Genomic DNA, 72,089 nt, shown 5'->3' with positions numbered 1-72,089 from the left:
CGGGTTGAGAGAGGTTGTAAAGCCGAGACTTTGGCAACTTAGCCCCCGGAATGAGATTAACTGGACAATTATAGTCTCGATGAGGGGGCAATTCCTGAGCCCCACCCTCCGAAAAGACATTCGCAAAATCCGTGAGATACTGAGGTAAAGCCGTAATGGACACACCAGAGATAGATGTGCCAAGACAATTATCCGAACAAAACTCACTCCAACCAATGATTTGTCTCGCTTGCCAGTCTATAATTGGGTTATGTCTAGTCAACCAAGGCAACACCAAAACTATAGGAGCTGGCAAATCCTTCATGACAAAACAAGAAATAATTTCAACATGTGAATCACCCACCCTTAAGTGAATACCATGAACAATGTGAGTAAGGCTCCTTTGAGAAAGAGGGGAAGAATCAATTGCAAAAACACGAATCTCGTTCTCTAAAGTGCAAGTACTTAGTCCTAGGTTTTGAAGGAAAAGAAAGTCAATTAGGTTTACCCCAGCACCACAATCAAGGAATGCATCAACAAAAACATTTTTTGACTCTAGCGCCACCATAGCTGGAAGGAGAAAACGGGAACTGCAGGGAGCTTGCATACCTGCCTGCTCCACCACACCATTCGTACTACCAAGTGTTCTTTTTTCTTTTTCTCTTCCACCTGTGGTTTAACATAAGGACAAGTAAAAATAAAATGACCCCTCTTTCCACAATAGTAACATAGTTTGTGCACTTTCCTAAAGTCTCTACTTATCAGAATGGCAAGAAACCTGACCCAACTGCATGGGTTCCTCCGCTACCCCAGAGTTACCTGTAACATCACCCGGGGAGGCAGTAGAGACGAAACCACTCACAGAAGGGGTACCTTGCGCGGAGGGAGCCCTATACCTCTCTCTGATACGTCTATCTAGCCGTACTGCTAAAGACATGGCGTTCTCCAAAGTGTCTGGGTATTCATGAAAAGCAAGGGCATCCTTCCATCTTTCAGATAACCCGTGACAAAACTGACTACGTAACGCGGGATCATTCCACTCTGATTCAGTAGCCCACCTCCTAAACTCAACACAGTAAGCCTCTGCAGTAAGTTCCCCCTGAAACAAATTACGTAATCTCGACTCGAGACCCGATCTGGTTCATCGTAGATTAATCCCAGAGCCTTAAAAAATTCCTCCACCGACCGCAGGGCCCGAGAACCATGTGGCAGAAAAAGGCCCAGGATTGCGCGTCCCCTTTAAGCAGAGAAATAACTATACCTATCCTCTGACTCTCATCACCTGACGATGATGGACGCAGCCGAAAGTGCAATTTGCAGGATTCTCTAAAACGGATAAAGTCATCCGTACCTCCTGAAAATCGACCAGGAAGAGCCACTTTAGGCTCCACACAAATTTGACCTGCACCAGCTGCCAGAGCATTCTGACACCGTGTGACCGAACCCCGTAGCTCCACAACCTCTAGGGATAGCCCCTGCAAGCGGTCAACCAGTGCTTCAATTGACGCCATCAAAAAAACGCTGAGTAATGGCAGTCACAGTATGGCGGATTATAATGTCACGGCGGGTGTGCACTCAGACTCACAGATAACCCACCAACCAGGCTCTGGGCGAAAGACAGGGGAAGGGTCACCTCCTAGCTAATCCCTGACCTCTTTCCCTGCACTGCTCAGCCCACATGCAGACCTTTATGGTAGGTATGATGTGTCCCCGTGCCTGGGCTGAAACACCCTAAATTCCCTAAGATGGTGAAGAGGGGAAATAGGAGCAGCCTGCTCGCACAGAACCTGGATGGGAGAGATGACACAAAACAACCAAACTAGAAATCACACTTATCTTTCTGAGCTGGAACAGACAACCTTTCTTCCTAGCTTCCAAGACCACAATGATTCCTATAATCCGCTCAGAGCACTGGGATGGTGTGCTATTTAAACTAATGACCCCACCCAGTGCACCTGATGAGAGGCAGATCCAGCACGGCTCCAAAACAAACACTAAACTCGTGCTGCTATCCTGGCCGACCTCTGCACATCGTCAGAGCAGGGCATGACAGCTACACAGCCAATAAACATGCAGGGAGGTACTGGCACATACTGCAATGCTGCAGCCATGTTGGCTACTGGCATTACAGTGATTGGCTGGCCTAAACGTGTCATCGGGTGCTATAAAGCACCCGATGACACGTGTTTGGCTCAGTCTTAGTCAGGGAGAGCTGAGCATAGGAAGGGAAAGACAGTGTAGGGAGTGTTATTGGAAGATTTTTATTAGAAAAACTTTTCAGAGACCCAAAAGTCCTTTAAAGGACTATTGTGTGTGACAGCAGCAATATATATTTTTAGCGCATCCTGCGCTAAATAGCGTCTAATAGGCCACTGCGGACAGTTAAATTATCTGTGCTACATCTCCTGTGTAAAGTGTGCATCCCTAAAATATCAGTGACATCCAATGTACTTTTTCTGTACACAGTGTCCGCTGCGGACAGTTAAAACATCTGCGCCACATGTCCTGTGTAAAGTGTGCGCATCCCAAAAATATCGGTGACATCCAGTGTACTTTTTCATTAGACTGTGTCCGCTGCGGACAGTGAGATTAGCTGCGCCACATCTCCAGTGTAAAGTGTGCACATCCAAAAAATATCTGTGACATCCAGTGTACTTTTTCAATAGACGATGTCCGCTGTGGACAGTGAGATTAGCTGCGCCACATCTCCAGTGTAAAGTATGCGCATCCCTAAAATATCAGTGACATCCAGTGTACTTTTTCCGTAGACTGTGTCCGCCGTGGACAGTTAAATTATCCGCGCAACATCTCCTGTGTAAAGTGTGCACATCCCTAAGATATCAGTGACATCCAGTGTACTTTTTCCGTAGACGGTGTCCGCCGCGGACAGTTAAATTATCCGTGCCACATCTCCTGTGTAAAGTGTGCACATCCAAAAAATATCTGTTACATCCAGTGTACTTTTTTAATAGATGGTGTCTTCTGCGGACAGTGACATTATAGATCCGATAAACAAGAACACACATGTACGTAAATCACAAAAATATTTTATTAATTAGACACATAAAGGACAAAAAAGTAGACAATAGTAAGTATGATGAGTAACAGCAGTAATGTGGCAGCACTGCGAATCAGCGCCCCACCTAGGTTACACAAAGTGGATTTATCCCCTAAGCGCACCTTTTGAAGAAGCTGAGCGAAACGCACGTCGGGGTGCGCTCACCAAGGTCTCAAGGTTGGTTCCCCGTTACTCTATTTCATATGTGTTTTACATGCCGGTTGTGACTCTTTATGTGCTGGATGCATGTTGCATTTAACTAAGTCCGCTGTTGTGGATATGCTATCCACACACTGCGTCCATTTACACTTATTATGCGTCTGGCATGGTAACACCTGTATCATTATTTAAGCCCACGTTTCCCTCTGGCCTGTGGATGAGATAATTTATCTCGATTTAGCCATTCGGCTTACTGAGGCTAGCAGGTGACGTGCGCTTAGGGGATAGATCCACTTTGTGTAACCTAGGTGGGGCGCTGATTCGCAGTGCTACCACATTACTGCTGTTACTCATCATACTTACTATTGTCTACTTTTTTGTCCTTTATGTGACTAATTAATAAAATATTTTTGTGATTTACGTACATGTGTGTTCTTGTTTATCGGATCTATTGAGTTGGTGCTCACATATGATTTTCTCAATTTTATTGAGAAGTATTTCGGTTATAATAGGACAGTGACATTAGCTGCACCACATCTCCAGTTTTTAAAGTGTGCACATCTAAAAAAATATCAGTGACATCCAGTGTACTTTGTCAATAAACAGTGTCCGCTGCGGACAGTGAGATTAGCTGCGCCACATCTCCAGTGTAAAGTGTGCGTATCCCAAAAATATCTGTGACATCCAGTGTAAGTTTTTCAATAGACGGTGTGCACGCTGCGGACAGTGACATTACCAGTGCCACATCTCCAGTGTAAAGTGTGCGCCAATTTTTTTATCTGTGACATACAGTGTACTTTTTAAGTAGACGCTTTGGACAGTGACATTTCCGGTGGTACCTCTCCTGTATAACGTTTCCTCATCCCAAATACCTGTGACATTCCCTGTAATTTTTTATTAGTCGCTGGTGACAGCATTGACAGTATCTGCAGGATATCGCCTGTGTGAAGTTTCTACATCCCAAATACCTTTTTAAATTTTTTTGCGCATACACTTCCAAATCCTACGCTACTGTACGTGTGTCATACTTTCAAGCATATATCACATTTAAATTTAAGAAGGCGAGCAGTAAGGGACGGATAAGTGGCCGTGATGCTGATTCTGCATGCAGAGGCCATGGCCCTGGGCGCGTTGAAACTGTGCCTGCTGCCAGAGCACAAGAAAAACAGTCATCCATGATACCTACCTTCATGTCCCAGTTTGCAGGGCGGCGCAGGACACAACTCTTGAAGTCAGACCAGTGCGACCAGGTGGTCGGTTGGATTGCAGAAGATAATGCTTGCAGTCAGTTAAGCACCACCCTGTCTTCCACCAAGTCGAGTCTTGATGCTCCTTCCTCCCACCATGGAGAGTCTGGCCAAACTAGTGATCCCACACTCGGATATTCCAAGGACCTCTTTTCTTCGCCATTCCTTGATTTGGCCATCTCGCCAAGCACAATTTAAGAGGGACAGATCTTGTGCCCTGATTCCCAAACTCTTGAGCATTGACAGTCACAAGAAGATGACGGTGGGGAACGGCAATTACTGTTTAATGAGGTGGATGATAATGAGACACATTTGCCAATAACTCAACAGCAATTACTGTCTCAAGAGGTTGAGGAAGAGGTTGTCAATCACTGAGGTTGTGGTTAGGTCAACAAGTCAGGAGAATGAGCAGAGTGAGGAAGTGGAAGAGGAGGTGGTGGACGATGAAGTCACTGACCCAACCTGGGAAGGTGGAAAACCGAGTGAGGACAGCAGTACAGAGGGGGAGAGATCTGCAGCACCGCAACAGGCTGAAAGAGGCAGTGGGGTGGCGAAAGGGAGAAGGTGGGCCACACCAAACAGGCCCGCAACTGTTCCACGGAGCACCCTCTTGCGGAAATCTCCCTTGCCAAGGGGTAGGTGTTCCACAGTCTGGCGCTTTTTTGAGGAAAGTGCAGACGACAAAAGAATTGTTGTGAACACTAACAACCTCACCACCACCAGCATGATCCGCCACATAGCATCAAAGCACCGTAATAGGTGGCCGAACGCCTGGGTCCACAATCTGTGTCTGTGGGTCACACCACTGCCTCCTCTTCCCCGGTGTTACGTGCTGGCCAATCCCCTGTCCAAGACGCAGGCCGGGATGCCTCCCGCTCTGCACCTGAACCTTCACAAGCACCATCAGCGACCCCATCCACTTCCGTGTCCCTGTGCAGCATCCAAATGTCCTTACCCACAAGCGCAAATATCCAGCCAACCACCCACAGGCCATAGCAGTAAATGCACAGCTTTTCAAATTACTTGCCCTGGAAATGTTGCCATTTAGGCTTGTGGACACTGAGGCCTTCCGCAGCCTGATGTCGACGGCCGCCCCGCGTTATGCTATCCCCAGCCGCCACTATTTTTGAAGGTGTGCTGGGCCCGCCTTACACCAACATGTGTCCCGTAACATCACACGTGCCCTGACCAATGCAGTTACTGGGAAGGTCCACTCAACCACGGACATATGGACAAGTGCATTTGGCCAGGGACGCTACATTTCCCATACGGCACACTGGGTGAATGTTGTGGAGGCCGGGAGTGAGTCGTACCCTGGGATGGCACAGGTGCTACCGATGCCAAGGATTGCGGGCCCTACGTCGATCAGGGTTTCCGCGAGCACCTACATTCGTGTGTCTCCAACCTCCACTTCTCCTCCTCCGCCTTCTCCTTCACTTCCACCTCCGAATTATCCGCGTGCAGCACCAGTCAGTCATCAGTCGGTAGCTGGAAGCAGTGTAGCACTGCAGTGGGAAAGCGGCAACAGGCCGCTGTAGCTGATATGCTTAGGGGACAAACAGCACACCACCGCAGAGCTGTGACAGGGGATAAGCGACCAGACTGAGCTGTGGCTCTCGCCACTAGTGTTGATCACGAATATTCTATTAGCAAATTTTTATCACGAATATTGGCACTTCGAGAATTCACGAATATCTAGAATATAGTGCTATATTTTCGTAATTGCGAATATTCTAGATTTTTTTTCATCAGTACCCATGATCCCTCACTACTTCTTGCTTGTGGGCCAATGAGAAGGCTGGAAAATCTTTAACTTTAGGAGTGGTGTTGATCGCAAATTTTCGTATCGCGAAATTTTCCAATAGACGATTTTCGCAATCAAGAAAATAATGACGAGATCACAAATTCTCGAATTCGTAAATATATGACGAATATTTGCCCAAATATTCGCGAAATATTGTGAATTCGAATATCGCCCCTGCCGCTCATCACTGCACGCCACTCAACCTAGAACCAGGCATGGTTGTGTCTGATAATTGCCGTAACTTGGTGGCGGCTTTGGAGCTTGGCAATCTCAGACACATCCCATGCCTAGCCCACGTCTTAATCTTAGTGGTTCAGCGGTTTCTCAAAACCTACCCCAATTTGCCTGAGCTACTGATGAAGGTGTGCCATGTGTGCACATTTCCGTAAGTCGACAGCTTCAGCTGGTCTGTCAACGCTGCAGCAGCGCTTGAAATTGCCAGCTCACCGGCTGTTGTGCGATGTGAGCACGTGCTGGAACTCGACGTTCCACATGTTGGCCAGGTTTTGTGAGCAGCAGAGGGCAGTAGTGGAATACCAGCTGCAACATGGTCGTCCAGTCAGCTTCCGCTATTCACATGCGAGGAGTGGGCATGGATGTCTGACCTATGTGAGGTTTTAAGAAACTTTGAGGAATCAACACAGATGGTGAGCGGCAATAACGCTATTATCAGCTTAAAGAGGACCTTTCACCTGGAAAAACATTGTGAACTAAGTATCCTGACATATACAGCGGCGCCCAGGGATCTCACTGCACTTACTATTATCCCTGGGCACCGCTCCGTTCTCCCATTATGTTTTCCGGTATCTTCGCTCAGTAAGTTATAGTAGGCCGTGTCTGCCCTTGTTCTGTGGGTGTCTCCTTCTCCTAGGCTGTAGCGCTGGCCAATCGCAGCGCAGAGCTCACAGCCTGGGAGTTTTTTTTCTTTCAGGCTGTGAGCTGTGCGCTGCGATTGGCCAGCGCTACAGCCTAGGAGAAGGAGACGCCCACAAAACAAGGGCAGACACCGCCTACTATAACTTACTGAGCGAAGATACCGGAGGACATAACGGGAGAACAGAGCGGCGCCCAGGGATAATAGTAAGTGCAGTGAGATCCATGGGCGCCGCTGAATATGTCAGGATACTTAGTTCACAATGTTTTTCCAGGTGAAAGGTCCTCTTTAACCATCCCACTTCTGTGTCTACTCAAACGCGCGCTGCTCACAATTAAGGACGACGCTTTGCATGTGGAAGAGGTAGAAATGATGGAAGACATTACACAGGGTGATAGCCAGACCACCCTCAGTTTGTCTTCTCAGCGGGAATTGGACAATGAAGAGAAGGAGGAGGAGCAGGAGACGATTGCCTCCACTACAGAGGGTAGTACCCATGGAAGTTTAATTCCATCTGTTCAGCGTGGGTGGGCAGAAGAGGAGGAAGAGGATGAGGAGATTGAGAGTGATCCTCCTGATGACGACAGCGAAGTCTTGCCTGTTGATACTCTGGCACACATGGCTGACTTCATGTTAGGCTGCCTTTCCAGCGACCCACGCGTTATATGCATTTTAGACAACACGGATTACTGGTTGTTCACTCTTCTCGACTCCCGCTACAAAGAGAATGTCTCATCTCCCATTCCTCTGGTGGAGAGGACAAGCAAAACGGTGCAATACCAGAAGATCCTTGTTAAAAAATTGCTCCAAAAATTTCCATCTGACAACACTGGCGTCAGAGTCTGTAGTTCCTTGGCCAACCAAGGAGGGGAGAAAAGGGGAACACATAGCAGTTACAACAGAGGCAGGGCAGCACTCTCCAAAGCCTGGGACAGTTTCATGACACCCCGCCAGCAACCTCACCCTGATGCACGGCCTAGTGTCACAAGGAGGGAAAATTTTGGGAAGATGATGAAGGAGTACATAGCAGACCATGTCAGCGTCCTCAATGATACCTCAGTGCCTTACAACTACTGGGTGTCCAAGCTGGACACATGGCACGAACTGGCGCTCTACGCCTTCGAGGTGCTGGCCTACGCTTCCGCCAGCGTTTTGTCTGAGCGGGTATTTAGTGCTGCTGGTGGCATTATAACAGATAAGCGTATCCGCCTGTCAACCGAAAATGCTGACAGGTTGACTCTTATAAAAATGAACAAGGCCTTGATTGACCATGACTTCTCTACTCCACCAGAGGAAAGCGGCTGAACATAAAGGCACTTTAAATGTGGCTTTTATGGTGTATTGAATACACTGTATTCCCATGCACCCCTTCCACCACAAATAAGGGTATATGGTTGAATCTTCCTTTTCTCATCCTCCTCCTCCTCTTCCATCATATTAACATGCTTATAATGTTTACAGGGTCAGCTCAGCTGCAGACCCTCTCATATAATTTTTTAGAGGGTCAGCTCACCAGCATGCCCTCACCTACAATCTTTTACAGGGTCAGCTCAGCTAGAGGCCCTCGCATATAATTTTTCAGAGGGTCAACTCACAAGCAGGCCCTCACCTACAATGTTTTACAGGGTCAGCTCAGCTGCAGGCCCTTGCATATAATTTTTTAGAGGGTCAGCTCACCAGCAGGCCCTCACCTACAATGTTTTACAGGGTCAGCTCACCAGCAGGCCCTCGCATATAATTTTTTAGAGGGTCAGCTCAACAGCAGGCCCTCACCTACAATGTTTTACAAGGTCAGCTCAGCTGCAGGCCCTTGCATAATTTTTTTTAGAGGGTCAGCTCCCCAGCAGGCCCTCACCTACAATGTTTTACAGGGTCAGCTCACCAGCAGGCCCTCACATATAATGTTTTACAGGGTCAGCTCACTAGCAGGCCCCTGTCACGAGGGTGTCAAGAGCCACGTCTGACTCCGCTATACCCGGGGTCAGGAAGTCGCAGCGGGTGGCTGCGCGCTCTATGTCTAAAGATCACGCTGTTACTTAATGGTAGCTTTCTGTGTTTGCCTTGCAATTCTTTTTGTCTTACTCAGGGATCCGTAGCATCTTCTCCTCAGCTGTCTCTTGTCCGGCACTCCCAACCTTCTTATATTCCCCTCTCCCACTTCTCTGGTTGCCAGATATAGAGCTTTCTGCCTGGACTTCTATACTGACCCACTGGAGCTCTGTAGCTATTATTCCTGGTTGTTGTACCAGAGCATTACCCTCCGGATCCCTGTTGGTCTTTTGTTGTCCGCTTTTGTCTCCCACCTGGGATTATATGTTTCGTCAGTATTGTCTGTCCTCTCCCTGGTGTTTTCCTTTAGTGTTAGTGGTGCGGACTAGTGTTCCCACTAGTGCGGACTAGTGTTCCCAGTGTACTTAGGGCTCATCTTAAGGAAAGCCAGGGTTTAGGCACGTGATCGGCGTACGGGTGAAAAACCCGTCTATGGACGTCAGGACAGTCAGGTGCCAGCCTCAGATGAGTTAGGGGTCAGCAGCTTTCCCTCTCCCTTGGACAGGGCCTTCCCTTTTCCCTCCCTTTGCGCCACATATGTGATCGGCACGCCGGTCGTGATAGCCCACACCTAAAATATTTTACAGGGTCAGCTCACCAGCAGTCCCTTGTATATAATGTTTTACAGGGTGAGCTCACCAGCAGGCCCGCGCCTAAAATCTTTTACAGGGTCTGCTCACCAGCAGGCTTGCACCTAAAATCTTTTACAGGGTCAGCTCACCTGCAGGCCCTCACCTACAATATTTTAGAGGGTCAGCTCACCAGCAGGCCCTCACCTACAATCTTTTACAGGGTCAGCTCACCTGCATGCCCTCACCTAATTATACCTAATAGATAAATTGCACGTATGCTGCCTTGCTTGCAAGTGGTAGCCGTAGCTGTTTCTCAGGCTCCCTCTCCAGAATCAAACCCTGATTCCCCATTACCCATGGTCACCGTGTTTCGCTCTGAAAATAACATCGAAAGTTGATATGCCAGACATCTGAATGGATTGTCGCCATCACAGGGACGCGCAATCAGGCCCAGGTTATCTAGAGTCACCAAAGCGGCAGCAGGCCTTCGCCCATAATGTTTTAGATGGTCAGATCAGCAGGCCCTTGCTCCAAATGTTTTTGAGTAGAGATGGCCTTGTGGTTCATCCGGCGGTCGTTTCACGGCGAACTTTGCTCCTTCGCAGTTCGCCGAACGGATGAATATGTGGCGATGTCCGCCGGCGCCATATTTTTTTACATTGTGAAGAACTTTAACCAATGAGACATCCATCAGGTGGTACAGGACAGCCAATTGAGACGTTTCAGCACATGGACATACCCCCTACCTTATAAATAAACCTGATCTGACCACCATTTTACATTCAGTCTTTTGCCAGTGTAGGGAGAGATTGCTGTGTTGAGCAGGGACAGACTATTAGGGAGAGCAAACGCTAGCTAATAGGGCCACAAAAGTCCTTTTAAGGACTGGTATAGGTGTGCTATCGATAGGTGTGACTTACTGAGGGGTGTAATATACTGTACTTATTATATCGTTTCTAACATACAAAGCATATTATAGTGCATTTGTATTGTCCAGCAGTTGTCTGTGGTTCTGCTGTGATACTGCAGCTACACAGAGTGCCAAACGCTATTGGAACTAATAATTTCTACTGGTGTGAAATACCAGTTGCCCCCCAAAAAATCTGATTGAAGCAGGGGTGTGATATACCAATAATATACTTTCTATATAGTGCATTTAGGTAGTGCAGCATTTGTTTGCGGTTTTGCTGCATTACCTCAGCTACACAGAATGACAAACGCCATTGGAACAAATAATTTCTACTGGTGTGATATGCCAGTTGCCCCCCCAAAAAACGTATTGAAGCAGGGGTTTTATATACCAATTATATACTTTCTATATAGTAAATTTGGGAAGTGCAGAATTTTTAGCGTTTTTGCTGCGTTACCGCAGCTACACAGAGTGTCAAACGCCATTCAAACAAATAATTTCTACTGGTGCGATATACAAGTTGCCCCCCAAAAAAACTGATTGAGGCATGGGTGTGATATACCTATAATATAATTTATATATAGTGCATGTGCAGCATTTGTGTGTGGTTCTGCTGAGATACCGCAGCTATACAGAGGGACAAACACTACTGGAACAACTAATTTCAACTGGTGTGATATACCAGTTGCCCCCCCAAAAAATTGATTGAGGCAGGGTTGTGATATACCTATAATATAATTTATATATAGTGCATTTGTATTGTGCAGCATTTGTGTGCAGTTACATAGTAACATAGTACATAAGGCCGAAAAAATACATTTGTCCATCCAGTTCGGCCTGTTATCCTGCAAGTTGATCCAGAGAAAGGCAAAAAAAAAAACCTGTGAGGTAGAAGCCAATTTTCCCCACTTTAGGGGAATAAAAAATTCCTTCCCGACTCCAATCAGGCAATCAGAATAACTCCCTGGATCAACGACCCCTCTCTAGTAGCTATAGCCTGTAATATTATTACGCTCCAGAAATACATCTCACCACTGCTGAGATACCGCAGCTAAACAGAGGGACAAACGCTATTGGAACAACTAATTGCAACTGTTATGATTAGAGATGAGCGAATGGAAGCTGACGAAGTTGAATTCGTTTTGAATTTCAGGAAAAAATTGATTTTGAACGAATGCAAATTTCCTCCCTAAAATTTCCTCCCTAAAATGACATCTAAAATGGCGGCTACACGTGTGAGGACATGGGGCAAGGAACTCTGGGAAGGCAGGATAACCCATAATGCCATGTATGCAGCCAATCAGCAACCAGCCAGCCCGGAGAGTGAAAGAAAAACTGTTTAAAAAAAAAAAAGGAAAAACGCAATTTACTAGTGCAGGAAAGGATAAGTGAGATGAATCATTTCACAGTCCGGGAGAGACATGTGCAGATGCTAGTAGGGAGAGCCATCAGAATTTCCTGATTGCGAAAACCAGCGATTTACAAGTGCAGGGAAAGGACAGTGAGAGGAATCATTTCACAGTCAGGGAGAGACATGTGCAGATGCTGGAGAGAGTTATAGTAAATTCCTCATTGTGAAAACAATCGATTTACAAGTGCAGGGAAACATTACATGGGGATCCAGATAGTCTCATAATACCTCTCTGTCATTCCAGCAATTAGTTAATGGGGTGCAAGTGCTATGTTGAAAAACCATTAGTGGCTTTTATCTGTGGAAAAAGATAAATATATACGCAGGTCACTTTTGTTGTTTTTTACGCTAAAATCAATTCCAGTAATTTCTTGTGAAAGAGCACAGGGCGGTATTTTAGTATTACACTAAACATTTAAACGCACTGGTAAAAAAGTATAGGGGCTTATTTCATAAAAAATATTTAAAAAAATACACACTGCTGGTGAAAGAGTATAGTGGCCTATTTCAGTCCAAGAAGAAATATATATTTTCAGTTCACTTTTGCAGTTATTTCTGGTGAAAGATTATAGGGGCGTATTTCAGTACTACAAGAAAAATATATTCTCAGTTCACTGTTGCAGTTATATCTGGTAAAGCCTTTACTGGCGTATTGCAGTATAAAAAGAAATATACATTTGCCATTCGCTGCTGCACTTTATTCACGTATATATCAGTAGAAAAATTAAAATATATTCAGCGTTCACTGTTGCAGTTATATGAGGTAAAGCCTTTAGTGGCGTATTTCTGTACAAAAATCTAGGTATATTCAGCGTTCAGCGCTGCATTTATATGTGGGAAAGTCCTTTTTGTGGTATGGACTGAATTACGTTGTGGTAAAATTTTGTATTTACGTTTCACACACTGTGCACTTACGTGATGACGTCCATAAGAGCGGCGCGCACCAATACAGGTGAACGCACTAACCCTGCACAAAAATGAGAAATAATTCACACCAGGATGCATCTATCTACGCTATTGCTTACTGGACACTACGGGGACTTTTCTGCTGTACAGAAACCGCACGAGGTCCGCGTCTCGCTATTCCAGCGCGGACCTACTTCCTCTGCTACATCCTGTTCACTTCAGAAACAATCTTGTATTCTGCGTTAAGCGCTGCACTGATATGCACTAAAATCTCTTTTAACCCCTTAAGGACTTAGGACGTACCGGTACGGCATGGATCCTGAATCCTTAAGGACCCCTGACATACCGGTACGTCATGGCTTTAATTCGCAATTCCGGCGCCGGCATTCAGCCAGCATCCTGTCACAACGCCGGGGGGGGTCATGTGACCCCCCCGTATCGGCGATCGCAGCAAACCGCAGGTCAATTCAGACCTGCGGTTTGCTACGCTTTTAGCCGATTTTGATCCCCGCGGTCTCTGACCGCGGGGATCAAACTTTAAAATGCCCGAAATAAAGTTTTATTACCCCCCCTGCACCCCTGAATGATATTATGTGGGCGGGTGGTGCAGGGGGGGGGTGTCGCAGGCGGTGCGGGAGGTGCGGGAGGCGGGCGGTGCGGCAGGCGGGATCGCGATCCCCCGCCCGCCTCCCCTTGAATAATCGTTGGTGGACAGTGGTTATACCAGGGTGTCAGCACATTGCTGACACCCTGGTATAAACGGCTGACATCGGTGATGCGATGTCAGCCGTTTAACCCTTTCCATACAGCGGTCCGTACGGACCGATGTATGGAAAAGGTTAACAGCTCAGGGAGCTCCCTCTCCCATCGGGGGGCTGCTGTGCCTTTGCAGCCCCCCGATGGGAGAGGGAGAGAGCCCCCAGACAGCCCCCCGACAGCCCCGTCCTTACCCTTCCCCGTCTGCGCAGTTGACAGCATCCTGCTGTCCATGGTGCTGACAAAGTGTAAGTAAAATACAGTACAGTACCCTATATAGTGTACTGTACTGTATTATACAGACATCAGACCCACTGGATCTTCAAGAACCAAGTGGGTCTGGGTCAAAAAAAAGTGAAAAAAGTTAAGATTAAAAAAAAACACATTTATCACTGAATAAAAAAATAAAATAAATACACTACACATATTAGGTATCGCCGTGTCCGTAACGACCTGATCTATAAAACGGTCATGTAAAATTTCACCGCACGGTGAACGCCATAAAAATAAAAAAATAAAAACAATGAGAAAATTGAAATTTTGCCCACCTTACTTCCCAAAAAAGGTAATAAAAGTGATCAAAAAAGTCGCATGTACGCCAAAATAGTACCAATCAAACCATCATCTCATCTCGCAAAAATCATACCCTACCCAAGATAATCGCCCAAAAACTGAAAAAACTATGGCTCTTAGACTATGGAAACACTAAAACATGATTTTTTTTGTTTCAAAAATGAAATCATTGTGTAAAACTTAAATTAAAAAAAAGTATACATATTAGGTATTGACGCGTCCGTATAGACCGGCTCTATAAAAATATCACATGACCTAACCCCTCAGGTGACCACCGTAAAAAAAAAAAAAAAAAAACAGTGTAAAAAAAGCAATTTTTTGTCATCTTACGTCACAAAAAGTATAATAGCAAGCGATCAAAAATAGCAAGTGTAATAGCAAGCCATATGCACCCCAAAATAGTGCCAATCAAACCGTCATCTCATCTCGCAAAAAATTAGACCCTACTTAAGATAATCGCCCAAAAACTGAAAAAACTATGGCTCTTAGACTATGGAGACACTAAAACATTTTTTTTGTTTTAAAAATGAAATCATTGTGTAAAACTTACATGAATAAAAAAAATTGTATACATATTAGGTATCGCCACGTCCGTGACAGCCTGCTCTATAAAATTACCACATGATCTAACCTGTCAGATGAATGTTGTAAATAACAAAAAAAAAACGTGCCAAAAAATCTATTTCTTGTTACCTTGCCGCACAAAAAAGTGTAATATAGAGCAACCAAAAATCATATGTACCCTAAACTAGTACCAAAAAAACTGCCACCCTATCCCGTAGTTTCTAAAATGGGGTCACTTTTTTGGAGTTTCTACTCTAGGGGTGCATCAGGGGGGCTTCAAATGGGACATGGTGTCAAAAAAAAACAGTCCAGCAGAATCTGCCTTCCAAAAACCGTATGGCATTCCTTTCCTTTTGCGCCCTGCCGTGTGCCCGTACAGCGGTTTACGACCATATGTGGGGTGTTTCTGTAAACTACAGAATCAGGGCCATAAATAATGAGTTTTGTTTGGCTGTTAACCCTTGCTTTGTAACTGGAAAATAATATTAAAATGGAAAATCTGCCAAAAAAGTGAAATTTTAAAATTGTATCTCTATTTTCCATTAAATCTTGCGCAACACCTAAAGGGTTAAAAAAGTTTGTAAAATCAGTTTTGAATACCTTGAGGGGTGTAGTTTCTTAGATGGGGTCACTTTTATGGAGTTTCTACTCTAGGGGTGCATCAGGGTCGGCTTCAAATGGGACATGGTGTCAAAAAACCAGTCCAGCAAAATCTGGCTTCCAAAAGCCATACGGCGCACCTTTCCCTCTATGCCCTACTGTGTGCCCGTACAGTAGTTTACGGCCACATATGGGGTGTTTCTGTAAACGGCAGAGTCAGGGCAATAAAGATACAGTGTTGTTTGGCTGTTAACCCTTGCTTTGTTAGTAGAAAAAATGAGTTAAAATGGAAAATTAGGCAAAAAAATGAAATTCTCAAATTTCATCCCCATTTGCCAATAACTCTTGTGCAACACCTAAAGGGTTAACGAAGTTTGTAAAATCAGTTTTGAATACCTTGAGGGGTGTAGTTTAGAGAATGGGGTCATTTTTGGCGGTTTCTATTATGTAAGCCTCGCAAAGTGACTTCAGACCTGTAGTGGTCCTTAAAAATTGTGTTTTTGTAAATTTCTGAAATATTTCAAGATTTGCTTCTAAACTTCTAAGCCTTGTAACATCCCCAAAAAATAAAATATCATTCCCAAAATGCTACAAACATGAAGTATACATATGGGGAATGTAAAGTCATCACAATTTTTGGGGGTATTACTATGTATTACAGAAGTAGAGAAACTGAAACTTTGAAATTTGCTAATTTTTCAAAATTTTTGTTAAATATGGTATTTTTTTATGCAAAAAAATAAACTTTTTTGACCCAATTTTAGCAGTGTCATTAAGTACAATATGTGACGAAAAAACGATCTCAGAACGGCCTGGATAAGTCAAAGCGTTTTAAAGTTATCAGCACTTAAAGTGACACTGGTCAGATTTGCAAAAAATGGCCAAGTCCTTAAGGTGAAATAGGGCTGAGTCCTTAAGGTAAATGATACTGCTAAAGGGAACTACAGCATGATACCACAATACATTTGATATGACATTTTGCAAGAGTTTAAAGTGCCCACATATGTGCTATAGTAGGACACTGCATCAAGAAGAATCAGGCGTGGATCAGCCAGGATTTCAACACACCAATGCCTGATGCATCATACTAGATCATCCATTGTGCCACACCAACATTTTGACAAAAGAGACCGTTTTCTTCTGGCTACCTGCCTCAGCTACTATTCTGATGCTGTTACCCGACTGATGCCAAACATCTGATGCCAAGTGCTCTTCTTTCACCCACCATCTTCAGCGAGTACTAGTATTGCCACCACCTCCACACTATGTCACCTTGCCACTCTATGGCCTACTGATGCTGCCATGTCCACACTATGTCACCATGCCACGTTGTGGCCTACTGATGCTGCCATGTCCACACTATGTCACCTTGCCACTCTGTGGCTTCCTGGTGCTGCCATGTCCACACTATGTCACCGTGCCACACTGTTGTATCATGCTGCTGCCATCTCCACACTATGTCACCGTGCCACTCTGTTGTATCATGCTGCTGCTGCCATCTCCACACTATGTAACCTGGCCACTCGCTGCCTCCACATACTGCTGCCAACTGCAAACTCTGTGATTGTGCCACTCGTTTCCTCCTCATACTGCTGCCACCTCCACACTGTCATTGTGCCACTCTGTGGCCTCCTGATGCTGCCACCACCTCCAGACTTTGTCATTGGGCCACTGTGTGGTCTCCTCATGCTGCTTCCACCATAGCACTCTTTCATAGGGACACTCTGTGGACTTCTCATGCTGTTCACACCCTCCCCACTTCATGACTGGGCCACTATTTTGGCTTTCAGCCTGGCTGACATCATCATTTATTTGACCTTTCTTCTGATCTGTCAGAAGGAAGGAAAAATTATACGCACAACAGATCTTGTCTGTGTAGCAGCTGCAAGGCCTGTATGGTCCCATCAGAATTGGCTTATGATTTGGTAGACAAAAGCAGGAGTGGGTACAAAACACAGAAGACATGCAAATATTCCATTCACTTGACATCTCTGTTTTAGATCCACTCCTGTTTTTATTGGCATTAGCAATACTGAGCAAATGCTGACCGAGTGAAGGCGGATGCTCAACAGACAGGGTTTGTTTTTTGTGGGTCACTGACTGATCAGAGGAAGGGCAAATTAATCAGTGATGTCAACACAAACTTACTGCTGACATCCTCTCCACTCTGTCATGGGGGCTCTACTTGTATAAGCGTGTAATAGAACAGGTTCTGTAGACATCTATGTGGAATCAGCTGACAAGGGTGTAAAAGGAGTGCACTTCTTCTTGACACGAACCTCGACCTATAAGGCAGAGTTCATACTTGAGTTATTAGGCCAGTTTTGGCAAATTTAAGTATACTTTCTTATAATTTTAATCAAGTTTTGGTTTAATAAAATTAATGTTAAAATATTTAATAAATTTAATAATAAAAATTAAATGTTGCGTAAGACAGGAGAGAATCGGACAGTCTTTTGTTTATTCAACGACGTGGTGTTGCCATGGAGAAAGCATTAAAAAAAAAAAAAAACTCTCCACCTGGAGCTGAATCCTGTCAAGATTGATGCAAGTGCGGTATTGGTTGCTCATCCATCAAGATACTTCTGGGGGAACCTGCCTGGCATGCTTAGGCCTCTACTAGCGACAGACAATGAGAAGAAGACAAAGCTTCAAGATTGCTTGGAGCCCGGAAGAGTTGCAAATTTAATCACGATTCAATCCAACCAGGACCCAGTCTCTTTGTCAGGGGTTCCCAGTCATCATGGAATGGAAAGGAGGGCATCCTTATTATATTTAATAAATTTAATAATAAAATGTTTAATAAATTTTATAATAACACAGGAGGAGGAGGACATCCTGTGGTGCACAGAGATGGAGATGGTCTTCGGATTCCCACACAGACGTCTCAGAAATGAACCGCGGCTCCAAAAAAGCAGCTCCTGGGAAGATCATGGAGCGTCCCGATTATCCGTCATCTATTCGCCCCACTTTATTTTGGAAGTGTGTAGAACCCGTGTGGGACCCCCATGCTGAAGATTGATCATGGAGACACCGAATTTTATAATATATATGGAATACATTTCAAAATAAAATGTTTAATAAATTCAATAATAAGATTACATTTTTTTCTTAGGAGAGAATCGGCCAGTCTTCAGTTTATTCAACGACATGGAGGGTGCTGCAATAGACAAAGCATTCCAAAAAAACAATTCCTCTACACCTGGAGCCAAATCCTGTCAAGATTGATGCAAGTGCGGTATTGGCTGCTCATCCAGCAAGATACTGGGGAACCTGCCTGCCATGCTTAGGCCTCTACTAGCGACAGACAATGAGAAGAAGACAAAGCTTGTTCTTTTCTGTACATTGAATATATAATTTTTGGGACCTGTACTCCACTGGCCTGCAGTAAAATTGATATCTAATGACCGTCTAATATACCTCCAGCCACATAATCACTTGATGTTTTCTGTCCGGTAAATGCCTAATTTTTGACGCCTGTACTCCCGTGGCCTAAAATAAAAATTTTCTAGGCTCCAGCAGGGCACATTTTTGAGAGTTTCAATTTTAGACGCATAAAAATAGCCCCTGATTAAAATACATATTTTTTGTGGGAATTTTTGCCATTGATCCCCCTCTGGTATGTCACTGTCCATGTTGTGGGACAATTTGTGAACTTCTTGTAAGTATTTGGTGGCTGCAAATATGACTTGAAGGTTTTTCAGGTTCGCCTGCCATTAAAGTGAATGGAACCCGCTGCGAACTAGCGGTTTGCGAACATTTGGTCGCGTTCGCGAACCGTCTCTGCCGATATTCGTCCATGACTATTTTTGAGTGTCACCAGCAGGCCATCAATGATAATTTTTCAAGGCTATGTATGATGCACTCCTTTATGTGTAGCAAAGGGGGTATTGTAGTGCCTCTTCCTTGTAATTTTTGGCAGCCCTTTCACTTAGTGCATAGGCTTTATGAGTGTAGGAGTCCCACTACCTGAACAATTGTACCACAATGCGAATGAGGCCCTCCTTTATGATATACAGGTTGTATCGGAGTGCCTCTTCCTTGTAATTTTTGGCAGCACTTGCACTTTATATACAAGTAAATATACAGGAAAGATTGTTTCCTAACAATTTTTCCTCTAAAATCGATTTTATCTTCGGTTTTGTGCGTAAAGTATTGTACTACTCGGACAACATCGTTCCCAGCAGCGACCTGGGAGTCCAAGATGCATCCAGACATCCTCCCCATGCTGTTCCCGAACCATTTTGGTGGTGTTTCCATCAATTTCTAACCTTTTCCTATGAACCAGGCACCCTCCCCCCTTCAGAGCAGGGGGTGCCTGGTTTAATGCTTGGGTTCTCCCATTGACCATTATACTCGGGTGTTTGGTAGAGCACCCAAGCATCCTAATGTGTTCGGCCTGAGCACCCGAGCACTGTGGTGCTTGATCAACACTAGTGGGTGGCAATAACAATACTGCTGACGATGGTGGGTATAAGAAGGAGCACTTGGCATCAGATGTGTGGGATCAGGCGGGGGGCAGCATCAGAATAGCAGCTGAAGCAGGTAGCAGAAGAAACCGCTCTCTTTTGTCAAGGTTTGGGTGAGGCAGCATGGATGATCTAATCTGATGCAACAGGCATTGGTGGGTGGAAATCCTGGCCGATCCACGCCTGATTAATAGTGATGGACGAACATTGGCCAGGACGGTTCGCGAAAGCGATCAAATGTTCGCGAACCGCAAGTTTGCGGCGGGCCCCATTCACTTTAATGGCAGGCGAGCCTGAAAAACCTTCAGCTCATATTTGCCGCCACCAAATTATTACAAGAAGTGCACAAATAGTCCCACAACATGGACAGTGACATAATATTATTCAAATTTGCGATCTCCATTCATTATTTTTTCAATGTGAAATATCAGCAATGCAATTTTCGCCTTTGCGCAAAATCGGCGTGGCCTACTACAGCAACTGGTTTCCACCAGACCGAAGTTGGATGCGATCATAAAAGATGGTTGGAAACAATTTTCACGACGTTGAGGAAGAATTTCTGATCACTGTAAGTAATTTGACATTAAAGCAGTGTATTTGATTACATTTCACATGCATGTTATAACAATCGCTGTATATGCAGATCGAGTGTTTAAGAAAAGCGCCATTGCGAAAATCCCTAATGATGCGATTTATTTTTTTGCGGTACACACAACTTCACATTTTATAAGGTCTCATGAGATATTAGTGATTGGTGCACTAAGTATTGTTGTGAGAACTTGCCACTCCAGTACAGGCCCAAAAAATTAACCAATAGGCATTCACCTGACAGCACACAACTTTGTAGGATTCTGTGGCTGGAGGTACATTAGGCGGTCACAGGATAAAAATTTTACTGTCGGCCAGTGCAGGACACAAAAATTAGCCAATAGGCATTCACCTGACAGCAAAGAACTTTGGATTCTGTGGCTGGAGGTACATTAGGCGCTCACAGGATAAATATGTAACTGTAGGCCAGTACAGGCCCCAAAAATTAGCAAATAGGCATTTACCTGACAGCAAAGAATTTGGGATTCTGTGGCTGGAGGTACATTAGGCGGTCACAGGATAAATATGTAACTGTCGGCCAGTATAGGCCCCAAAAATTAGGCAATAGGCGTTCACCTGACAGCAAAGAACTTTGGATTCTGTGGCTGGAGGTACATTAGGCGGTCACAGGATACATATGTAACTGTCGGCCAGTACAGGCCTCAAAAATTAGGAATTCAACGGACATAAAAGGCCTTTTATGCTGCTGTATTTACCTAAGACAGGGACCATGATTTGTTCTAGGTGGTGGCGGGTATTTGTGGGCTGTCATGAGGAATTTCAATCAAACATGGTCGACTCGTCACATGTGTTGAATTCCTCCGAGATCCATGCCTCATTCATTTTTAGAAATGTGAGGTAGTCCACACTGTCGTGAGCTAGGCGAGTGCGCTTATCGGTCACGATCCCCCCTGCTGCGCTGAACGTCCTATCGGACAGGACACTGGACGAGGGGCAAGCCAACAGTTCCATGGCAAATTGTGCCAGCTCTGGCCACAGGTCAAGCCTGCACACCCAGTAGTCCGGGGGTTCATCGCTTCTCAGAGCGTCCACATCGGCCGTTAACCCGATGTAGTCGGACACCTGTCGGTCTAGGCGTTCCCTGAGGCTGGATCCGGAGGACGACTGTCGATGGGTTGGCTGCGAGAATGATCTCATATCCGAAGTGACCAACACATCTTCAAACCGCCCTTTTCTTCCATGCGCTGTTGGATTGGTACCCGCAACTGTTTCTCTGTGAGTGAAAATTCCTCTGCCAGCGCCCACAAAAGTAGAATGCAGCATTTCTCGAAGCAAGGCCTGGAAGTGCTGCATTCGGACAGCCCTCTGTGATGGTGCTAACATTTCCGCCATTTTGTGTTTGTACCGGGGGTCTAAGTACGTTGCCACCCAGTACTGGTCCTTGCCCTTTATGCTTTTTATACGGGGGTCCCTCTTCAAACACTGGAGCATGAAGGCCCCCATTTGCACTAAACTGGAAGTGGTGGAGTGGCCTGGCTCCTGCTTATCATCCAGGATAATGTATTCTCGTTCTCCTCCCCCCATCCACGGACAACACTAGGGATCCCAGAAACGTTTAAAGCATTCTCTTCTTGCTCCTCCTCCGCCCCGGCACCATCCTCCTCTGACTCCTCTTCAGACTCCTGTTGTTGACTTGTCTTAGATGGAGTAGCCCCCCTTGGAATTCATCCAGCATTGCGACTACCTCATCTTCCTGTTCCTGCTCCTCGACGGCTTGATCAATGACACAACGCAATGCACGCTCCAGAAAGAAGGGGTAAGGTACAATGTCACTGATGGCGCCTTGGCTGCGAGTGACCAGTTTGGTGATCTCATCAAATGGCCGCAGAAGTCTGCATGCATCGCGCATGAGCAGCCACTGGCTTGGTGAAAAAAAAAAACAATCTGCCCAGAACCTGTCCTGCCGCAGAGTTTATACAGGTAGTCATTAACTGCGCGTTTCTGCTGGAGCAGCCTATCAAGCATATACAAGGTGGAGTTCCATCGTGTTGGGCAGTCACAAATCAGACGTCTGATGAGTAGGTGGTGTCGCCGCTGAATGTCAGCAAGGCGAGCCATGGCCGTTTAAGATCTTCTGAAATGGCCAGAGATTTTCCTGGCCTGCCGCAAGACGTCCTGGACCCTGGGGTATTTGGCAACGAATAGCTGCACAACTAAGTTCAGGACGTGTGCCATGCATGGCGCGTGTGTAATTTTGCCCTGTTTCAGCGCGCTCAGCAGATTGGCATCGTTGTTGCACACCACTTTACCAACTGTCAAATTGAGTGGGGTTAGCCACTGATCTGCCTGTGACTGCAAAGCTGAAAGGAGTGCAGGACCGGTGTGGCTCTTGGCTTCCAGGCACAACAGACGCAGCACAGCATGGCAACGTCTCAGGGGGAGTCAGCCAAGGAGGAGAGGGAGGATGGAGTAGGATGAGGAGAAGAAGAGGCAGGCCTGCATGCAATCCGTGGCGGTAACACCAAATCTACACGGGTGCCATGGGTTGCATGCTTGACGGCCATCAGAAGGTTCACCAAGTGGGCAGTAAAAGTTATGTACCTTCCCTGCCCGTGTTTGCTAGACCACGTGTCTGTGGTCAGATGTATCTTGGTACCGACACTGTGTGCCAGAGATACATTCACTTGCCGCTGAACGTGGCCATATAGCTCTGGGATGCCCTTCTGGGAGAAATTTTTCCTTCCGGGGACCTTCCATTGCGGTGTTCCAATGGCCACAAATTTTTTAAAGGCCTCCGAGTCCACCAGTTTATATGGCAGTAGTTGGTGGGCTAGCAGTTCTGACAAGCCAGCGGTCAGCCGTTGGGCAAGAGGGTTATCCGGCGTCATCTTTTTTCGCTCAAACATTTGAAGCAAGGAAGACTGCCTTTTGCCAGACGAACGCGACGACGGCACGGTGGAAGGTGGAGTGGAGGATAACTGGGAGGAGAGAGAAGAAGGAGAAGAGGCAGGACTGTGAGCGCCGGGAGTGTTGCTTTATGGGTTCTGACGGTGTTGCTCCCACTGGGCTCGGTGATGGGAGGCCAGATGCCTTCTTAAGGCGGTGGTCCCTAGGTGAGTGTTGGGCTTACCACGACTTATGCATTGACAGCACAGGCTGCAGATGGCAACACTATTGTCAGCAGCGGACACATTTAAAAAAGCCCACATTGCAGAGCCATGTGCCGGCATCCTGGGAGCAATAGATGTGACCGTGCATGGTGGATGTTTCGTTCCAGATACATTAGCAATCTGCTTTTTGCCTCCTGTGCACTGTAAGTTCTGCCTGCTTCTCCTCCCTATCTGCTGCTCCGTCTCTCCCTCTGAAATCCTCTCCTCTTCCTCTCTTGTGGGCACCCATGTGACGTCCATCGACACGTAATCATTGGATTTATCACGTTCACCACCACTGACATTAGAGATCTTGGAGTAGGCAGCAACAGCGGGGACCACCCTCCTTGGGCTGATCTGGGTACTGTCGTCAGACTGCTGGGTGGCAACCGTTGATACCTCCTCTTCCTGATCCGATGCTAAGAATGGCTGCGGATAGGTAAGGTCTTGGAATGTATTAGAAAATAATTCCTCTGACTCAAGCGGAGGGGATATGTTGGTGGTGGTGGTGTCGGTGTCTTTGGGGTGGACACAACAGAGAGTGAAGACAGTGCAGATAGAGAGGATGAGGAGGATGCAGAAGCAGAAGGCTGAGTGAGCCAGTCAACCAAGTCTGGTGTGTCCTTTGATGTAATCGCACGCACCTTCTGCGGCCGTGAACGGCAAATAATATATATTTTTTGCCACTAATACACGCCAAAAAGGGCTGTAATTTTCCCACTTCACCATATAACAGCTAATAAGCCCCATTCCCCCCCCCCCCCTCTAATACACGACAAAAAAAAGGCTTTAGAACATATTCACTGCTCAAAAAAATAAAGGGAACACAAAAATAACACATCCTAGATCTGAATTAATTAAATATTCTTCTGTAATACTTTGTTCTTTGCATAGTTGAATGTGCTGACAACAAAATCACACAAAAATTAAAAAATGGAAATCAAATTTTTTAACCCATGGAGGTCTGGATTTGGAGTCACACTCAAAATTAAAGTGGAAAAACACACTACAGGCTGATCCAACTTTGATGTAATGTCCTTAAAACAAGTCAAAATGGTCTCACAAGGGGTCTGAGGATCTCATCTCGGTACCTAATGGCAGTCACACCATTACTGACCCAATGCCAAACCGGTCATGCTGGAGGATGTTGCAGGCAGCAGAACGTTCTCCACGGCGTCTCCAGACTCTGTCACGTCTGTCACATGTGCTCAGTGTGAACCTGCTTTCATCTGTGAAGAGCACAGGGCGCCAGTGGCGAATTTGCCAATCTTAGTGTTTTCTGGCAAATGCCAAACGTCCTGCACGGTGTTGGGCTGTAAGCACAACCCCCACCTGTGGACGTCAGGCCCTCATATCACCCTCATGGAGTCTGTTTCTGACCGTTTGAGCAGACACATGCACATTTGTGGCCTGCTGGAGGTCATTTTGCAGGGCTCTGGCAGTGCTCCTCCTGTTCCTCCTTGCACAAAGGCGGAGGTAGCGGTCCTGCTGCTGGGTTGTTGCCCTCCTACGGCCTCCTCCATGTCTCCTGATGTACTGGCCTGTCTCCTGGTAGCGCCTCCATGCTCTGGACACTACGCTGACAGACACAGCAAACCTTCTTGCCACAGCTCGCATTGATGTGCCATCCTGGATAAGCTGCACTACCTGAGCCACTTGTGTGGGTTGTAGACTCCGTCTCATCCTACCACTAGAGTGAAAGCACCGGCAGCATTCAAAAGTGACCAAAACATCAGCCAGGAAGCATAGGAACTGAAAAGTGGTCTGTGGTCACCCCCTGCAGAACCACTCCTTTATTGGGGGTGTCTTGCTAATTGCCTATAATTTCCACCTGTTTTCTATCCCATTTGCACAACAGCATGTGAAATTGATTGTCACTCAGTGTTGCTTCCTAAGTGGACAGTTTGATTTCACAGAAGTGTGATTGACTTGGAGTTACATTGTGTTGTTTAAGTGTTCCCTTTATTTTTTTGAGCAGTGTATATATAACTGCACCGCACAAGGGCTAATAAGACCCCAATAACAAGAATGGTTTCCTGGAATTGCAGAGGTATTGCAAACCTGAAATGAGCAGCAGTATAATGGCAATTTGGATCCACAGTCAGCAAGGTGTAATAGGATTGTTCCTATTACCCAGGGTGTACACTCCCCTATTGGACCCTGTTCTCCTTTTATAGTGTGGAATAATTCCTCCCTATCCTTTCCCTACACTTCTAATGCTCTTTCCCTGAACTTCTATTGAGCAAAATATACGTTTTCAAGTCTTTCCTAGCACTGTCCCTAGCGCCTGCTAACGTCTTTCCCTGCACTAAGTACATTGGAAAATGGCTGAATTCAAGATTGCTGAGGCTATTTATAGGGCTAAGACATCACAGGGCTGGCTGGCTGCTGATTGGCTGCATGCATGGCATTGTGGGTGATCCCTCATTCCCAGAGTTCCTTGATCCATGTCCTAACACGTGCAGCAGCCATTTTAGGAGAAAATTTGATTCGTTACCACGAAGCGTGAGTAAATTCGGATTCGGTGCGAATCAAATAATTCCTTAAATTCGGATCGAATTCCACTTCATCAGCTTCGATTCGCTCCTCTCTACTCACAATCACTGATGGAAATCTCTGATCAAACACTGACTGTGTGAAAGCAGCCTCATTGTGAACAACAATTTATACAGAAAATGATCATCTCTAATGTATTGTAAGCTTTGGTGGTTCCTTGAGCTGCATAAAATTCATTCTAGGGGCCCACTGTAAAGCTACATGCAAATATTATCTGCTTACACAGTGGCAGGCAGCTACAAGATGCTACAAGATGATTGATTAGGGGTGTCCTTGCAGCAATTTCGAGATGGTGGGCTGGCCTGCCTGTGTACCTAGAAATCACCTCATCCACCCGATGCATCTATAATAATAAACTGAGTAGTTTGTTAACCTCCTCCCGACCGCTTAACGCAGGGATGCGTCCTGCGGGCGGTCGGTTTGTTCCACACAGGAGCGCTAGTTCACAGGATCCGAAGGTAAACAAGCTGATCTACAGCCTGCCAGCGGCGATCATTCGCTGGCAGGCTGTAGATGCGATTTTTTTAACCCCTGAAAGGTATATCAGACGCTGTTTTGTTAACAGCGTCTGATATACCTGCTACCTGGTCCTCTGGTGGTCCCTTTTGCTTGGATCGACCACCAGAGGACACAGGCAGCTCTGTAAGTAGCACCAATCACCACACTACACCCCCCCCGTCACTTATTAAACCCTTATTAACCCCTGATCGCCCAATATAGACTCCATGATCACCCCCCTGTCATTGATCACCCCCCTGTAAGGCTCCATTCAGACGTCTGTATGTGTTTTGCAGATCCGCAGATCCGCAAAACACCGACACCGCGGATCCGCAAAACAGGGACACCGGCAATGTGCTTTCCGCATTTTGCGGATCCGCACATTGCCAGAACTATATAGAAAATTTATTTTCTTGTCGCAATTGCGGACAAGAATAGGACATGTTCTATAGGCTCTACAAAAAATGCAGTGTTCGCCCGATCAGATTGTGTGCACACTTGCGTTCAGTCCGCCCCACCGCAGTGACAGAATTTTTTTTTTTATGATCACTGCAAAAACACCGTACAATCGCTGCGGCGCTATAAAGATCACTTTTGAGGGGCATGGCGAGTTCATAGAATATTTTTTTTTTTTTTTGGCACAAGTTAGCGGAAATTTCAATTTTTTTTTTTCTTACAAAGTCTCATATTCCACTAACTTGTGACAAAAAATAAAATCTCACATGAACTCACCATACCCCTCACAGAATCCAAATGCGCAAATTTTTTTAGACATTTATATTCCAGACTTCTTCTCACGCTTTAGGGCCCCTAAAATGCCAGGGCAGTATAAATACCCCACATGTGACCCCATTTTGGAAAGAAGACACCCCAAGGTATTTCGTGAGGGGCATGGCGAGTTCATGTAAAATTTTATTTTTTGTCACAAGTTAGTGGAATATGAGACTTTGTAAGAGAAAAAAATAAATAAATCATTTTCCGCTAACTTGTGCCAAAAACTAAATATTCTAGGAACTCGCCATGCCCCTCACGGAATACCTTGGGGTGTCTTCTTTCCAAAATGGGGTCACTTGTGGGGTATTTATACTGACCTGGTATTTTAGGGGCCCTAAAGTGTGAGAAGTAGTTTGGAATCCAAATGCGTAAAAAATGCCCTGTGAAATCCTAAAAGTACTCATTGGAATTTGGGTCCCTTTGCACACCTAGGATGCAAAAATGTGTCAGGAGAAGTAGGGCAATGTGTTTTGGGGTGTATTTTTACATATACCCATACTGTGTGGGAGAAATATCTCTGTAAATGACAACTTTTTAATTTTTTTTATACAAAGTTGTCAATTTACAGAGATATTTCTCTCACCCAGCATGGGTATATGTAAAAATACACCCCAAAACACATTACCCTACTTCTCCTGAGTATTGTGATACCACATGTGTGACACTTTTTTGCAGCCTAGGTGCGTAAAGGGGCCGAAAGTCCAACGAGTACCTTTAGGCTTTACAGGGTTTCTCACAATTTAGCCCTGCCCAAAATGCCAGAACAGTAAACACACCCCACAAATGACGCCATTTCGGAAAGTAGACACCCCAAGGTATTCACTGAGAGGCATATTGAGTCAATGAAAGATTGAACTTTTTGTCACAAGTTAGCGGAAAGGGAGACTTTGTGAGAAAAAAAATATATATATATTTTTTCGCTAACTTGTGCAAAAAAAAAAAATTCCATGAACTCGCCATGCCCCTCACGGAATACCTTGGGGTGTCTTCTTTCCAAAATGGGGTCACATGTGGGGTATTTATACTGCCCTAGAATTTTAGGGGCCCTAAAGCGTGAGAAGAAGTCTGGAATCCAAATGCCTAAAAATGCCCTCCTAAAAGGTACTCATTGGAATTTGGGCCCCTTTGTGCACCTAGGCTGCAAAAAAGTGTCACACATGTGGTACTGCCGTACTAAGGAGAAGTAGGGCAATGTGTTTTGGGGTGTATTTTTACATATACCCATGCTGGGTGAGAGAAATATCTCTGTAAAATGACAACTTTGCATAAAAAAATGGGAAAAGTTGTCTTTTACAGAGATATTTATCTCACACAGTATGGGTATATGTAAAAATACACCCCAAAACACATTGCCCTACTTCTCCTGAGTACGGTGATACCACATGTGTGACACTTTTTTGCAGCCTAGGTGCGCAAAGGGGCCCAAATTCCAATGAGTATCTTTACGATTTCACAGGGCATTTTTTACGCATTTGGATTCCAAACTACTTCTCACACTTTAGGTCCCCTAAAATTCCAGGGCAGTATAAATACCCCACAAGTGACCCCATTTTGGAAAGAAGACACCCCAAGGTATTCCGTGAGGGGTATGGTGAGTTCATGTAAAATTTTATTTTTTGTCACAAGTTAGTGGAATATGAGACTTTGTAAGAAAAAATAAAATAATATAATTTTCCGCTAAATTGTGCCAAAAAAAAAAAAAATTCTAGGAACTCGCCATGCCCCTCACGGAATACCTTGGGGTGTCTTCTTTCCAAAATGGGGTCACTTGTGGGGTATTTATACTGCCCTGGAATTTTAGGGGCCCTAAAGTGTGAGAAGTAGTTTGGAATCCAAATGCGTAAAAAATGCCCTGTGAAATTCTAAAGATACTCATTGGAATTAGTGCCCCTTTGTGCACCTAGGCTGCAAAAAAGTGTCACACATGTGGTATCGCCATACTCAGGAGAAGTAGGGCAATGTGTTTTGGGGTGTATTTTTACATATACCCATACTGTGTGTGAGAAATATCTCTGTAAAATGACAACTTTGTATAAAAAATGGGAAAAGTTGTCTTTTACAGAGATATTTATCTCACCCAGCATGGGTATATGTAAAAATACACCTCAAAACACATTGCCCTACTTCTTCTGAGTATGGCGATATCACATGTGTGACACTTTTTTGCAGCCTAGGTGCGCAAAGGGGCCCAAATTCCAATGAGTATCTTTACGATTTCACAGGGCATTTTTTACGCATTTGGATTCCAAACTACTTCTCACGCTTTAGGTCCCCTAAAATTCCAGGGCAGTATAAATACCCCACAAGTGACCCCATTTTGGAAAGAAGACACCCCAAGGTATTCCGTGAGGGGTATGGTGAGTTCATGTAAAATTTTATTTTTTGTCACAAGTTAGTGGAATATGAGACTTTGTAAGAAAAAATAAAATAATATAATTTTCCGCTAAATTGTGCCAAAAAAAAAAAAAAATCTAGGAACTCGCCATGCCCCTCACGGAATACCTTGGGGTGTCTTCTTTCCAAAATGGGGTCACTTGTGGGGTATTTATACTGCCCTGGAATTTTAGGGGCCCTAAAGTGTGAGAAGTAGTTTGGAATCCAAATGCGTAAAAAATGCCCTGTGAAATTCTAAAGATACTCATTGGAATTAGTGCCCCTTTGTGCACCTAGGCTGCAAAAAAGTGTCACACATGTGGTATCGCCATACTCAGGAGAAGTAGGGCAATGTGTTTTGGGGTGTATTTTTACATATACCCATACTGTGTGTGAGAAATATCTCTGTAAAATGACAACTTTGTATAAAAAATGGGAAAAGTTGTCTTTTACAGAGATATTTATCTCACCCAGCATGGGTATATGTAAAAATACACCTCAAAACACATTGCCCTACTTCTTCTGAGTATGGCGATATCACATGTGTGACACTTTTTTGCAGCCTAGGTGCGCAAAGGGGCCCAAATTCCAATGACTACTTTTAGGATTTCACAGGGCATTTTTACTCATTTGGATTCCAAACTACTTCTCACACTTTAGGGCCCCTAAAATGCAAGGGCAGTATAAATGCCCCACAAGTGACCCCATTTTAGAAAGAAGACACCCCAAGGTATTCCGTGAGGGGTATGGTGAGTTCATGTAAAATTGAATTTTTTGTCACAAGTTAGTGGAATATGAGACTTTGTAAGAAAAAATTAATAAAATAAAAATCTTTTTCCGCTAACTTGTGACAAAAAATAAAAACTTCCATGAACTCACTATGCCCATCAGCGAATACCTTAGGGTGTTTACTTTCCGAAATGGGGTCATTTGTGGGTGTTTCTACTGTCTGGGCATTGTAGAACCTCAGGAATCAGAAAGTCAAAGTGCGTAAATTCACATTTTTGCACCATAGTTTGTAAACGCTATAACTTTTACCAAAACCAATAAATATACACTTATTGCATTTTTTTTTTATTAAAGACATGTAGAACAATAAATTTAGAGAAAAATTTATATAGAAATGTAGTTTTATTTGAAAAATTTTACAACAGAAAGTGAAAAATTTCATTTTTTTGCTAAAATTTCGGTCAATTTCGATTAATATCAAAAAAAGTAATAAATGTCAGCAGCAATGAAATACCACCAAATGAAAGCTCTATTAGTGAGAAGAAAAGGAGGTAAAATTCATTTGGGTGGTAAGTTGTATGACCGAGCAATAAACCGTGAAATTAGTGTAGTGCAGAATTGTAAAAAGTGCCCTGGTCATTAAGGGGGTTTAAGCTAGGGGAGCTCAGGTGGTTAAAGGGGTCATCCCATGACTAATGTAAAAAATGAAAATTAGACATCATATTGTACATGGTAGTCTCTTTCTAACAAAGCTAGTACTGGGTCTGCAGCTCACATGGATCGAGAGATCTCCCCATTCATTGCTCTGCTAGATTTATACCAAGCTGACAGCTCAAGGGAGAGTCTTTTCTGCTGCAACTAAGGGGGCGTGTCCATGTTCTCCCTATCACAGCTCAGAAGTCAGTTGAAAGATGAAACTGAGTATGTGCGGCCTTTTCAATGAGCAGTACAAAGAAATAAGAAAAGAAAACAGCAGGTGAAGCTATACAGACATATTTCAGTGAATAACTCAGTAGCTACTGTATGCTAAATTTGTAATTACATGCAATTACAAAAGAAGTCAGATCCAGGTGCTGGTTTGAAAACTTTAAAACAGGCTAGTACAGCGCTAAAGTCTGCCTATTAGTGCCGGTGATGTCACCAAGCAGTGTAAAAATGTAAACAAAAAAGCCCTTGACCTGTGCGATACAGCGCAGGGTAAGCATGAAATTCTCCGATGCTCATCTCAGAGGGGCTGCCTGGGTCGAAAAGGGTATATGTCTGGGTTCAGCTCTGAACTTGGAAAACCCATTTAACTCTTCTGCATTTGCATAGACTTGCAAGAGGTAATATAATATTTTTTTATATATCTTTATTTTTCTTGCATAAACATTTACATTTCCCATAATATATATACTTGATATATATTTATCTTCCATATTTTTAAAAACAATAGTTTATTATTACCTTTTGACCATTAATATAGTCTGGTGCCTTATGGTATATAGTCTACTAACGGGTAAATATACCCTCCCCCTCTTTCAACCATTTCCATCCAACCAGCTAAACAACCCCAAAAAAAAAATCCATCTTGGTGGTGGAGGACAGATTGGAGGGAGAAAGGTTGAGAACCGCTCAACTCTCTCCATCCCAACCCACCCCACTCTAACCTCTGTTCACCTCTTTCCTCCTCCAGCATCATCCTTGCCCCCCCACTCTCCTCACATTACCCTAATTGAATATTAACTTTTCATTTCCCCAAATGGAATAATCTGTTGTTGGGGTATAACTGTCCTAAACAGTTTGTTGGTTGTGGGTTAGAGAAGACACTTTGTGATGAGGCAGAACTTGGTTTACTTGTGTGGATTAAGTTCCAACCATACAAGACAGTTCAGCAAAATGTAACAGCAGCCATCTTGGTATAAAGAGAGAGAGAGAGAAATCAACAAGTTTTACAGATATACACAACTGGTAACCTTAACATACAGTGCCGTCTACTGATCAAGTGATATAAATACACAATACTGTATATGGTATGTTGCATCCCCAATACCCCTTCTCAACGGCATGTACATAATTATACGACATTCAGTCTCTTTTATAGAAAAACAATGACGTTCCCCTGGCAAATATTTGGTGAGTGTGTCTGCAGTCATCTTCTCTGATGGACAGTACTGAATGTCGATAATTCCTTGTTCTTGCATGTCCCTGAGCAGATGATATTTTACATCAATGTGCTTGGTTATAGGGTTCATCTTCTCAGAGTGTGTGAGCTTTATGCATCCCTGATTGTCTTCAAAGATGGGTGTGGGTTGGGACATATTCAGTCCCATATCTAGTAGAAGTTGACAAATCCAAATGGCTTCTTGACATGCATGTGCTGCTGCTATGTATTCCGCTTCAGTTGAAGAGAGTGCAACAGTCACTTGTTTCGGACTAGACCAGCTTATTGTCCATACTAGAAGATGTACAGTAACCACTTGTATATTTGCGGTCAGTGGTGTCTCCAGCCCAATCAACGTCCACATATCCAATCAGTTTTGAGTTTGACGATGCAGGAAGTCACAGCTTCATCCAATTTGTTCCCTTTAGGTACTGCATTACCCTCTTTACTGCGTTCCAGTCGCGTTGACACAGTGTTGCGACTTTCCTGCTAAATATTCCCACTGCTATGGCGATGTCTGGTCTTGTCACGGTGGCGATGTATAGCAATTCTACGATTGCCCTGTGGTAATAATCATTGTTAGGTAACAAGTTTTCTGTTCCATTATTTTTCGGATAATCTGGTTCCATTGGTGTTCTCGCTTCCTATTTCTGTAATTTTCTGACTTTGGTTAAGACGATAGCTTCGATCCTCTTCCCGCTCTATTTGAATTCCTAGGTAGTGAGTAATGTTCCCCAACTCTTTAATTTCAAAATTTTGTTTCAGTTTGTGAACTATTTGGTCATACAGTAGTCCCCTTCTTGTTCAAAACACATCAAGATGTCATCAACGTAAATTAGGATGTATGTCCATTTGTTCTCTTGATTCTTTGAATACAGACATGGATCTGCTTTACTTCTTGAGAATCCTTCTTTTGTGAGTATTTTGTTCACTTTTTCATTCCACACTCTCGCCGCTTGCTTGAGCCCATAGATGCTCTTTTGCAGTTTGCATACAAGGTTCTTTTCCTTCTCAAATCCTGGTGGCTGTTTCATGTATAGATCCTCCTTGATGTCTCCATAAAGAAAAGCAGTTTTGACGTCTAGGTGCTTCACTTGCATTCCCTTTCCGGCAGCAATGCTAAGGAGTGTTCTTATGGTGGAATGTTTCACAACTGGAGACAAATGTCTCATCATAATCTTCTCCAAATATCTGGGAGTATCCCTTGGCAAGTAATCTTGCTTTGTATCTATAGATATTTCCTTCTGCATCGTATTTCACTTTAAAAGTTTGTTTGCTTCCGATGGTTTTTCAACCAGGAGGGAGTTCTGTTAGTGACCAAGTTTTATTTTCTTGAAGTGATTTTATTTCTTCTTCAGCTGCTTTTCTCCACTGATCGGCTTCCCTTCTTGGCAAAGTTTTTATGTCTTACCAGGATGTTGGCTCCTGTGTTTGATATGTTTTAGCAGTGTATGATAACCTGCGGGGTGGTATCCCTTTTGTCATCCGAGTGGATCTTCTGATTTCTTGTTGTTCAGTAGGTTTTACTGGCTCATTGATTGTAAGTTCCACTTCTTGTTCTGGCTCTTGTCCTGCTTCACATGGGTCAGCGTTTCTTGCTGATTCAGTGCGCAAATCCTCTCCACATGTTTCAAGAATTGTATTATCTGGTGCTTCGCTTTCATAAAAATATACACTGCAGCTTACTGTGACCTTGTTGGTCTTTGGACAAAGGATTCTATATCCCTTACTCTGCTCACTGTAGCCCACCAGAATGCCTTATATGGCTTTGTTCTCCAACTTGGAGCCTTTCTCACTTGGAATAAAGGCATATGCTTTACAGCCAAACACTCTGATGTGCCCTACGTTAAGTTTTGATCCATTCCACATTTCATATGGTGTACTTTCAATAGCTTTTGATGGGGGCCTGTTTTGTAGGTATGTTGCAGTCATTATCGCTTCTCCCCAGTATTTGTTAGGCTACTTTCATTCTCGCGTTTTGTGCGGATCTGTCACGGACGGATCCGTTCAGATAATATAACCGTCTGCATCCGTTCTGAACTGATCCATTTTGTATTATCTTTAACATAGCCAAGACGGATCTGTGTTGAACACCATTGAAAGTCAATGGAGGACGGATCAGTTTTCTATTGTGCCAGATTGTGTCAGTGAAAACGGATCTGTCCCCATTGACTTACATTGTGTGCCGTTTGGCTCAGTTTCATCAGATGGACTCCAAAACGCTGCAAGCATCCTGAGCGGATCCTTTTCCATTAAGAATGCATTTGAATGCAAAATGATCTGTTTTGCACCGCTTGTGAGAGCCCTGAACGGATCTCACAAACGGAAAGCCAAAACGCGAGAGTGAAAGTATACTTAGGTAATGCAGCGTCTGAAATCATACATCTGGTCATTTCTGCGATTCTTGCTTTCTGCTACACCGTTTTGCTCAGGAGTGTATGGTACAGTTGTTTGGTGTATAATACCTTGTTTGTTTTGGTATGATTCCATCTCTGTACTCATATATTCCCCTCCATTGTCAGTGCGTATTATTCCAGGTTTCCTTTGAAACTTGTTGCTTGTCATAACTACAAACTCTTGAAGTTTTTCTAATGTTTCACTTTTGTGCTTCATTAGGTACGTTATTGTGTACCTAGAATAATCCTCGATGAATCATGTATATCAGTGTATCAGTTCCATGGGTTTACTGTTTTTTCTCTGACTGGTCTGTGAAAGAGAGGTTCGGGTGGCCTTTGCTTTGATGCAACATGTGCACTTGCTGAGTGTGTGGCAAGGCAATATTATGATAGACCTCTCTTTGCAAAGTCCTTCTGGGTTTCGATGCCCCAATCTTCTATGCCACAGGTGGATGCACTTGTCATGTGGGTTATGAGTTGCCGCTTTAGCCTTCTCACTTTCTGTGACAAGTTTGTACAGATGAAAAGCAATGGAGCAGGGCGCAGCCATAGCGAAATGCGGCTTGACTTTGGTGGAAGGCTGTGGCACAAGGGGTTAATTGGATAGTGAGAGGTTGCAGGGGAGGAGCTGGGAAGGGGGTGGAGTGGTGGATTTGCGCCATAAACTTAAGGCTAGGGGGGTGGAGTTTCAGGTAGTCGTTGAAGTGGAGAGAAGTTGGCATCATGTCTTCCCTGGATACTCCTACAGAGCAAGTTAGGGCTGCGCCGGCCAGAAATGGCACCCAGTGGATACAGGAGACTTTACAGGCGGCTTTGCAAAGGGGTAGGCAAGCGGAGGTGGCCCCTGGTGTTGAATTGCGGGCTAGGAGAGCGAGGGGGCTGGCGATGTTGCTGCTGCTGGGGGGTCACCTATCCGAGGGGGAAGTGGTGAGGTGCAGGAATTGTTAAAAGGTTTGGCGGTGCTGTTGGCGAGGGTGGGGGCTTGGGCGGTTCCTTCCCCTGTGGCGTTGTGGGCGACGGCGGATAGGTCTGGTTCTGGGTCACATATGGACCGTTCGGGGCTTTCTGGAGGGTGTAGCGCCCCCTCTGGAGTTACTGAGACTGTGGTGACTGCCTCATCTGCAGCACCAATGGCGGTAGCGACAACTAGCTCCGGTACAGCGGGGGTGGCTGATGGGGTGCGTTTAGCGGACGCAGCTAAAGGGGAAGTTCATGTGTGCTTTGAGGGGCCGTTGGGGGCCCATTTGAGGCAGGAGGTGAGAGAGAAGATATATAAGGATGAATATGTCGAGATTTTCTTGTTGTTACCATTGGAGAAGTTTAATCCTGATAGGGTGAAGCCGGATGAGAGCAAATGGGAGGAGGAGAGGCGTTGATATCGTTTGATACCGCTCACGTTTGCGAATTGGCTACAGGCTTTTGCTATATTGGCGAGTGTAGTTGGCGAGAAAGCCCGGAGCATTGCTCCGCGCTTTTTGGTTATATGGATTCTATTGGCGAGGCGTATAGGGTATATGGCGGTGTGGCGTGATTTGGGAACGACGAGCAGTTCCGGCAGCGCAAGGCCGTCAGGCCTAGTATACGGTGGGACCACAAGGATATCAGTCTGTGGATGCAGCTTATGTCTGCCCCTAAAGGGGGCGCTCTGCCCTTTCGTGGGTCGTCAGGGGGTACTTCAACAGCAGAGTCACCTTCTGGCGGTAAAAAGGGTTGCTGTTGGCAGTTTAACGATGGGTATTGTAAATTCCTGTCCGACTGCCGTTTTAGGCATGAATACTCCGGTTGTGGGGGATCGCATAGTTTTAGCCGGTGCTTCAAGCGGGGTAAGGGTAAGGGACAGGAGGCTGTTCAGAAGAGGGTAGACGCCGGTGAGAGTGGAAGAGATGCTTGCTTTTCTAAATAGATATCCTAGGAGGGCGGCAGCAGAATTGTTGCGTACGGGATTTGGGGACGGTTTCAGAATACCTTGCACGTCAGTAGGGTGTGAAATTTAGTTTCGGCGCTTGCTAGGCCGGGTGTTGTAAAGGATAAGATTGAGAAGGAGGTTCGGGCCGGCAGGGTTGCGGGACCGTTTTCGGATATCCCTCTGCCGGGGCTGCGTTTATCGCCGCTGGGTCTGACTTTGGTACCTAAGAAGGAGCCGAATAAGTTCCGGCTCATTCACCATTTGTCCTATCCACCAGGGAGTTCGGTGAATGATGGTATAGATCAGGAGCTTTGTTCGGTGTCGTACACATCTTTCGATGAATCGGTTGCCTGGGTTAGGCGTTTGGGGCAGGGCGTGTTGCTGGCTAAAACGGATATAGAGGCGGCTTTTAGTTTGTTCCCTATACTTCCAGATTGTTTTCACTTGTGGGTTTTGAATGGGGAGGGCAAGTTTATGTTGATTGAGCTATTTCTTGCTCGTTATTTGAGACTTTTAGTTTGTTTTTAGAATGGGTGGTCTGGCAGGAGTCCGGTAGGGAATCTGTGCTTCATTATCTATATGATTTTTTGTTCTTGGGACCGGCAGGTGATCTTACCTGTTCTATTCTGCTACACACGATGGAGTGGGTGGCGGTGATGTTTGGGGTCCCATTGGCTCCAGAGAAGACAGAAGGCCCGGCGACTTCTGTAAAGTTCTTGGGTATTGTTATTGACACAATAGAGATGGAATGTTGTTTGCCTGAGGACAAATTATCTGACCAAGTAGATGAAGTTGAGGGTTTGCGGAGGGTTAGGAAGGCGCAGTTGCGTAAGATCCAGTCGGTATTGGGCAACCTGAACTTCACTTGTTGGATTCTACCTATGGGTAGGGTTTTTTGTAGGCGTTTGGCCAGGACGACGGCAGGGGTGTCAGTTCCTTCTCATTATGTGAGATTGTCTGCGGAGGTGAGGGCAGATTTGGCAGTTTGGGAGCAATTCTTGTCGCAGTACAACGGGAGGTCGGTGTGGATTGGAGGGCAGATTTCCAATGTCGATTTGGAGTTATTCACTGACGCGTCCGGATCTTGTGGGTATGGGGCGTTTTGTAGGGGTGACTGGAGTGCAGGGGGGTGGCCTGATGAATGGCGGAGGGCGGGCTTCCTTTCTAATTTGGTATTGTTGGAATTGTTTTCTATTGTTCTGGCAGTAGAATTGTGGGGGGATTTGCTGCGGAATAAGCGAGTGCGATTTTGCTGTGACAACATGGGTGTAGTGCAGGCTATTAATTCTCAATCGGCCAGTTCACCGCCGGTGATTCATTTGTTGAGGCATTTGGTGTTGCAAGGTTTGTTTTTGAATTCATGCTTTGTGGCTGTGCATTTGCCAGGTGTACAGAATTCAGTAGCTGACGCTCTCTCTCAATTTCAATGGGATCGTTCTCGCCAATTGGTGCCAGAGGCGGTCGAGCAAGGGCGCCCTTGTCCCCAGTGGCTCTGGAGCGTGGCCTTGGGGTTTCCTCGCTGTTAATAAGGCAATCCGTGAGTATGGGTACATGGTCGGCTTATTCCTCTGTGTGGTCGTTATGGAAGAGTTTGATTGAGCAGGTTGGGGGTTGTAGTACGGCAGACGACTTCCGGGTGTTATTGATTTATTTAGTGGGTTTGGCATTCGGAGAGGGTTTGTCATATTCAGTAGTGGCGAAGAGGGTGTCAGCAGTGGCGTTTTGGCTTCGTATGCGGGGTTTGATGGACGTGTCGAAATGCTTCTTGGTGTTTCAAGCGTTAAAGGGTTACCAGCGAAGCACCCTTACAAGGGATAAGCGTCGCCTGGTGTCTTATGAATTATTGCAAAGTTTTTTTCGATCCAGGTGGGCGTGATCTGTGTGTTTGATTATGAAGTGTGTTTGCTTTGGGCTTCTTTTTCATTGGCATTTTTGGAGTGTTTAGAGTGATGGAATTAGTGGCACGGAGTAAGTTTGGGTTGAGCGGTTTGCAGCGTGGTGACGTGTTGCAGTGTGTGGATGGGTTGCGATGTTTGTTGCGAAAATCGAAAACAGACCCAGAGGGGAAAGGCATGCAGTTTGTGTTGTGGCCACTGGTTGGGTCAGTTGTATCTCCGGTTCGCTGTGTTGATGATTTCCTGGAGGTACGGCCAGACGTCCCTGGGCCGTTGTTGTTGAATGGGACCGCTTTATCTAGTTTTCAGTTTGTTGCTATATTTCGGAAATGTTTGGTGGCTGAGGGCCTGGCGGAAACTGAGTTTGCGTCTCACTCATTCAGGATAGGGATGGCCACGGAGGCGTCCAGGTGGGGACTGGGTGAGGATGTTATTCGGCGAATAGGTAGATGGGAGTCTGCAAGCTTTCAATCAGACATTCGCCCGCATTTTCTGAGAGGGGAGTGTGATATTTTGAAGCCTAAATCCTCATTATTTTTATTCTATAATGCCCCTGGTTTGAAACCTCCTAAATTATCTAATGGAATACAGGCCGATTTTCTTCAGTTTATCGATAACCCAGATACTTCTTTCTGAACACTTCAAAATCCCTTTCTACAAAACATGTGCACCCACAAATAATAACAAATTGTCCGCATAGAGTGATATTTTTTCCATAGCTTTTCCATATTGAGAGCCAATTATTCTATTATCGTGTCATACTGGCTACATGTTCCAATGATAGGGCAAACAATAGAGGGGAAAGGGAACATCCTTTCCTTGCCCCTCTGTACTGTAAAGGGTTCAGATATCTTTACCTTAACTAATACTCTTGCCAATGCTCCCACAGAAAGCAGTTTTAACCATAAAATAAATACTGCCCCAAAACCCATTTTTTTCCATTGTTGGCCAAATAAATTGTATCCATTGTATTGAATGCATTTGTGGTGTCAATAAAAACCACCAGGCGTCCTCCTGGGTCGGATGGCTCCAGTTGCATACCTGTATTTAAATAGCATCTTTTAATGTTATAAGAATCAAAGCATCTGAATTTGCTCGTGCCTCATGGTAATGAAACAATTTTTCCTAAAATGGTGGCTTAAAAAAATATATATATATACTCACCTCATCCACTGAGCGAACGGAGTGGATAAGGTGAGTATACATGTGAGTCTCAGATGCTGCAATCAGTGTCGAACGCGGCATCTGAGGGGTTAAATGACAGAAGGCAGCGCAATCATACAATGAAAAGCGTTTTGTGACAAAGTAATTTATAACTAATCAAATTTCTTGACAAAGTTCGGCGAAGGTTCCGAATCAAATTGATTTACCTGGCATAAACCCTGTCTGGTCCTTGTGCACTATAGATGTTATTACCTTCCTGAGCCTGGCCACTAGGACCTTTGCCAACAATTTATTATCTGTATTAATCAAAGATATCGGTCGGTATGAGTCCACAAGCTGAGGGTCCTTATCTGGTTTTAATATAAGAGTTATTAATGTCTCGTCATATAGTCATTGCATATACACATTGGTCAATAGTAGCAAAAAAGTGGCAGTGACTAAGAGAGAGAGATACCGTGACCTGAAAAAGACTGCAGATTGTGCGATACTGCTTCATGTGGAGAGCCATGGTGGTTTTTGCTGCAAATCTGAGGAGACCAGAACCAGAGTTCTGTTTCCCATGGAGCTGGGCAAGGAAATCTGTTCAGATGTTACCACTATTTAATATTGTACCATCATTCCGAGACTTGAAATCACTAAGCTTGTTGTCTTTTATAGCCCATAACCATAAACTTTTGCAACGGCTAAGCTTATTGCCCCACTTAAAAACAGTTAAATGCTTGTGTCCAACCTAGAATGGGGAGCCACCCATACCACTCATGGTCAAAAAGATCCTATCTGTAATGTCCGACACCCTTACATACATGTCTGGGAACGAACTGTGAACATTATTTAAAAAAAGAATGGAAATTGAAAAAAAAATTCCTTCATTTTTTAGGCTTTCTAATCTACAGGATAAGCCATAGGAGGAATGGTGGAAAGATGAACAGGAGAGAGTAGATTTTGTGGGGTTTCGGTCTGGTAGATGGGTTAAGCGGGTTAAGTTCTTAACTCAAAACATCAGTGTTTATTCACAAAACAGCACATAACTTTGCAGTCTTGGTGTTAATTCACACAATGGAAAGTTCACATAACACAAGTCACCCCGCTGGCAGTTCTGCCTCCAGTAGGCTTTAGGGGGCCTGTTTCCCCAGCGTGCGGCTCTCAGACCTCCAGCATGGCACAAAGCCTCAGATCCCAAAAACAGAGACCTCTCTGCTAAGCCCAGCTGCCCATTTAAGGACAGCCAGGTGCTGCCAAAACCGGTATTTGACCTCACCTGGCTGAAAATCAGCCCAGCTGCACATGCTGGGAGGAAAATACCTGCTTTGCCAGACACAACCCCTCACTGTGTCACATACCCCCCCCTTTGTTCAACCCTGAGGGGGTGGACACACGCTAGACAATGCACCCGGGACAGGGCATCCGCGTTTCCATGCAACCGGCTTGCTCTGTGTTCTACCGAGAACTTAAAGTTCTGGAGAGACAAAAAGCATCTGGTGACCCGGGCATTCCTGTCTTTGACCTGGCTCATCCACTTGAGAGGGGAGTGGTCGGTCACCAGGCGGAACTTTCTCCCCAACAAATATTAGCGTAGAAACTCGAGTGCCCACTTGATAGCCAGGCACTCTCTCTCCACTATACTGTACCTGGTTTCGGCTGGGGTGAGCTTGCGGCTTAGGAAGACAACAGGATGCTCCTCCCCATTGACTTCCTGAGACAGCACAGCACGAGGCCTACTTTGGAGGCATCCGTTTGTACCACGAACTCCCTCTTAAAGTCGGGCGTCACCAAAACAGGTGACCCACACAGAGTCGACTTCAAAGCTGCAAAACCCTCTTCCGTTAGATCATCCCAGCTAATCATCACTGATTTTCGTCCCTTTAGGAGCCCTGTCAAGGGCGTGGCTAGAGTACCAAAGTGGGGAACAAACCTCATGTAATAGCCTACGATTCCCAGGAATTACTTTATTTGCCTAGTGGTGACAATTCCGTATCGCCTCTATTTTGTTCACTTGGGGTTTGATGACTCAGCGCCCAATGACATACCCCAGGTACTTCTCTTCTAACCCTATCGCACATTTTTGGGGGTTAGCGGTTAGGCCAGCTTTCCGAAGGGAGTCTACTACAGCCTGCACTTTGGTTAGGTGACTTTCCCAGTCGGTATTGTGGATGACAATATCGTCCAGGTAAGCCGAAGCGTACCAACGATGTGGACGAAGCACAATGTCCATTAGTCGTTGAAAAGTGGCGGGGGCGCCATGCAGACCAAAGGGTAAGACCTTATATTGATAAAGCCCCTTGGGCATGATGAAGGCAGTTTTCTCTTTGGCAGACTCCGTTAGGGGCACCTGCCAGTACCCTTTAGTGAGGTCCAAAACAGAAAAATACTGTGCTTGTCCTAACCTCTCCATGAGCTCATTTACATGGGGCATGGAATACGCATAGAATTTGGAATCCACGTTAAGTTTTCAAAAGTCGTTACAAAACCGCAACGTCCCGTCTGGCTTGGGTATCAATACTATAGGACTGGCCCACTCACTTTTTGAGTTCTCAATGACGTATAGCTGCAACATTAGCTGCGCCTCCTCCGATATGGCTTGTCGCCGAGCCTCGGGTACCCAGTGTGGTTTTAATCTGACTTTTGCCTGAGGCTCAGTGACAATGTCATGCCGGATTATGGAAGTGCATCCAGGGAGGTCCGAAAACACATCCGTGTACCGACTAACGAACTTCCTGGCCTCCCAAGTTTGTTTAGAGGAGAGGCTGTCACAAATTTTTACTAACAGCAAAAAAGCCAGGCAACAGTAAATAGTAAAATTCACAATCTTTATTCAATCCAATACAATAAAAATACAAAGCGGTTAAAATAGGATCCTATGTAGCAGCACTGGGTAAATCACCCACACTAAAAGTGGTCTACAAATACCAACAATATAGCAACTGGACTACCAAAACATGGAGTCCAAAAACCACTGTGCAAATTAGTAAAAGTGAGTAAGAAAATGGGAACAGCTAGTCACATAATTACAATACCGGGAGAAGCAGAAAAAAGTACTGGCAGTCCAAAAAATCCCATCAAACTCACTCTAAAAGGTGATAACTAATGCACAGGGTTAGGGGAGCCCATGTAGTTTTGTATGCAGCAGTGTGCCACCACACCAGATAGATAAGCAATCACTGAATACTGCTGACAAACTACAAGTGGAACAAGTAAAGTATTATACACATGGTACAGACCACAAGGTTGTGTGACCTCCAGCGACTCCCCGACGCACGTTTCACCCAGTGGCTTCTTCCAGGGGGCGTGAAGCAATTTTTACTGTGGCGTAGTCTAGAATGATGTGTTGATGCCCTCTGGCTGACTTCGGTACTGGCCTATGAGGTCCATAGCTATTCGGTCAAACGATACTTCGATAATCAAGAGAGGTACTAGGGGACTACAGAAATGTGGCTGGGGGCTAGTTATCTGGCAGGTTGGGCAAGACTTACAAAACTCTTCCACTTCTTTGAATATGGTGGGCCAGTAAAAACGCTGTAGAATACAATCCTGAGTTTTCTACAGCCCCAGGTGACATGTTGGTGGGCTAGATCTAACACAAGCTTGCGATAAGCCTTGGGGACCATCAACTGTTCAATAGGCTCACCCCATAGTTGGTTTACCCGATACAACATATCCTGATGAACCACAAAACGGGGAAACACTGACTCTGCCCCAGGTTGTTGAGGTTCACCATCTACTATTAACACATTTTCCCAGGCGCGGGATAGGGTTGGTTGGGTCCCGACATTAGGAAGTACCAAAATTATCCCCGGAGACATTAAGGTCTGACAATTCAGGAGCCGGCGGTAAGTCCTACAATCACACTTAGCTGGGTTGTCTTCCCTTCTTCCACCGAAGTGGCGGGCACCCCTACCGCTGGCCCTTTGGTCTCAGGTTCCCAGGGTTCTGGTCTCCCCCCTGAGCTGGGCCACTCTGCTAGGGTTACCCATGTATCATGGGTATCAGTCACTCTCATAGCAGGCCACAGTGCCAGGAAGCCTGGGAAGTCTCTCCCTATTATAAGTTTGTAGTGTAAATTTGGGGCAACTGCCATTTCGTGAGTCCATCTGCCAGCCCCAGTGATTAGAGACACCAGGGCGGTGGGATAGTCCTTTAAGTCTCCATGGATGCACCCCGACTTTCCGGCCAGTATACTCTGCTGACCGTACCAGGGGAGCCCTTACTAGGGACACCAGACTCCCTGGGTCCAGCAGAGCCTCTGCTGGAGTGTCTCCTACCTCCACCTGGCACAGGTGGTTTAGAGTTTTTCAGTTACCTGCTGCACACAGCTTCCTGGCATATAGCGTCTGACGGTAGTCATAGTATCCATGGGTTCCACCTCATGGCAACAGTCAGCTCTTACATGGCCCGACTCCTGACACCGCCAGCAGACTATCAGAGCCAGGTCCGTAGAGGGTACACCCCAGGTGGGTTTGGTTGGTACAAGTCACCGGTCTGGGATGGAGATTTACGGGGTTTGACAGATGCCAGGAATGGAGCGACGACCTCAGCCCACTGGTCACGGGGTAGCTTTTCCCTGATGGAGACTTTCTTGTACATCGCCAGGTAGGTTTCAATGTCGTCTGCGGGGGTCATCTTAGGAATCGCAGCACGGACTGCTTTCCGGGCATCGTGGACGCTCAGGGTTTCTCCTGCTGTCTGCAAAGTCATCACATGTTGTAGCAGTAACTGGTTAGTCTCCTGCTGCTTATTAGCCTCCATTAAGGCATTCACAACAGCCTCCATTTTGTCGTGGGGCACTGGTTGTAATACAGCTGGTTTAATGTACGACATACAACCGTGCCTGGAAAGTGCAGAAACCAAAAATATCGGCGTTCACGCCAGCCTCATTGCTACTGCAAGCATCCTCCACCAATTGTGGGATTTCGCTCTGGTAGATAGGTTAAGCGGGTGCAGTACAAAGGCAAAATACAAGTTCTTAACTCAAAACGTCAGTGTTTATTCACACTTGACTTGAAGCAATTGCACAAAACAGAACGTAACTTTGCAGTCTTGGTGTTAATTCACACACAATGGAAAGTTCATATAACACAAGTTACCTTGCTGGCAGTTCTGCCTCCAGTATTCCACAGCAGGCTTTAGGGGGCCTGTTTCCCCAGCGTGCGGCTCTCAGCCCTCCAGCACGGCACAAAGCCTCAGATCCCAAAAAAAGGGACCTCTCTGCTGAGCCCAGCTGCCTATTTAAGGACAGCTAGGTGCTGTCAAAACCCGGACCAGCACTTTAACTCCAGTCCGGTATTTGACCTCTGGAAACCAGCCCAGCCGCATATGCTAGGAGGAAAATACCTGCCTTGCCAGACACAACCCCTCACTGCGTCACAATATGAAGAATCAATGCTTCTGTGACATAATTATTACCTCCATAGCTGCTAACATGTTTGCTATAATTTTACATTCATGAACAAGCTACGAGAAAAAGAAGCTATGAAGAGAACAAATGGATGATATAAGAAAAACAGTCCTCAGCAGAGATAAGTTTGATTTTTGATCGTAAATGCGCAGCAACTTCTAATATATAAATACCAGTCACAGTAAATTTATTTTCAAAAATGCTTTACTGTATTATTGTCCCATGTCTTGTAGTTGACTTTATGTTCACTAACAAAGAAGAGGGAGATGGCGTGATAGTAAAACACTGCTAGAGTCTGTGATGGGTGTTTATAGAGCATCTGTAGTCACGGAGCCTACCTATGTCACTGGTGGAGCAGAGTCCTGGAATGATGGCTCAGGAGCACGCTATACATACAGTAATGCTGGAGTCAGAGCAGCTGTAGAAGAGGTATGCAGTCATTTCAAACACTGCGTTCCTAATGGTAATCTGGGAGTAAGAGGATTGTCATTCCAATGAAGACTTCAAAAAGTGTTTTTAAAGTGTCAATTATGAAGAGTAATGGTAAAGGATGAATACAACTTTTAATACAGGCATAGCTAAAGGCTCATGGGCCTGGTGCAAGAGTTCAGCTTGGGCCTCCCTTCCCTCAGTGCTTTGTGTGTCTTTTTATGCGGCACAAGGGTCTTTGGGCCCCCTCAGGCTCTTTGGCCGGGTAGCGACTGCTACCTCTGCACACTCTATAGCTACGCCCCTGCTTATACTGTAACGTGACTGGGGACATTCATAGATGAAGATGAGGACTGCATTAGGTTCAAGAGGTCTTTCAAGACTTAATATTCAAATGAATGGGATTGAGCTTACAGTACATCTCCTGGCCACTACACAGTGTATGAAGCTGTGCTAGTTCAAGAGCACCCTGACTTCTTCTATAGGCTGATCAGTGAGGGTGCCAGGAGTCAGACTCCACACCGATCTGATATTGATGACCTATACTAAAACCCTTCGAAGAGCAATAAAATTCCCGTTAATATTATACTGTTTGGGAAATTTAATGTCAAAGACTGGGTATTTCTGCTTGAGACCACTTTTATGATCTAGAGTGGGGAGCTCCTGCAAACAGCAGCTCTGACACTGGAGGATTCATTTGAATGCATACTATGCAATACCACATTTCTCCTCTAGTGGCCACTGTACGAAAATGTGTGGTAACCTGGAGCAGTTAATTGTCAGTGAGTTCTGATTTTGAGAAGGGATTGCACAGATAGAACATCTCCTTTCAAGTCTATTTTTCGTAATCTTTACGTGAATAAACCGTGTCCAGTCAGCTATTTGTGTGCTAGCGGAATTTCTCATATGGCTGTGTAGTCACCTCATCAACTAGAAGGTCCTTCAACCAGCCTTTTTCATGTCTCTAAATGAAATCCCTTAGTTGCATTAGTGTAGTGTCCTGAAATACACTGCAAAGCATCATTGTATTTCATGTATTAAGGTTGTATAGGGAGTGGGAGGTCCCATGAGGCTACAAAGGGCTGACTCCACTTTTCTCTCTAGGAGGAAGATTCTGGAGTTAAAGGGGTTCTCCAGGCTATTAATATTGATGACCCCCGTTGATCTGATATTGATGACTTATCCTGAGGATAGGTCATTAATATTAAAAGCCCGGAGAACCGATTTAATGGCTGACTGCTGAGGAGAGAACACCTCAGATAAGCAAGGAGCAGCTCCTGTAGAGAGATTCCACTACAGCCCACAAGCAACTTATGTGCCATTCCTCAGAATAGAAAAGATCCATAGAAGGTTTAGAGGGCAGAAAGGGATTGTGGACTTTGGCTACAGCTTCCTCTGCATGTAGTGGAAACATTGTAAGCTACAAGCTGTCCACCATAACCAAAGAACAGGAGGGCCCCCTGTTCATAGACTGTATTTCTCTGAGGATACTGTGGATATCACATACTTATAGATATACGATGATAGAGAAAGTGCATCTCTTTATGCCACAAAAAGGAGAGATTAACCAGTTTGATTGCAAAAGAGAGAGAGGTTAGCCTCCATATACAACCTTTGGGAACTTCTTAAATTGACTGTAAAGCCTGAAGTTCATGTGAATAGAGCTTATGTGGATCACCTGCTAACTGGCCTCAGTAAAGTACTGTGGATCTGTTATACCAACACTGGTCTCATCATTATACCGCACTACATTTGCACTACAAAGTGCTGGCGTCACAACAACCGGGACCCTGCCTTGCACTGTAAAACAGCAACATCAAGGGCACCTCAACCTCCATCAGACAGGAGAACCCAAGAACCAGAATGTCACTGCATGGCGGTCTAGGGAGTTTCAGAAAACCGTGAGTACAACTACTGCACCCATCCGGCCACCCAAACTCACACACCCTAAATATTGGTGGGAAATGGTGCAGGTAGTATGTGTTGGCAAATAGTATCCTTGAAAAGGGTGCAATTGACATTGCGGACGAGTCGTACTGAAAAAAAGTAAAGAATGCACTATTGTTATTGCATACAACTATATGAAATGCTGCACTGTAAATATGTGTGTTGGAAGAAACACTGATGTTATGTTACCATTTACTGACCGATATATTATTATTGTTAGATAATATGCTGTGAAAGGCCCAGGACCTCTAAGTCACCCCACATAATTTTGTTTAATTGTAGTGAGAGGACTGAGGACACATGGCAGAGAAATGATAAATAACAGTGCTCTGCAGACTTCATTCAGTATCAGGCAGGAGAATAAAGAGTTATCTGGGAAGCTGGTGCTGGAAACAAAGCCAACAATATACCTGGGTATAGCTAGCTAGCAATGCAGGTACAACACCCCGCAACATTAATAGGGCCACAAAGCAGCTGACATCACATAGGAGTTGAAGCCAGGGATGAGGGTTAGCTAGTGCATAGCTTAACAGCAAAGGCTTGTATTATTGTCAGGCCTGTGACAAGACCAGCTAGCCTGTCACCCGTAAGCTACTCTGTATCAATTTCAGGAACTAGATGGAGCTTCATTATGATATCTCCAGGGGTTAAAGAACCTGAACATGTGTTGATCAGCTACTCATCAAGTGAAGTACATTCTAAGATGAGGTTGTCAAGATGAGACTACTCCCCTTTATTGGTTCCATCATAGGCATATACCTTCATCTCTTGCTTCCAGACACACAGTCATAGCCATTTCCACAGCCACCACTGAGGTCACTGCATAGAGATATTTACACCTCTCATTCTTAGTAGTGGCTATAGGAAGCCAACTTTTTAAGTGTTGAGAAGCAGGAAAGCAGGAGTAGCTCTGTGTTTGAAAACCAGAGGTACGATATGATGTTATGTCAATGGGTAACTGGTGAACTAATTCAAAATTAAACACTGGTATGGCTGCACTTCCTATTGTCACCGTTGCAAAATGGCCACCACAACTGAGTAAAAAAATACCGATATCTCTCACCAACTTACCTGTCTGAGCTCCAGCGCTGCGGTCTGGGGCTCGGGCACGGCCATGCCATGTCATACACGCTGCTGGTCCACGTCCCCTGTTACGCACGGCCTAACCACAACCCCTGGTGACATGAGCACATCCATGGCAATGGAACGCTCGCTCACCTCCTCCCCGCAGTGCACACAACGCTGGGGCAGTTCTAGTGCAATTATTGCGTTGTTATCAGCCGTGTGTTACAGAGGCAGGCTGAGTGACAGCTCAGCCTGCCTATCTGTAGGATGCTGATGTTCTGGTCCAGTAGGCGCTGAGTTCCTGGACCTATCAGGTTCTGATTAGTGGCATAAATAGAAATGACGGGGCCCCAGAGCAAATTTTTAAACAGCCCCCCCAGCAACTTCTTCGCAAACTTCACTCCTGTAGCTAGTCAGAAGAGGCCCAGCAGCCGCTCCATCCGTTTCCTACAGTATCTCTGTATATAATGTCATTGTATAATACTGACAATAAAAATTTTTTGTCCTCCTCCTGGATGGGCCCCAAAGCAGCCGCTGCCCTGCTTCCCCTATAGCCACGCCCCTGGTTCTGATCCAGGGACCTGGCACTCTATATAAATCCCCTACTTTCAATACACCCTTGCCAGATATAGGTTTATCTCCCTTGCTGTGCTCCAGGTACTGTCTGTATGTACTTGGATTGCTTGTTATATTGACCTTGGCTTGCCTTTTGACCTCCCTCTGTCTTGTGATTCTATACTGTCATACCCGTCTAGTTCTGACTTTGGCTTGGCTATTTTGACTACCCACCATCCTCCAATTTTGTACCATATTGTCTTCCCAGGTTTTGACCTCATTCCATACTACCCTTCTCTGTGTGGTTGCATTCCATGTCTGTATGTCTGTCTGTCTTGAACTTTAGCAGTACAGAGACCGTCGTCCAGTTGCGGACCCGCCACTTAGGGCTAGGAGTGCAAGTAGGCAGGGAAAATGGGTTGGATTCAGTCAGAGCTCACTATGTGTGTGTTTTTCTCTGCGTACTGTGCTGAGAAATATCTCTGTAAGTAAAAGAAACACAATGACCACACTTTGGTTACTGCTTTCAAGTGTTTGTACACCTTCAGAGGCATTTTTTCTTATGATTGTATGTTACACATTTTAAGCTAAAAATCATTTTTAATTAGTCTTTATTCAATGTTCAGCTGTTTCTGATACAAGAGATACAAGATACAAAAGTCAATCTGTTTGCAAGTTGTCACTTTCTGTTTTCTTTGAATCTTGTCATCCAACAGCTCATGTGTAACTCTGATCTCTGATCTCCTGTCCATAAAATTGCTACAAATGAAGGGTCATGTGACCAGGCAAATCCCCTCCATGCGATGCCTCCTCCATTCAAATGCACTGCACCTGCACTAAACTCCCAACAGAACAAGTACAGATGGCAGGTGCAGTGTGTTTCAATGGAGGAGGCATCACATGGAGGTGATTTGCCTGGTCACATGACCCTACACCAGCAGCCATTTTATTGACAGTACCTCTGTGTGGACAGCAGAAAAAATCTTTAGAAACCGGGGGCATACCTGATAAAATATAGAAAATGGTGCAGAATTTCATCAAATACTATATTAGTAAGTGCCATATCTTACAAGCAAGTTGGTCAACAGTAACCAGAAAGTGGCCAACCCCTTTAAACCATATTCTAATCAGTTAGATAAGAATTGAGCTAAAATTTGTGTTTATGAGGTCAGGAAAGCTACACATAAGCCAGATGACAGAATTCAAAGAAAACAGACTGTGACAGCTTGCAGAATGATTTTTAACCCTTGTATCTCAGAAACTGCTGAACATTTTTAATAAAGACAAATTTATTTATTTTTTTAACCCAAATTGAGTAAACTGTAATCATAAAAAATCCATAGCCTTTAACTTTTTATTAATACTTTATTAATATATTACATTTATATTATATAATATATTTTTTTTTTATAAGAATGATCTTTTAAAGTGAGTATTTTTTTTAAAAGTAACTTCAGCTAAAATTTGTATTTACACAGAAGCTTGGAAGTAGCTTGAATTCCTGCATTTTGCAGCATAATTTAGTGAGTTATCATTTCTCCTTTATTAAATTAAGGCAGAAAATAAATTGTATGGACACTAATTTTTCCATGTCGGTTACTCTATACTCTCAGGAAATGCTGTGCATGCTTCATTTAACATTTTAGACTGTTACATTGGAACACGTGACCCACACATAATATAATCATTTTATAGTGAGTGTTTGGGTGGCATTTTTCTCTTTCCAGATGTAGTACTGTAATATTCCCAGCTACAGTTTTATTATATATTGTGTCAGTAAACTTTTATTTTTTTTAAATTCAGAAACATATATACAATGTGGATCAATGCACTGTATTACAATACAGTGTGCAAATATATCCTTTCCTCAGGGGACAAATAACTTTGAGCTTGTGCTTTACATCTACATATCCCTTAGGTTAGGGTTATACCGTCACCTGACCTGATGAGTACAGATGTTTAACATCAGCTGTTATAAGCATGGCTGCAACACCATGTAAGGCGTCTTATGATTACTCTATCTTAGCCTGAAACAGTGGTAGTGGTTTCCATCTATTACCGTAAAGGGCTAGCATGAAGTGGCGCCACTTTTGGTCATTGGCCATGGTTGGTATTACAGTGCCTATAGACAAGAGTGGAATCGTTTTTGAAAATAAAGCATATTGGAGCTCTTTCTTTCAAGGAACTTTATACCACTGTTAGTTTGGCATGGTCAGAGGAGGTTTTCAGGCTCTGGCAGCAAGCAAATCGTGAGGAACAATTGCACAGTGAATGAATATCAGGGCCAGTCTAAGATGTTCAACCTGTAGGCTAAGTTCACATGTTCAAGAAATGTTCAGGTTTAGTGGATTCCTAAATCCACGAGAAAAAACGCTGGTCAACCCACAACAGAAATCTGATCCAGTCTGAGTCTGAGCTTCTGATCCATATTTTCTGAAAAACTCTTGCCTTATGATCATGGTCACACAAGTTGCATCATTTGTCAATGCAGAAGCAGACACTACCAGGCCTGATGACTTGGGCAACTCATAGGTAGTGGCCAAATATACGTTTTCCTAGGCCCTAAGGCTGAGTAGTACACTTCTGTGGTTTATTGTGGCACTGTGCTAGCATGGTTTATTGGGACACTCCACCGGCCGTGTCTGTAGTGTAAATCACGGGCCGTTCAGTATTCGGCGCAGGCGCAGTGAGGAAGACAGCAGCCGCCGAGCGTCCTTTGCTCACTGCGCCTGCGCCGAGATTTACACTGCAGACACGGACGGCGGGAGGAGAGCAGCGCTGCCTGGCCCTGTCAGTCAAGAGAAGAAGGGCGTGAAAAGAGGTGAGTTTTTCTCAATAAAGGCTTTAGGCAGTGAGATGGCACTAATATAGTTATGTTCAGCTGACATTAGCACATCGCTAATGTCAGCCAGCTTAATGCCCATTTTTCAGGTGCCAGAAACCCTTTAATTATAGGACATTATTGAAGTAGGAAATACACAGTAACTACACACACTGGTAGGAAGTAGTGATGAGCGGGAGGAGCCATATTCGATTTCACGATATTTCGCGAATATTCGATTCAATATTCATCTTATATTCGTCGAAATCGAATATTCGTCATTATTCTATTCATCGCGAATAATATGCGATTTAATTATTCGCGTATTGCGATTTTCTTTTAACTGTATAAGGCAACTTTCTTATTGGTTGGCTATGGCTATGGCTAATATGTGTATTTTACGAATATTCGCTATATTGCTATAACTTCGTGTTTTAGAATATGACGAATATGGCGAATATATCTGTTATTTAGAATTTTTGTCATTCTTCTTTTTCAATCTGTACTGTTATTCCACTTTGGCATACTCCTCCCCGACAAGCGTCCCCGTCACCATGGGAACGCCTGTGGGTTAGAATATACCATCAGATCTGAGTTTTAATGATCTCAGGGAAAACTTATATCCGATGGTATTTTCTAACCCACAGGCGTTCCCATGGTGGCCGGGACGCTTGTTGGGGAGGCCTATGCAAACAACTGTACTGATTGTGAAAAAAAGGCGAATATTCTAAATAACGAATATATTCCCTATATTGCTATATATTTGTTTTTTAGAATATTCATCATTTTATTTTCCATATGAAAACATGATTCCTTCCTGCTTAAGTTGCTTGTGGGCCTATGACTCATTGACCCACAAGAAAGAATCAGAAAGGAATCATGTTTTCAGATGTTAAAAAATGACGAATATTCGATATATCGAATATATAGCACTATATTCGAAATATTCGCAAATTAACGAAGTTGCGATATTCGCGATTAATATTCGCTATTGGAATATTCGCGTTCAACACTACTAGGAAGCACCAAATATGTTGAGGACATGTTCTTGTGACAGGCGAAGCACAATCTAGGTGAAGTCAGTGGTGTGGTGACCAACTTCATCACCCACCAATCTGTAAACACACTTAAGGACCCTTGTTCTCTGCAGTTCTCCTGGGAAGATGGATTAGAACTTCTATTTCTTTACTTGGCAAGTCAAGAGTTAACTGCAGAGACATTTCTGCATTTTGTGGTGATAAAGCACAGGCATCTATGGAAGAGGATAACATTACAATTCCAGGGCTGCACAGCTATGATCTGCTTTCTATTACAATATAAGGTGCTAGTGGTAGCTGCTGAACATCATCGATATGTCACTATATATTAACCTTGCTAAAACTATTAGGTGGTCAGGTATATGGAAAATGGTGGTTCACTAGGTGGCCCCTCCTTTGTATGGATTCACACAGATCCCATTTGAACTGATTTATATAGCTACATATCGCTAGATCGATCGATAGTCAGATATGAGGTAGACAGATAGATATGAGATAGATAGATAGATAGATAGATATAGACAGACAGATATACAGTACAGACCAAAAGTTTGGACACACCTTCACATTCAAAGAGTTTTGTTTATTTTCATGACTATGAAGGCATCAAAACTATGAATTAACACATGTGGATTTCTATACATAACAAACAAGTGTGAAACAACTGAAAATATGTCATATTCTAGGTTCTTCAAAGTAGCGACCTTTTGCTTTAATTACTGCTTTGCACACTCTTGGCATTCTCTTGATGAGCTTCAAGAGGTAGTCACCTGAAATGGTCTTCCAACAGTCTTGAAGGAGTTCCCAGAGATGCTTAGCACTTGTTGGCCCTTTTGCCTTCACTCTGCGGTCCAGCTCACCTTTCACACTTGTTTGTTATGTATATAATTCCACATGTGTTAATTCATAATTTTGATGCCTTCAGTGTGAATGTACAATTTTCATAGTCATGAAAATAAAGAAAACTCTTTGAATGAGAAGGTGTGTCCAAACTTTTGGTCTGTACTGTATATATATATATATATATATATATATATACAGGGTGGGCCATTTATATGGATACACCTTAATAAATCGGGAATGGTTGGTGATTTTAACTTCCTGTTTGTGGCACATTAGTATATGTGAGGGGGGAAACTTTTCAAGATGGGTGGTGACCATGGCGGCCATTTTGAAGTCGGCCATTTTGAATCCAACTTTTGTTTTTTCAATAGGAAGAGGGTCATGTGACACATCAAAATTATTGGCAATTTCACAAGAAAAACAATGGTGTGCTTGGTTTTAACGTAACTTTATTCTTTCATGAGTTATTTACAGGTTTCTGACCACTTATAAAATGTGTTCAATGTGCTGCCCATTGTGTTGGATTGTCAATGCAACCCTTTTCTCCCACTCTTCACACACTGATAGCAACACCGCAGGAGAAATGCTAGCACAGGCTTCCAGTATCCGTAGTTTCAGGTGCTGCACATCTCGTATCTTCACAGCATAGACGATTGCCTTCAGATGATACAAGATGTGCAGCATCTGAAACTACGGATACTGGAAGCCTGTGCTAGCATTTCTCCTGCGGTGTTGCTATCAGTGTGTGAAGAGTGGGAGAAAAGGGTTGCATTGACAATCCAACACAATGGGCAGCACATTGAACACATTTTGTAAGTGGTCAGAAACTTGTAAATAACTCATGAAAGAATAAAGTTACGTTAAAACCAAGCACACCATTGTTTTTCTTGTGAAATTCCCAATAAGTTTGATGTGTCAAATGACCCTCTTCCTATTGAAAAAACAAAAGTTGGATTCAAAATGGCCGGCTTCAAAATGGCCGCCATGGTCACCACCCATCTTGAAAAGTTTCCCCCCTCACATATACTAATGTGCCACAAACAGGAAGTTAATATCACCAACCATTCCCATTTTATTAAGGTGTATCCATATAAATGGCCCACCCTGTATATATATATGAGAGAGAGAGAGAAAGATAAATAGATAGATATAGGCAGACATGATAGATAGATAGATAGATAGATAGATAGATAGATAGAACAGTACATTGGTAATATTTACAGATGTCAAATCTAGGTGACAGACTTCCATTAAAGCTGACCTGTCAGCTCCCCTGAAATGTCTGTTTTAGTAAGTAAATGTATTCCCCATGAGATTTCAATTTTAGATCATGTTTTCTTAGAATACTGGAATAGATTCACTAATACTGTTTAAAAGTAAGACAGTCTTAAACTACAGCAGACTTAGGCTTCACATAGATGACCATATCCGTTTTGCGATCCACAAAACTTGGATCCCTAAAATATGGATGGCGTCCATGTTGCATCCATTTTTTTTTTCTATGGACCCATTGACTTCAAAGGGTCTGCGGTCCGCATTTTGTGGCAAAGTACAGGACATGTTCTGTTTTTTTGCAGCACGGGCATACAGATGCGGAAAGCACATGGATGATGCACTTTGCGCATCTTTATGTCCATTTAGCAAAAGATAGAAACTGTCCCATTCTTGGCCGTAAAATGCGGTCCACGGACCCATTGAAGTCAATGATAGTGTTGGGTGCGAATATTCGAATCGCGAATATTAATCGCGAATATCGGCACTTCGAGAATTTGCAAATATTTAGAATATATAGTGATATATACAGTACAGACCAAAAGTTTGGACACACCTTCTCATTCAAAGAGTTTTCTTTATTTTCATGACTATGAAAATTGTAGATTCACACTGAAGGCATCAAAACTATGAATTAACACATGTGGAATTATATACATAACAAACAAGTGTGAAACAACTGAAAATATGTCATATTCTAGGTTCTTCAAAGTAGCCACCTTTTGCTTTGATTACTGCTTTGCACACTCTTGGCATTCTCTTGATGAGCTTCAAGAGATAGTCCCCTGAAATGGTTTTCACTTCACAGGTGTGCCCTGTCAGGTTTAATAAGTGGGATTTCTTGCCTTATAAATGGGGTTGGGACCATCAGTTGCGTTGAGGAGAAGTCAGGTGGATACACAGCTGATAGTCCTACTGAATAGACTGTTAGAATTTGTATTATGGCAAGAAAAAAGCAGCTAAGTAAAGAAAAACGAGTGGCCATCATTACTTTAAGAAATGAAGGTCAGTCAGTCAGCCGAAAAATTGGGAAAACTTTGAAAGTAAGGGCTATTTGACCATGAAGGAGAGTGATGGGGTGCTGCGCCAGATGACCTGGCCTCCACAGTCACCAGACCTGAACCCAATCGAGATGGTTTGGGGTGAGCTGGACCGCAGAGTGAAGGCAAAAGGGCCAACAAGTGCTAAGCATCTCTGGGAACTCCTTCAAGACTGTTGGAAGACCATTTCAGGTGACTACCTCTTGAAGCTCATCAAGAGAATGCCAAGAGTGTGCAAAGCAGTAATCAAAGCAAAAGGTGGCTACTTTGAAGAACCTAGAAATATCACATATTTTCAGTTGTTTCACACTTGTTTGTTATGTATAGAATTCCACATGTGTTAATTCATAGTTTTGATGCCTTCATAGTCATGAAAATAAAGAAAACTCTTTGAATGAGAAGGTGTGTCCAAACTTTTGGTCTGTACTGTATTTGTAATTTTGAATATTCTAGATTTTTTTTTTAATCAGTAACCTCCCATCTTGCTTGTGGGCCAATGAGAAGGCTGCAATGTCTTTGTCTGAGCTTAGCAACATCCCTAGCTACCAATAGGAAAGTTGCCTACCCCTTATTATATAAGAACCTCCCCAGCAGCTGTTTTCTGTAGGTTTATGGAGTTCTGAGAGAGAGAGAGAGCAGTGTTATTGCTGTGCTCTGTGCTTTCCACTCATTACATTAGATAGTTAGTTAGTTAGCTTATATATATAATACAGATAGTTAGTGGGAAATAGGTTCTGCTGTCCATACATACATGTAGACCTGCTAAAATGTGAAGTTTCACGCATTGCGGCAAAATATTCGCATCATTAGTGCCGATTAGCGCAATCGCGAATATATTGGAGCACTCTATCTGCATATAAAGCCATTTTTAATGTTCTGCCGTGCCAAACATTTTTTCCAGTCTCAGGAAACATCTAGCAGCTTGGAAAATGTAGCAAAAGTGACCCACGCCTGTATTTTGCGCTTATTACGTGAATATTACATTGCCGATTTTTCGCAATCAAGAAAATAATCTCGAATTTGCGAATATATGATGAATATTTGCCCAAATATTCACGAAATGTCGCAAATTTGAATATAGTCCCTGCCGCTCATTACTAGTCAATGAGTCCACAAAAAAAAAGCATGCAACACGGACGCATTTGGCGGACTGCAAAATACATATGATTGTGTGCATGAGGTCTTATCACAATGGCTGATGCTGGATGATAAATGTGGTGCAATATTACACTATCTAGTCTATCTTAACATGACTTATTTGCTGGCTTAGTATAACTCAGAAAAAGCGCCAAATTTTTGCTGCATTTTCTGTGTGCACTATTTCAGAGGTAAGCCATGCCCTTTCTCACACAGTCACACCCATTTCTACTAAGCCTTGACCCTTGCCAGACAATTTGCCAATTTGTATAAGACTGTCTCCAGCAGTTAATAAATCTGGTGCAAAGCACGGATGCCAATTTTTGGGTGCAAATTGCACCAGAATACTGGAACATTCTGATTTGAAAATTTCCCCAATGTGTTTTGCTTTTCCTCTGTTATACCTCCTAGAAATTTATGAATACAGTGGCAGCTGGGTGTTACCAGCTGGTGGCGTGTCGCTACACAATCTGACATGTCACCAGTCATCAGAGTTGTCAGTTTAGTCATTAATGTTTAGGAGGAATAACAGAGGAACGGCACAAAACAGTTCTTATAAAAGATGCTCAAGACTTGTTATTACATGGGGGATACAAGTAGTTACTAAAACAGGTCAGGAGAAGTGGCAGGTCCTCTTTAAACTGTAATTTATCCATATATTGTTATACATTCTCTTACAAGGCAAGTAAAATTCTCCCACTGAATGTGACATCTGAAGAAATGACAACTGTTTACAGCCTCGGCGTATTTACTCTTATTACCTGAACATTTTGATTTCTTGCGAGAGAAAAGAAAGTTCTGAAGTTACGAGCCGTCTGTTACCCTCATATAGTGACATCAATCCTATGGTAAGAAAATAATGATAGCCGGTAACAGTCAAGTGTTACAGTAATTTACTGCCCTCCACCTCATCCAGGCTGAAAGTTTCACGGTGGAAATAGAAAAGTCAACGATAAAATAAAAGTAATTTGTGTGGAACAAAATAATGACTCAGAAATGAAAAAAAAAAAGAAAAAGAGGAGACTGCTCCTACCACATGGAAAATGACTTATTAAAGAACATGGGTTCTTTAGCTTGTAAACCATTTATGATAGCAGGCAACTGTATTTAAGTATTAGGTCCCCAGGGGGTGCTATATTTTACCTGACCATTTAATAGGTCGCTGGAGGGCTGTGAGGCGTGATGCCAGAGGTGCTCTCTAACCACCTTACCGAAAGAGGAATGATTGGCTCAGTAACTACCCCCCCAAACGCATACAAACACTGCTGTGTTCACCTTACAAAGCAAGCATGGCTTGGAACGGAGAAGATTTGTTTATTCAACCTAAAATTCAGAACTTTTTTTTTTTTCCAATGCATCTACAATGAAAAGTTAAATGAGCAATTGCCGGAGTAACCTGGGACAACCAGAGTAGGTGATTTTTTTTTTTTTTTCATGCACACACCATACCCAGCCATCCCTGTTTTTTTTAAAAAATTTTTTAGGGGCTTTAAAGACTTTAAAGCTAGTAATGTTCTGCTGTTACTATAAAAGAGTATGCAGGGCTTAGTTTTAGAGGGGAAAATACAGACATAGGGACCTGTTGACTATCTCCTTAACCACTTGGGGACACATGACGTACTGGTACGTCATGTGTAGTTCCGATCACCGCCGCGCGGCGGCGGTGATCGGAACAAGGTGCCTGCTCAAATCATTGAGCAGGCACCCTGGGACAATGCACGGGGGGTCCCGTGACCCTCCTGTGTCGGCGATCACCGCAAACCGCAGGTCAATTTCTGCGGTTTGAGACTTTTAGGGGAGTTGCGGCGGGCGGTCGGAGGTGCCATCGGGTCCCCGTGTGGCTGTAAGGTGTACCCGATGGCATGGAAGGCAGCGCGATGCCTTCTTTAGGCATCGGCGCTGCCTTCCGGTGATGAGCCTGTGAGATCCAGCCCCCTGGATCTCACAGGCAGGAATCTGTATGAGTAATACACACTGTATTACTCAGGCAGCCAATGCATTCCAATACAGAAGTTTTGGAATGCATTGTAAAGGGGACTAGACCCCCAAAGTTTGAAGTCCCAAAGTCGGACAAAAAATAAAGTTAAAAAAAGTTGAAAAAAAAAAGTTTTCCCCACCAAAAATTAAAAGTTTCAAGTAAAAATGAACAAAAGTGTCATTTCCCCCAAATAAAGTAAAAAAAATTGGTAAAAAATATTTAAAAAAAAAGAGACATATTAGGTATCACCGCGTCTGTATCGACCGGCTCTATAAACATATCACATGACCTAACCCCTCAAATGAACACCGTAAAAAAAAAACAAAAAAAAACTGCTAAATAAACCATTTTTTTGTCACCCTTCATCACAAAAAGTACAACAGCAAGCGATCAAAAAAGTGTATGCCCACTAAAATAGTATCAATCTAACTGTCACCTCATCCTGCAAAAAATGAGCCCCTACCTGAGACAATCGCCCAAAAAATAAAAATAAACTATGGCTCAGAATATGGAGACACTAAAACATCCTTTTTTTGGTTTTAAAAAAGCTGTTATTGTGTAAAACTTAAGTAAATTAATAAAAGTATACATATTAGGTATCGCCGCGTCCATAGTAGCCTGCTGTATAAAAATATCACATGACCTAACCCCTCAGGTGAATAGCGTAAAAAAAAAAGTGTAAAAAAAGCCATTTTTTGTCACCTTACATCACAAAAAGTGTAATAGCAAGCAATCAAAAAGTCATACGCACCCCAAAATAGTGCCAATCAAACCGTCATCTCATCCCGCAAAAATCATACTCTACCCAAGATAATCGCCCAAAAACTGAAAAAACTGTGGCTCTCAGACTATAGAAACACTAAATCATGATTTTTTTTGTTTCAAAAATGAAATCATTGTGTAAAACTTACATAAATAAAAAAAAGTATGCATATTATGTATCACCACATCCGTAATAACTTGCTCTATAAAAATATCACATGACCTAACCCCTCAGGTGAATACCGTAAAAAAAAAAAAAAGGGTATAAAAAGCAATTTTTTGTCACCTTACATCACAAAAAGTGTAATAGCAAGCGATCAAAAAAGTCATACGCACCGCAAAATAGTGCCAATCAAACCGTCATCTCATCCCGCAAAAATCATACCCTACCCAAGATAATCGCCCCCAAAAATGGAAAAAAAACCTATGGCTCTCAGACTATGGAGATACTAAAACATGATTTGTTTTGTTTCAAAAATAAAATCATTGTGTAAAACTTACATAAATAAAAAAAATAGTATACATATTAGGTATCGCCGAGTCCGTGACAACCTAGTCTATAAAAATACCACATCTAACCTGTCAGATGAATGTTGTAAATAACAAAAATAAAAACAGTGCCAAAACAACTATTTCTTGTTACCTTGCCTCACAAAAAGTGTAATATAGAGCAACCAAAAATCATATGTACCCTAAACTAGTACCAAGAAAACTGCCACCCTATCCCGTAGTTTCTAAAATGGGGTCACATTTTTGGACTTTCTTCTCTAGGGGTGCATCAGGGGGGCTTCAAATGGGACATGGTGTCAAAAAACCAGTCCAGCAAAATCTGCCATCCAAAAACCGTATGGCATTCCTTTCCTTCTGCGCCCTGCCGTGTGCCTGTACAGCAGTTTACGACCACATATGGGGTTTTTCTGTAAACTACAGAATCAGAGCCAGAAATATTGAGTTTTGTTTGGCTGTTAACCCTTGCTTTGTAACTGGAAAAAAAATATTAAAATGGAAAATCTGCCAAAAAAGTGAAATTTTGTAATTGTATCTCTATTTTCCATTAATTCTTGTGGAACACCTAAAGCGACAACAAAGTTTGTAAAATTATTTTTTAATACCTTGAGGGGTGTAGTTTGTAAAATGGGGTCACTTTTTTGGAGTTTCTACTCTAGGGGTGCATCAGGGGGGCTTCAAATGGGACATGGTGTCAAAAAACCAGTCCAGCAAAATCTGCCTTCCAAAAACCGTATGGCATTTCTTTCCTTCTGCTCCCTGCCGTGTGCCCGTACAGCGGTTTACGACCACATATGGGGTGTTTCTGTAAACTACTGAATCATAGCCATAAATATTGAGTTTTGTTTGGCTGTTAACCCTTGCTTTGTAACTGGAAATTATTATTTTTTTTCATTGACAATTTTTATTGTTTTTGTTCAATAAAACAAATGAGAGTGACATTGGAGTACCATAAGGTATAAAAGTAGGTACATATTAGACATTAGTTGTTCATGTATAAACCAATGAGTTCAGAACAATTGTATATGTGAAAATTCAAAAAGAACAGAAAAGAAAAGAAAGGGAGGGATAAACAGTCACGTTTACTTAGAGATAGCTATATTGTATAAGAGGTGTTAGGCAAAGCGCCTGTATTCTTTCCATAGGAACCAAATGGATAGAAAGGTGGCTCTAGTACCCAGCTCCCAGTGGGAGAGTTCCTCCAAGCGGTACAGTTGATCCACTTTGTTGAACCAATGGTCAATACTTGGAGCTTCGAGAGAGCGCTAATAGATAGAGATCATCAGGCGTGCGGCTGAAATCAAGAAAGAAAAAAGGGACAGTGGATGTGCGTCCCTCCCCCGGATGCCAAATGAGAGAAGATCAATTTCAGAGGTGCATGGGAATGCAGACTTGCAGACATTGTTGCTAATTCGGAAAATCGCTTTCCACCACTCAGCTATTTTGGAGCACTTCCACCAAATGTGGAAAAAGGTGCCTTTAAAGGTTTCGCATCTCCAACAACGGTCAGAAACAATGGGGTAATACAGTGAAATTTTATTTGGGGTTTTGTACCATCTAGATAATACTTTATACCCATTCTCCTGAACCCTCACATGGCGGGAGAGTTTGTGGGGGATAGTACAAAGTTTAGTTATCTCCTGCTGGGAGAACTGTCTCTCTCCCATAAACTAATGAAAGCAGGTTTGGCATTTGTGAGAGAGAGGCCTAGTCTTTTGTACATAGTGGAGATAAGTTTGAAGGGGTATTTGGAGGTTGTCAACAGGTTTTCAAACCAATCTGGGACGCTTTGAGTGTTTAGTGATTTTGCCCAATAAAGGAGATCTTTCCTAAGATAATTAAAGAGTAAAGTACTCGAAGGAGGAAAGTTCAGGTCTCTTTAAGCTGGAAAAAAAAAAATTTGAAAATCTGCCAAAAAAGTGAAATTTTTAAATTGTATCTCTATTTTCCATTAATTCTTGTAAAACACCTAAAGGGTTAACAAAGTTTGAAAAAATCAGTTTTGAATACCTTGAGGGGTGTAGATTCTAGAATGGCATCATTTTTGGGTGGTTTCTATTATGTAAGCCTCACAAAGTGACTTCAGACCTGAACTGATCCTTAAAAAGTGGGTTTTTGCTTCTAAACTTCTAAGCCTTGTAACATCCCCAAAAAATAAAATGCCATTCCCAAAATGATCCAAAGTAGACATATGGGGTATGTAAAGTAATAACTATTTTGTAGGTATTACTATGTATTATAGAAGTAGAGAAATTTTGGCAAATTTGGTATTTTTTTATAAATAAAAATGAATTTTTTTTACTCCATTTTACCAGTGTCATGAAGTACAATATGTGACGAAAAAAACAATCTCAGAATAGCCTGGATAAGTCAAAGCATTTTAAAATTATCACCACATAAAGTGACACTGGTCAGATTTGCAAAAAATGGCCTGGTCTGTAAGGTGAAAATGAGCCCGGTCCCTAAGGGGTTAAAGGGAGTCTTTCACCTAATCTGAGCATTTTAGACCGCTCAGATCAGGTTATAGACTCTTTGACCCTCATTACAATCGTAATTTTCTTTTCTGTGTCCCTCGTCCAGATCATAAAAAAAACACTTTTTAAACATATGCAAATGAGCTGCTAAAGGTGCCCGGGGGGGTGTTACTGGGCGATGTACCCAGAAAAACACACCTCTTTCAGCCCTCTGGCCCGCCCTTCTGTCATATTACCTCCTCCGCGTCCAGCCGTCGAAAGTCACGAGCGGCACCAGAGGACGGCGGGCCGGCTGTCTTTAGTTGGCCGGCGCATGCGCAATATGAAAAGCTATTCCTCTGCCCATAATGGGCAGAGCAGTGCGCAGGTGCGGGCCAGTTCCCAGCCTGACTTCTTCTCTTGCCGCTCGTGACGTCCGCCGGCTGGAGGAGGTAATAATAGGACAGAAAGGCAGGCAAGAGGGCTGAAAGAGGTGTGTTTTTCTGGGCACATCGCCCAGTAACGCCGCCCTTTGGCACCTTCAGAAGCTCATTTGCATACATTTAAAAAGCGTTTTTTATTATGATCTGGACGAGGGACACAGAAAAGAAAGGTACGATTGTAATGAGGGTCAAAGAGTCTATAATCTGATCTGAGTGGTCTAAAACGCTCAGATTAGGTGAAGGACTCCCTTTAAACTCTGTCTAGACTGTTGTTTACATCTTAAAGCTGCTAAATCATTCCCATTGACTTGCATTGATGCATGTAATATTCATCTGCTCTATGTCCATGTTTATAATCAGTTATATTTCTTTAAATCGGCAGATCACTTTTCCAGAGCAAGGGTCTTGCTGTGTTCCAAGTCTACAACATGGGGGCCACCATGTCAGGATCAGATGACCTTCGCTTCAGTAAGAGACATAATACTGACTTGGTGTCTACACACCCACCACAAGTTTTCACAGAATAAGTGGTCATGCACACAAACGTATTTTCTTTCAGTTTTTTTTTTTATGACTGTATGCGGAACCATTCATTTCAATGGGTCCGCAAAAAAAAGCTGGTGATGGATCATGTGATGGACTATGTGATGTGCGCAGTGACATCACCAAAGGTCCTTTTCTCCCAACTCATCAAAGAAGAAGAAAGAAGAGAAGCCTGGCAGCACGAACAAGTGGATAAGGTGAGTTTAATTATTTTTAATTTATTTTTTAACCCCTCTATCCCTAATTTACTTAGCATTATGTATTAAGAATGCTTTTATTTTCCCTTATAACCATGTTATAAGGGAAAATAATTAAATCTACACAACACCTAACCCAAACCCGAACTTCTGTGAAGAAGTCCGGGTTCGGGTCTGGGTACCAAACATGCCGATTTTTCTCACGCGCGTGCAAAACGCATTAAACCGCTTTGCACTCACGCGGAAAAATTGTGCATTTTCCCGCGACGCACCCGCATCTTATCCGGCCCTCACACGGGACTGCACTCGCGCGGAAAAATTGTGCATTTTCCCGCGACGCACCCGCATTTTATCCGGCCCTCACACACGACGCCCGTGTGAAAGAGGCCTTACTATCCTGCTTTTTAAGGTTCTTTTGTCGCCTCCTAGATGGTGTCAGGTACAAGGTGCAAATAAAGTGATGATCTGAGCACCTCATACAGTGATATTCAGGCAATGGCTGGGCTGGGGCGGAGCCAATAAGGGGAGGCCAACATAACGGTGGGTTTGGTTTAGCGAGCCCCGAGGGGTCTTGTATTGGTGAGCTGGGAAGGGGGGTTGGTTAAAGGGAAAGGGGGGTGCAGGCGGATCCGGATTGGTTCAGTTGAGGTGGGGGGAGGAGCGAAGGGGTTTAATACATCAGGGAGGTAGAAGATGGTAGCCATTTTGGTTACTTAAGATAAGCTAGTACATGTGTGGAGCGATGAAGCAGCTGGAAGCAGCGATCCGTCAGTTGCGAGCAGCAGCAGAGGTGTGTGGCTCAGCATGGGCCCAGGAGCAAGTAGAGATGCTGCTGAGGGGGGGAGGCTGAGGTTCCTGTTTGGCCTCAGCCACCTGCGATCCGGCCGCGGCCCTCCCCCCCTTTGGGCTCAGCGCCGCATCAGGAGCCCTTCTCAGGGCCCTTCACATCGGGTGCCGCCGGTGCGAGCTAATGCCGGCAGGCCCCAATGTGGAAGGAATCCACCAAGTAGGCGGAGCCCAAGGGCCATCCCTTTAGACCAACGATGGCTCATGGGAGATGGCCTTCCGGCGAGGGAGGAACGTGCTGCAGTACGGGGCTGCTGTTTGTGAAGAGGGTGGCAACAGCAGGCCCCCGACGCTGACTGAGAGTAGAAGCCCCGCCCCCTGCGCTACCGTCAGTGAGGGAGTTACCCCAGCGGACCCTGGCCTCAGTGGGGTCAGGGGACAGGGTGAAGGGAGAAGATGCGGCAGCCGGGATCCTGCTTCTGATGGAGAGCCCTACCTTACCTCCGGTCCCAGCTCTGCCAGGAGGTAGAGTGAAGATGGAACCTCCGCCCCCGGGATCCAGCCGGGAAGATGTTCGACGTCAGCGTCCCTGGTCCCAGCGCTTCCAGGGGACAGTATGAAGTTTCAGTGGCTGCAGGATCCGTCGATCTACCCCTGAGGAGAGGACATCTGGAATCAGGAGTCGTGGCTAATGGGAACACAGCACCCAGGCAGCCAGGTGAGATTTCTTGGGGACCGTTAGCTCAGGTAGTGCAGGGCTTAGGGGACGGGGGGAGTATTGGGCCCCAATTGGATTTAAGCAGGGGTCTGGGCAATTTTTGGGGGGTTTGGCGGGGTTGGTGGCTAGTTGGGGAATGGGAAGAGGATCACCTTTACAGGCGTGGGGGGTGCAAGGTTCGCCGGGAGGTTCTGGGTCAGTGGGGAAGCCTCAGTGAGGGTTACCGGGTGTCGGGGTGTCGGTGCAGATGCCGGCGGGGGGAAGGGAGCAGAAGTGGAGAGTGTGCGGTTGGATGATAAGGCCAAAGGGGAGGTTTATGTTTGTTTTGAGGGGCCTTTGGGGGCTCATTTGAAGTCTCAGGTTTGGGAGCGGATCTGGAGAGGGGAGTATGTGGAGATATTTTCTCTGCTTCCCCTTGAAAGATTTAATTTGGATAGGACACGTAAGGATGAAGGGAAAAAAAGAGGACGAGGAAAAACACCTTTTTAGGTTAATACCGCAGATGTTTGCCAACTGGTTGCAGGCGTTCGCGATATTGGCAAGTGTTATTGGGGAGAGGGCACTGGAGAACTGTTCAGCGCTGTTTTGGTATCTGGACACTATAGGTGAGGCGTATCGGGTATTCGGGGGAGTTGCTTGACTGCATTATGACGAGCAATTCCGGCAGCGGAAGGCGGTGCGTCCGAAGATGAGGTGGGACCACAAGGACATCGCCTTGTGGTTAAAAATGACGGCACCTGTTCGATCGGGGCAGCCATTTCGGGGGGGGGGGGGAAGCGGGCAGTGGGGGGTCTTTTAACACGGCAACAGCATCAGCGAAGGGCTTGTGCTTTGCTTTTAACTAAGGAAGCTGTCGATTCGGGGTAAAATGCAAATTTAAACACGAATGCTCGGGATGTGGGGGGATCCATAGTGCGGCGAGATGCTTTAGAGGCGGAGAGCAGAAAGGGGGGGATGCTAATAGCAAAGGGGGTGACGCCGGTGCGGCTGGGAAAGATGGAGCCTTATCTCGCTAGGTACCCCAATAAGGAATTGATTTGGGGAGGTTTCTGAGGGTTATAGGTTTCCATACATGCCGGGGGCGCCGTGTTATTAAGAAAGAATTTGCGGTCGGCTAGGAAACATCTGGAGGTGGTGACAGATAAGCTAAACAAGGAAGTGTCGCTGGGGCAGATGGCGGCCGGTTTCAGGAGCCGCCTTTTTCAGATTTACGGGTGTCACCGCTGGGAGTGGCCCCCAAGAAGGAGGCGAATATTTTTTGCCTTATTCATCACCTGTCATTTCCGAAGGGCTCTCGGTGGTATATACTTCATTTGGTGTCTTGGGTGAAGTGTTTTGGGAAAGGTGAGCTCTTAGCGAAAATGGACATTGAGGCGGCATTTAGGTTATTGCCCGTGCTCCCGGAGTATCAACATTTGTTGGGTTGTTTTTGAGAGGGGGGGGTTTTGTTGATCGTTGTTTGCCCATGGGGTGTTCTTTGTCGTGCGCCTATTATGAAACATTTAGTTCGTTTTTTGGAATGGGCTGCCGTGGACTCGTTAGGTTGTGCATCTCTGATTCATTACCTGGATGATTTTTTGTGTATCGGTCCCCCTGGGTCGCGGGTTTGTGCATTGTTGTTAGAAACATTAAGTTTGCTTTTTGATCTGTTTGGGGCTCCATTGGCGGCGGAGAAAACTGTGGGTCCGGTAACAGATTTGAGTTTTTTAAGCATTGTGATTGATTCAGAGAAGATGTAGTGTAGATTGCCCTTGGATAAATTGGAAGATTTGAAGGGGGAGGTGGCAAAAGCTCGGAGGAGGAAGAAGTTACAATTACGGGAGCTTCAGTCACTGCTTGGGAAACTCAATTTCGCTTGCCATGTTATGCCCATGGGAAGGGTTTTTTGCAGACGGAAGGCTAGGGCAACCGTGGGGGTGGTCGCCCCACATCATTACATCCAGCTTGGGAAAGAATTGTGAGCGGACTTGAAGGTGTGGAGTTCTTTTCTGTAATGGTATAACGGTTGCTCGTTATTCATGGGGGAGGTTGTTAATTCATTTGATTTCGAACTGTTTACTGACGCTGCGGGTGGTTCTGGTTTTGGGGTGTTCTGTGCAGATCAATGGTGTGCTGGATGCTGGCCGGTCGCGTGGTTTGAGCGCGGCTGGGTGAGGAATTTGGCTTTATTAGAGCTGTTCCCAATTGTTTTGGCGGTTTTGCTGTGGGGGGACCGGTTTCAGAAAATAAAGATACAGTTTCACTGTGATAACCTGGGGGTAGTTCAGGCAATAAACGGTTTGAAGGCTTCGTCGCCTTTAGTGGTACGACTCCTTCAGAGCTTGATGTTAGAGTGCTTGGAGCTCAAAGCTTGGCTGGTGGCGGTGCATGTGCCGGGGGTGGAAAATTGTATTGCTGATGCCCTTTCTCGTTCACAGTGGGATTGTTTTTGGCGATTGGCTCCAGAGGCGGAAGCGGTGGGACTGCCATGTCCGGCTTGCCTGCTGGATCTGTTGGAGGAACCGTAATGGGGCTTATTCAAGCATCATTGGCGCCCGGTACGTGGGCTATGTATTTGAGGGCACGGCATTGTTGGGAGGCTTTGTGCAGGGATCTGGGTGTGGAGTTGGAGGATTTGGAGTTTTCATTGTTAATGTTCTTGGGCCACTGTAAGGAAGAGGGTTGGTCAGAGAGTAATATTAATGGTGAAATGGCAGGGCTGGCATTTGGTTTTGAATTGAGACGGATGACCGATCTCATCAAGTCGTTTCTGGTTTCCCAGGCATTGAAGAGTTGGCGTAGGTTGCGGACAGGGGAAGATACCAGAAGGCCGGTTTCATTCGCTTTACTGTTGGAATTGGGTGGCCAGCTGAGGGGGGTGTACTTTGGAGTGTGAGGTTAGGTTATTTCGTTTGGCTTTTTCTCTGGTGTTTTTTGGGGCTCTTCGTGTGGGTGAGCTGGTGTGTGGGTGAGCTGGTGTGTCCTGCGCAGATTGGGCGGGCTCATGAGAGATGATGTGGACTTGTTTCCCGACAGGGTGGAGTTTGTGATACGTCGTTCAAAGACTGATGTGGAAGGTAGGGGACGTGGAGTTGTTTTGTTTCAGATTGTGGAGTGTGTTATGTGTCCGGTCCATTGTCTGCGGGAGTATGGGGCAAGGGTTGTGATGGGGCTATCTCCACTGTTAACGCATGCAGATGGATCCTACTTGTCCTGTTTTCAGTTTTCGGCGGTGTTTTACAAATGTTTATAATGGTTAGGGTTGGATCGAGAGGGGTACCCCAGCCATTTGTTTAGGATTGGGATGGCAACTGAAGCGGCAAGGTTGGGTTTGGGGGAGGAGGTCATTAGGCGCATCGGGCGTTGGGAGTCAGCGCGTTTTAGGTCCTATGTTGAATCGATAGTAGGCGGTTTCGTTTGAAGGCGAGGGCTTGTGGAAATATTTTGTTTGTTTATGGCAGTGTTGCTCTTGCATTATTTTCTCGTTACAGGTGCAGCACCCGCCCTGGTGTGGATATTGGGGCATTCGTATGTCTTTTGGGGGTTCGCCCGGACAGCAGTTTGGCCGGACGGACAACAGTTGGGGTTTGACCGAGAGTCGGTATTGGTAAGATGGATAGGGCAGAGGGGCATGGTCTGGAGGGGGGTGTTGCCAGAGGTACATCACTTTGTAAGGATGAATAGGGTGCCTGATGTGCTGGTGGTCCATGCGGGTGGTAATATGTTGGCGGCAAGGTCTATTAGGGAATTGGTGAGGGATATAAAGTGCTACGGTTGTGGTCGTTGTTCCCTGGTTTGGTGACTGTGTAGTCGGATATAGTCCTGAGGCAAGTTTGGAGGGAGGCACGGTCGGTGGAGGCTGTGAACAAGGCCCCTGTAAAAGTTAATCGGGCGGTGGGGCGCTTCATGGCTAGGAATGAGGCAGTGGTGGTCAGACATAGGGAGTTGGAAAATGGAGTCAGAGCCTTTTGGAGGTCAGATGGGGTGCATCTCAACGCAGTGGGGCTGGACATATGGTGTTTGGCTCTGCAGGAGGGAAATTGAGGTGGCCCTGAGGATGTGGAGGACCATGCAGAATTGAGGGGTCAAATCTGTGCGTCGTTGGCAGTGGGGGGTCCTTTGAGTTGGTTACTGTGGAACTTGTGGACATTGGCAGGGCCCCACGGTTGGGGCTGGACTCCCATGGTGGGCGAGCTGTTGTGGTGTATTGTGGGGGGGGCCCATTCTGTGGTGCTTCCGAGCTGGGTGTTACGGCTGGAGGCAAAATGGCTCACCCCAGTGCGACAGCTCTGGGTTTTGGGGCTTCAAGGACCTCCCCCATTAGAATTTGTATTGTTGTGAATTTTAAGGTTACTTATGTATTTTATATTAATAAAATGACTGCTGGGGCCATTACATTCCAATCAGTTGTCTGAGTCTTATGTGGGTTGGTTGGGTGTATTGGTGTTGGTGGGGGTAATGCATTAAAGGAGCAGGTAAATGTGAGAAGGGGCGAACGAGATATAACCAATACCCCCGTCAGGCAATGGCTAGACTGGGGCGGAGCCCATAAGGGGAGGCCAACATGATGGGGCTTTTGGTTTAGGGAGCCCCAGGGGGTCTTGGATTGGTGAGCTGGGAAGGGGGGTTGGTTAAAGGGAAAGAAGGGAGGATTCAGGCAGATCCGGATTGGTTCAGCTGAGGTAGGGGGGAGGAGCGAAGGGGTTAAATACATCAGGGAGGTGGAAGACGGTAGTCATTTTGGTTACTTAAGAGAAGCTCCCACCCACCCGCCCTAGTTTCTGGGTCAAGCTGGCAGGTGGATGATGTGTGTGTATGGAGGAGCGGTCGGTTTTGTCACGGCTGCTGTGGCAGTGGGGGGTCCTTGGAGTTGGTTACTGTGGAACTTGAGGATATTGGGAGGGCCCCACGGTTGGGGCTGGACTCCCATGGTGGGCGAGCTGTTGTGGTGGATTGTGGGGGGGGCCATTCTGTGGTTCTTCCGAGCTGGTGTTAAGGCTGGAGGCAAAATGGCTCACCCCGGTGCGATAGCTTGGGGTTTTGGGGCTTCAAGGACCTCCCCCATTAGAATTAGTATTGTTGTGAATTTTGTGGTTACTTATGTATTTTATATTAATAAAACGGCTGCTGTGGCCATTACATTCCAATCAGTTGTCTGAGTCTTATGTGGGTTAGTTGGGTGTATTGGTGTTGGTGGGGGTAATGCATTGAAGGAGCAGGTAAGTGTGAGAAGGGGTGAACGAGATATAACCAATACCCCCGTCATGAACAGTCCAGTCTTATGCCCCCTATTTACAGTGTAGACACTTTCTCCCCATATACAGTAAAGCTGCTATCCACCCATATGCATCTGGAAAAGTGCCACCTACTTACACTGCCAGCTGCAGCCACTCTGCCCTATGTACAACAATCATCTGCCTACTTCAGTCTCCTTCTGTATGTCACGACCGTGGTGTGTTTTGCAGTCTGCAAATCGCTGATCTGCAAAACACAGAAGGCGTCCGTGCGCATTTTGCATTTTGCGGAATGGCACGGATAGCCTTTAAAAAATCTGCTTATTCTTGTCCGCAAAGCACAGACAAGAATAGGACATGTTAAAAAAAAATTGCTGGGCCGCGGAACGGAGCAACAGATGAGGACAGCACACGGAGTGCTGTCCACATCTTTTGCGGCCCCATTGAAGTGAATGGGTCCGCATCCGAGCCGCCAAAACTGCGGCTCGGAGGCGGACCAAAACAACGGCCGTGTGCATGAGGCCTTAGGCTGCTTCCTATATGAAGATATTATTTGGGAAAGGTATGACACTTTTATTGGGTTTTGTCACGGCTGAGGATGGGGGAAATCCTCAGCCGTGTGGAGCCCGGTGATGTTACGGCTGCTTGGCCATGAAGACAGGATTAGGGAGCAGGTCACCTCCTAAACGCATCCCTAACCTGACCCTGGCTCCTAGCTACATGAGCCAACCTTGATGGTAGGAGGGCCCATGCTCCGGAACCTAAAAGTCCCTGCTAGCCCTCAAGATGACCCTCACCTAGGAGCTGAGTAAGACAAGCCCACTCCTCCTAGACACGGAGGAGCAGGAGTCTCAACGGCCAAGCTGCAGGAAAAGGGGAGACATAAAC

Source organism: Bufo bufo, chromosome 1 (assembly GCF_905171765.1).
Source record: "Bufo bufo chromosome 1, aBufBuf1.1, whole genome shotgun sequence".
Lineage (NCBI taxonomy): Eukaryota > Metazoa > Chordata > Amphibia > Anura > Bufonidae > Bufo > Bufo bufo.
This window is presented reverse-complemented; position numbering follows the sequence as displayed.